Here is a 72089-nt window from a genome sequence, read left to right as displayed (position 1 = left end):
GGATATGGAAGACCTAGTGATGGAAAACCATCCAGTCACCACATTGTTGACTAAGAAGAATGGAGAAGACAAATCCTCACAAAGGAATAACCAACAATTAAGAAAAGAATATTAAAATTCTTTCCTTCTTTTTAATCTTGTAAAAATGTATAGGAACTAGGATTTTTGTTGTCTAGAAGAATAGATACATGTGGACTTAATTTGGACTTGAATAGGCCTCATTTAGAGAGTTTAAGCCTCAATTGGAAGTCAATGTGCAGGAAGTCAAAAACCATAATTTGAGAGGCAATAAGAAAGATTACATGTTCTCCTACAAGGCCACATGACCAAGCAACAAGTGGAGGAGCATTGAAGCTTATAAACACTTGAAAAATCAAATAATTGAGCAATGTGAGACTTGCTTTGCATGGAGTGACGAAAATACAGTGCAACTGCACTTTTCACAATTAGTCTCGCATTCCCTAGTGCATAAAATGTTTTGAGTCTTTCATCTTATAAATAGAAGTCTACCCCCTCTTTGTACTCACTTGGGAAATGAATAAGAATTGAACTTGCATAAAAGTTTGTCTTGTTTTTCAAAGTAACTTAAAAATGTGAGTATCATTCTCCTAGATTATCCACCAAGGAAATTTTTTTGAAAGTGGAAACCTCCCAAATTTCTCTTTTAAAGCTTGGAAAAAAGTTTTACGTTCTTTTGAGTCTTCCGTTGACGTTTGAAGGGTGCTTCCATCACCTAGTCATACTAAAAGGACCAATATATGACTTTTTATATGTCTCCTACCATCAATATTAATCTTTTAATCAATATGTTTGCACCGAATATGTAAAGAATATAGTAGTATTAAGAAATAAAACACACACATTGTAACACCCCAAAAATTCACTTCCTACCATATTATAAACACATTAAAGGTCATGCACAAAGCTTATAGTAATTCCAAATGTAAAATTAAATATACATATCATATAACTATAAATACAATTTTTTACAAAAGGAGGATCAAAATAAAATAAATCTATCATTTCTAGATGTTGTTCCTGCACATGTACTTATATATACTCATGTATATAGTACAATCATCGCAACTCATAATACAAACAAACACATGTCAGGGTATTCTATTGAAATAAATTTCTAACATATGAAAATATAAGTAAAATTAGATTAGTAATTCATAAATAACCAAATTTCTTTTTAATCAAACATAGACATACAAAATCCTTGTACCAACTCACAATAATCCAATTTCATTCTAATACCAATATACAATAACCATATAGACCACATATAGATATATACATGAAGAACTTCAACAATCATATAGAACACACATGGATCTATACATCAAGAAAATTCAACAACCATATGGACCACACATGCATCTATACATCAAGAACATTTAACAACCAGAATATCAACTAACGTTTTTTAGAAGATCTGTGTTAAATATGTCCTACCAGAGACTAACATCTAACCCAATCCAGTACTTAGATTTACAAGCAAATTCAATAACCATTGTATTAGGGTAAGTTAAATACAACACAGATCATGCATTTACATATGTCACAGTGTGCAATAACTCCTTCATCAACTTCTCACCACCTAATACCTTAGTCTATGTGACTTAGACCATCAGTGAAGTTAGAGGATCTTTGTTACAAGATAAGTTTTAATACGTAATACACAAATCAAACAACACTTCATACATTATTCCAAATGTATTAACTTAATTTCATACAAATTTCATTATTCTCATTAACCATTCTCGTACAATACATATCATCTAAAATAATTCATAAATCAATTGAATAGAAAAACTAATATTCACTTTACATTTATAAAAACATTCATACATAATCCAATTCATTAAAGAGACAAGAAGAAAAGAAAAGAAAGGAAATATTTTTTTTAACTTAAGCGAAAATGAGCTTGGTTGAGCGAAAATATTTTAGCTTGAGCTAGAATTTGACTAAAGAGGGTTGATTTTTAATGTTGTTTTTGCTTGAGTGTGAATTGTCTCGTTTGGATGAAACTATCAGAAAATCAATCTAAGAAACGGAATCAAATGTGTTTTCAAAGATCTTTTCATAAACATTTTAATAATATAACTTCTAAATAATCCAAAATTATCAATCAAAACTATAATTTGTTCAAACATTACCCTTTAATCATTTCAATACAATCTCAATAATTCAAACTTAGTTTAACTAATTTTATATTTTAACATGCATAATCCAGTGACTAGATTAAATTCGTATATAAATAAGTTATCCTACAATTCTATAAAAAAAAAACATATATAGTTTCCCTTACTTGTAATTTCTCATTCCAAGGAAATTTCAGTTTAAGTAGGGGAGTCACTACAAAATCTGAAGATCTAGAGTAAGGTATCCAAGTATCACCAAATTTAGTATAATTTTAACCAAGTTGAGAGAAACACTTTTCTCACTTGACCTCACTAAGATTGATGGTCAAATCATATGAAAAATTAAAGATGAAGGAATATTTAGAGTAAAAATAAACTTACTTTGTATTAAAATCTGATAAGGTAAAAATAATCCCTGACTCCTCAGCCTCTTCAATGTGTGATCAAATTTTAATAAATGGGAGCTACACACAATAAATTATAACAAAATGTGTTAAAGGATGTTATATCATTGATTATAATTTTCTTTATCAACTTTTTTTTATTGATGTCAGATAGAAAAATTATTTTGACGAAATTGACAAAAACCTAATCAAAATGTAGCTCTCATAAATATTGATTGATAAACAACATTGACTAATATGAACTTAAAATAAACCAATTTTATGTCAAAAGAATTTTTTGTATTTGAGATACCAGCAAAACATACTAATGTTATGAAAGCTTGAATAATGTCAATTAGAAAATATCACTAGTCTATATTGGTAAAAAAGATAACTCCAACAATACTAACAATATTAAGATCTTGGTTTAGTTGATAGTGTGAGTTGAAACCGAAGCTAAAAGAACACTTTAAAAATGATATACATGAATTTAAGAATATAAAAATTTTCAAAATCCTATATTTTAAATCAAAATTTCTAATTTCAAATTTAAAATAAACAAATTATTATTATAAATTTTTTAAAATGTGTAAACGATGATAAATATTAAATAAATTATTTTCTTAAAAATTTCGACTCCAATACACGATTCTCTTTTTTTCATTTTCTATCTCAACACCATCGTGTTATAAGGAGCATAGTTGTGTCATTTAAATAAGTACAAGTTTCTTTGAGAAATTTTTTGCATCTACGATATCAAAGAGAAAGAACTGTGTATTTATACATTTGTAAGAAAATTTAAAATATTTTTAACTATGTTTTATTCTTATAAAAGTTACATATCATTATTTGTATTATTTGCATTCCTATAATGAGAAGTGAATAACATACATACACTCATTGTAATTGTTTCTACTAGGGAGATGGGACTTAGAGAACTACTGAAGTCTTCTTCTCCTTCCTTCGGTCGGGCAGGTGACTGGGTGATGAGTTGGGATTCTTCTCGTCCTCCTGTTTCTCCTTCGGCACTCGGTCTTCGGGCGAACACCGGATGGTGGCGTACCTGCGAAGGCACTTCGACGCTCAAGTCAGTAAAGCGGGTGATGATGCTTTGGTAGGTGAATAGTAATAAATGACGTACCTTACTCATTGGGATGCGTGCTATTTATATTATTCTAATGGGCCTACCTTGTTGGGCCCGTTTATCAAGGTGGATACCTCTTAGGGTTGCATTACCTAATTCTTAATGATGGATTAGTTTCGCTTACCTTGGTTTGAGCGTTAAGGGTAACCAGGACTGGCCGTCGGCCATCAACCTTAGGTACGAGTCGGCCATCGGCTAGGTTTGTCCAATCTTGGTCGTCTCGGCCAAGTCTTCGGAGGTCTCAACCAACTGGGTCGTCGGCCAAGTCTCTCAGGTATTGGGCAGGGTCTCGATCATATTGATCCGGTCTCGGACAGGAAGACCAGGGGTCGGCCTCGCCCATATCGGTACAGTAAGCTTCATTGTAACTTCCATTTTTTATTCTAATTTATTTACAACTTAAAGAATATTCTCGATTTCTAAGAATATTCCCTCATCATAATATTTTTGTGAATTAAGTTCTCAAAAATATAATCATAACATGAAACAATAACTCCTTTAATATTCCTTGATAAAGGTAGACAAAAATATCTATTTTAGAATTTTATATGCCTATTTGCTAGTATGATCGTGCTTTCTATTTAAAGTATTAACTATGTTTACTTTTTTTTTCATCCTTTTGAGCATGATTATCGCAATTTAACTTGAAATTTGAGTTTTGTTAAAACAATACATGCTAAATATTATTAATTTCAGATATAAAAATAATTTGATCATCATAAAATGTCAATTTATCATAAGAGAATATGAAAAATAGAAAGAAGATGGAAAAAAATATAAAGAAACGAAGGAAAAAGATAACAAAGGGGAAGATATGTACCATAAAATATAGGAAAAGAAATACGTGAATGTTACATAAAATAGAAGAAGCGAGAAACATATGTGTGGCAGAAATAGTGTCTGAAGAAAGGGTAATTTTGACTTTTGGAATAAAAAAGAGAGTTTCTTGATTTAGTGAGTTACAAGTTTTCTCTTTTCTTTTCTTTTCTTTTTCACATATTTTATGCTATCCGTAACCATCAAAATACTTACTTCAATATTTGATTATATTTTATTAGGTCCAAAAAATTATAAATATAATTTTATTTTTTAGGGAGTAAATTCAATTTATTTTTTACTTACTCAATTCTACTTACTTAAATATTATCATATTTCTCTAAAACTTCTTACTGACTTTGAATGTAAGTGAGTATTTTACAGGTAGATTAGTACTCGATTCTCATCATTAAAACTCGACAATCCTTCACAAAAAGGTCAACTCCCCTATAACAATTCAGTCATCCACCTCAAACTATTGCAACTCAGCTTCACTAAGAATATTTGGCGCCTACTGTGGAGCCTCAATAAAACTCATCACAGACCACTCTTACTAGAAGCCAAACTATCATCATGACTTCATTAAATCTTAAGATGGACTCATCAAAACACTCAAGAATTTTTTTTCTTCTAGAAAAACAAGGACATTTTCCAACACACTATCGTAACCATACAACAACGATAAGCGGAGGAAAATTCCTTGGTTTTGTTATCTCTCAACAAGGTATAATACAACTTAAAAATATACTATAGTTGATTCAACTTATTGTAATGGAAGGATGTAGTCTTTTTCCTTAACTCAGTATTTGTCCCTAAGGAGGGTTTTTCCGAGCAAGATTTTAATGAGGCACATTCTTGAAATAAAATTTTCTTTTTCATATTTAAGAAATTACATTCAAAGTTGTTCGAAGTCGTTTGAAAATAAACAACCAACACATTGGATGAAAGAAAAGTTATTTGATATCGTTTGAAAATAAACGATCACTACGTTGGATCAAAGCAATACATTTGTTTGAAAAAAATGATCATCACAATTCGAGATCTTTTGAAAATAAATGGTTACTGTATCAAATCATAGGACGATATCTTTTGAAAATAAGCAACCATCAAAATTCGAGTTTGTTTGAAAATAAACAACCTTTACAATGAATTGTAGCACAAAGTCATTTGAAAATAAATGACCATCATTCAAAGTTGTTTGGAAATAAATAACTACCACTGATCGGATCAAAGTAATTCGATAATCGGATCAAAGTAAATTAATTAGTGGATATAATCAGATCAATGTAATTCGATTATCACCACTTAACAAATCAAAGTCATCTGATTATCTCAACTAATCGAATCAAATTAATTTGGTTAATACATTAAAAAACGAACACAATGAGATGTTCAGATCAAAGTAATTCAACACTTCGATCAAAGTAATTCAATTGAGTTCTTGAGCTTGGGAGGCTTATGTATTATACAGTATTGAAAATATTAAAAATATAATATCTACTTGATATAGTTGGAGAAACTACCTACAAATCCAAATAACTTGGATTCACTTGAAAACTAATTTTTATTATAACAAAAATGAACTCAATATTTGATAACACACTACTCATCCCAATATTGAGTAACCATATTTTAGGCCCAAAATCCTATAAATGCAATTTTATTCTTCATGGATTACACTCAATCTAATTTTTACTCACTTAAATACTATCATATTTCTCTAAAAATTCCTAATAACTTGAGTGTTGTAAAATTTTATTTATAAGTAGATCACCACTCAATTTTCATCATTAAAGCTTAACAATTCTTCATAAAAAAGTTATCTCCATGAACAACTCGATCATCCACCTCAAACGATTCTAACTCATTTTTCATTTTCGATAAGAACAAATTATTATTATTTAATTTTTAAACTAAATAATCTAAAAGAAACTCTACTTATACTACATTTCTTTCTTATTAGTCTCCAGCAAAAGAATTTGGAAAACTTTTCTTTAAGAAACAAACACTTAACAGCTGCTTTTAATAATATAATAATATTTTTAATTAAAATAAAATAAAAATAAATAAAATATTAATTTATTAGGATGTTAGGTATATGTATTCACTTTGCACACAAAACTTATATAAAAATAAAATTCATAATAAATAAATAATTTTAATATATAAACTTAAAATTTGTGCAGACCATGCACCAAGTACGTATACATTTGAGAATATAAATAGAATACAAAATGAAAAATTAAGAAAAATTGCATGCATGAATCCATTGCACGCTAAAGGTGTGCTTCAAATTGAGTTCAATGCATGTATCCAAAGTCTTTATACTATAATGATAATATTTTTTTGTCATTCTTCCTTTTAAGAAATTATGACTACCTTTTGAGTTATTTAATTCACCAATTAGTCAAACTATTTTTCCCTTATCACCACTAATCTCGTTTCTCTTTTAACCATTCATATCATGGTATATTCTTCCTTTTCCTCATAATCATCATCATAACAAAGTGGTAAAATAAAGGATTAACCAAAAGCTTTCATATAAAAAAAATTCAGTTTTTTTATTCTCAATATTTAATAAGCATGTCATAATTTGAATTATATATTACTATAATTATTACATGTCAATACCATTCATTAAAAAATAACATCGTTATTGTCAAGGAAAAAATTAATATATTTGTTGAAAGTTAAAAATAAAATACTGAAATTTTTTTGGGAAACCAGATCAATTTTAGAATTATCAAAAACTTATTTAAATTTAAAATAAAAGCATAGTAACCCACTAAAAATAAAGCATGATTTTCTTTTAACAAGTATAAGATTTAAAATTGAGAACTAATCTTTTTAAGAAATTAATGTTTCAAAAAATTGGTGTTATTATTATTATTATTATATAATTGTAGAACAAATTCTTAACCATAACTTATCTAGTGGGTAATTCGTCTAAAGCTTCAATGAAAAATGATATGTTCGATTTCAATGTGCTCAACTTTTTTGGTATTAACACTCGTACTGGTAAAGTTTTACGTCCTCTTCCTGTTAGATGAGAGTTTCCTTCACCAGCCTGGGTTAAAATTAACATTGATGGGGCTGCTAGGGGGTATCCTGGTCTTGCTACTTGCGGAGGTATTTTTCGTGGGAGTATGGGGGAATTTATTGGAGCTTTTTCTGCATTTCTTGAAGTTCAGACTGCTCTGGTTGCTGAGTTTTATGGGGTTATACATGCTATGGAAGAAGCTCAAAAGATGGGGCTTACTAATGTTTGGTTGGAATGTGATTCTGCTTTGGTTTGTGCTGCGTTTACTGCTATGACAACTATTCCTTGGATGCTTCGTAATCGATGAAATGCTTGTCTTAATTACTGTGGGAAAATTAGGTTTACGGTTACTCATATTTTTCGTGAAGGAAATGCGTATGCTGATAAGTTGGCTAATTTATGATTTTTTCATAGAGAGCCTTTTCTTTGGTATAATAGGCTTCCACCTTGTCTATTATTAGAATTCTTTATGAATAGGTATAGTCTACCTATGTATCGTTTTTGTTAACATATGAGTTTTGTCTAGTCCTCCCGTATTTTTGTATTTTCTTTCTTTTTTTTTTCTTTTGTTCAATAATATTTTTTTCATGTGATTATAAATGATTGTTGTAACTTGAGGTGTCAGCCTAACTGAGATCTTAAGTTGCATAATGATACTTAACATGGAAGCTTTTATTTAAAAAAAAAAAAAAACCATATTCTTAGATTAAAAAAAAATATTGTAAACTTATAGCTTCCGACAAAGGAAAGAAAGAAAAGAAAAATGATGTGTCCCGTTTCAGTGTCCGATTTGTCCAAATTCGAACCGAAGAAGAGATTACGAATTTTGTTTTTAATTAATGTGTATTTAATTGGGTTTTAAAATATTAAAAAATGTATTATGGTATTTAATAAAACAATTTAAAGATCGACTGCTTTTTATATAATATTCAATCAATAGTATCAAGATTTTTTTTATCGGGAAATAAAATTTGTTTAGATTTTAAAAGTGTAATAAAGAATAATGATTTTCAGAATCATAAAGATTTTAATGAATTATTTTATTAATTGAACTTTTATAGATTTTGTATTACTTTTAATAAATATTTTTTATGTACTATCCATATAAATGCTTGTTACAATTTAACTTAATAAGTAAGTATTTAATATTATAAGTGAGCGGCAATTAAGCCAGATCATATAATTAAACAATACCTTTATGGTCATCATAGTTATTTTAATATTTTATTAACTTTTTATACAACATAAATATATATTATGACTTTTAGAAAGTATTAATTTAACTTTTTTTACTCCCTTATAATCATAAATATTATGTAATCTTAATAACTTTTACATGTGAATTTCTATTTTCTCTTAATACTACGAAATTCGATTCATCAAAAATTCTTTCCACTCAAAATTCTCATAATCTATTTTTCGCAAGAACAGGTGTCCACCATATAGATAAAAATATTTTCCTGATCCATAAATCCCAAATAATTAGACAAAAACCCATAAAAATATTTTGTTTTATTTATCAATATGAGAGAAAGTTAAAACTATAAATATATCAACAATCATAAAAAAAAAATTGTCAATTTTTCATTATAAAATGTTTATTTATTTTTGTAAAATAATGTTTAAATTTTTCTTGTTCAAATTCACCATACCTTATATCAATCAATTACTATATTAGTATATTTGCATTTTTGTTGTGTTCTTCATTCTCAAGTGTCAAAGGACAGTGAAATGTCGATGAATGATTGCAGAAAACTGAAACATATTAAAAGGTGTATGATTTAATATGATTGAGTCAATTTGAGGGTTTAGATTATTAGGAGGAGGCATGAGAAAGAGAGAGAGGAATCAGATCCTAGTAGGAAAGATAGGGATTGGCTAGTGAGATTAGGATGAGACTGCAGATAAAGATTCCACCTCACGTGACACACACTTTTCTGAATTTTTCCTTTTCCTTTCTTTTCCATGTGTCCAAAATTCACCAATAATATAACTCAAATAAACTATATAAGTCAAAACTATTTTTTATCTTCAGAATCAATTCTCTAGATTGATTTCTAAATCTAAACTACAAGATCATATAAGAGCTATTTTTAGCCATATTATTATTGTTAACAAGTTGATGAAGTTGGAGGTATCCTTGCTTGAAGAAGAGAGGTTGAATAATCAAGTTGGGTATTCAATCATACGTGGACAACTCAAATTTTTTATAAAATCACATTATAACTTTTAATATTATTATTTTAATATTTTTTTATATCATTTAATTTTAAATTTATATATATTTATTTCTAATAATAAATCTATTACATCAAAAGTAGTATACAGTCAAGTTTGATGAAGTTGGAGGTAAAGTTCCTCGAAGATGGTATGTTGAATAAAGCCTTGTATATCGGATTTTGCAATATATTCATCTTTTATGTGCTAGACATTCAAAATAAAAAGTTTAAAATTTGGAATATTTCAATTTGTTTTTTCTTCTAATATGTTTAAGAAACTAATTCGAAAGTATTTACAATATGAGTTAGTAAAAAATAAATCAAAAGCATAATCATAAAATATTTTTGTTCTGGAAAGTATGTGATGCTAAAAACATAGTACTTGATATTTTCAATTTTTCAATTCCTTTTTGTTTAAAAAAGATTTAGAGATATTTGCAATACATCACAACTGATAAATTTGTTTAAGCAAGATAATTCTGAAAGGGATAATAAAGATATTTTTGTTTCGTAGAAACAAATTGTTAATATCTTTTTATTCCACAAAACTTGCAGATAAAATCTTGTTGTTTTTTTTTTATATAATATCCTTTTTGTTGAATTTGCTTTTAGCATATACATACATTTAGAAGATTTTGTTTTTCACAGATAATTGTTTAAAGAAACCTATTACACGTTCAATTTGTTTATCAAGTTGTCTATCATGAACAATCAATCAAACCGTCTTTCATGAATAAGAGTTGTAGATGTTCAAAGGCTCTACTAGATACTACAGTTGTACAAAAAATTATTAGATCATTCAAATCACTAATAAAACATTCAGTCTGAATTCTATTATGCAATTAACAAGTCTTATCATATTGTCTATTATGAACACATGTTGTAGATGTTCAAAGAGTTTATTGTGTACTCTAGTTGTACAAAACATTGTTAGAATAATCAAGATACAAAAAAAAAAATATTCATGTTGTTTTTGCAATCATCAAAACATAAAAACATAAACTCCACATATAATTTTTTGCTTGTTAGGTAGTCTAGTGTCTCAATAGATTGTTTAGAGGCTTAATAAACCGTCTAGGCGCGGATCATCCAAGGTCTTAACAATCTCCCCCTTTTTTATGGTGACAAAAACAACTTTCAATGTGTGTCTTAGAACACATTTAACCATTAAAGCATACACATTAGTAACAATCAAGTGATATAGTCTGTAGTAGATAAATTTTCCAACTCTCGGGTGTTTATACTTGTGTATATGCACTCAAAAGAACTTTATGCATGAAAACACTACTATAACCTTAGCAAGACTCTAATATCAACAACATTTGAATAACATGCAATCAAATATCAAGATGTCTATATATAAACGGTAATGGAGCCAAGGTAAAGGGGGAAAAATGAAAGATAGGATGCTTAATCACATAGAGAATAAAGAAGCAATGGGGTGAATCCAAAAATTAATGTAAGTAGAACACAACTATCTTTTTAAAAAGAATACTTTAACATTATTTTTATTTCTTTTTGTCTCTCTAAGCATTTCTCATTTTTTTTCTTTAATTTTTTCTTTCTTTCTTTTCTTTCATATCTTTTCCATCTTTATTTTTTTTTGTCAACAAATATTTATTTACATGTGTAGGCTAAAATCCAATACACCCTCACACTCGTTCAAAAACCAATAAAACACAAATTTTATTTACGAAAAATAAGAACAAAAATAAATATAAATTTAACTTCAAAAATAAAAAATGAGTACCCCCAAACTGGTAACACCCTATCTTGAGTTTTACCTATTTTCTTGTAATAGGTTTTATTTATTGGTGTGACTTGATCTACAAGTGTGCTTAATAACATATTTGTTATAACTTTTAAAAGACTAACAAATTTAGTGTTGTTTGTCTAAAGAAAATTTATATTATTATGTAATATTTATAATTATTACATAATATAAGTATGGCTTTTATAAAATTATAATATACAATATAAAATAATAAATTACTTTTTTTTAAAAATAAGGTCTTTAAACAAGCATATATTTATCTTCCAATAGTATTATAATAAGTTTTACCTTATATGTACATAAACATGTCTAATAACTAAGAAAAATAAATAAATATATAAGTTTAATACATTTTAAAGCATTTAGTTTAATATAACGTTAATAATAATAATACGATGTTATTATTTCTATTTAGTTAAATAAACTTACATATATGTCTATATCACTTTTTGCATGATTTTGAGTCTGAACTTTTAATTAAATATGATAATATGGCCTAATTCTATTAATACAATTTCTATGTACCTTTTATTTTTATTTTAGGGGTAAACTCATTCAACTTGTTAGTTTTGATGTGCTAAATTGGCTAGTCTTGCCCAATTCATTGCCAATGTTGAGAAATTCCAATGGACAAAATTGATTTGTCTGTATGGCCCTTATATCAAGTCACTAACTTTTAAATGGGACAAAATTTAAAATAATATATTTACACTTTAATTCATTTGATATACAAAAGGAGTAAATATTTAAATTGATTCCTAAGAAATAAGTGTAATAGTTAATAGGTTTCTGAATAAAATTTTCATCTGAATAAATCATTGAAAATTTTATCTGCTTACATATATATAAAATCTTTTTAAGTTCTTAAAGTCAATTTTGTTAGTAATCATGGTAATTAAGTCTTATTATTTTTAATAAAATTTTAATTTGTTTACTTTTCTTCGAATTTTTGTTAGAAAATTTAACATAAATTATTCTCGACGAATCTCTTAAAGAACTTAAATTCATCTCAAAGTACTCAAATTCATTGAATGACTTTTAAGTCAAATGATCCACATATAAATAACTCATTTATTTATTTATATTTTATCATTTTAGTAGTTGAGGTTGATTTACTATCAAGTTAGATAATTTATGTTTTTGTTTGGATTGGGGAGGTCTCCTTCACTGATCAAGTATGATCTTCAGTTCTTTGGATATTAGTAAGTATCTATGTATTGTTATTGGTCTCCGATTAGAATTCAGAAGTACGTGTAAAAGATATTCCAATGTTAGTTAGAGTTTGGTGTATGGTGGTTGAATGTGATAAATACTAATAAATATATATACTTTAACACGATGTTGGTCAACTATTTATAAGAGTGAGTTGAGCCTTCACACTTATAAGTCTTAAATTAACACGATTTTTATGATAAATTATCATATTAGTCTTACTTTCTCTTAATTTGTCTTTAGAGTACCGAGATGTATTTATTTAAGTATTTAATTACTTTGACCGAAGAGATATGAGTATCGTGTATGTATAAATAAGTGTAATACAATAAAGAGAAATAAGTAAATAAACATTAGTTGCTAATGGTTTTTGATAAGTAAATGTAAATGTAAAATGACAAAACAAATTATAAAAAAATCGCTTTTAAGTCAATTTTGTTAGTAATCATGGTAATTAAGTCTTATTATCTTCTAAATAAAATTCCAATATATCTTCACAAACTTTTATTCTTTAATATTATTATTAATCTTGAATCATTTAAAATTTAGTCATCCATTGTTTACTTTTCTTCAGATATTTATTAGAAAATTTAACATAGATCCTTCTCCCCAAACCTCTCAAAGGACTGAATCCATTGAATGACTTTTAAGTCAAATGATCCACATATAAACAAGTCACTTATTTATTTATTTATAGTTTATCATTTTAGTAGTTGAAGTTGATTTATTAAGTTAAAATAATTTATGTTCTTGTTTGGACCGGAAGGTCTCCCTTTGATCAAGTATGATCTTCACTTCTTTGGATGTCAGTAGGCGTTTATGTATTGTTATTGATCTCCAGTTAGAATTTGAAAGTATCAATAAGAGATATTCCAATGTTAGTCAAAGTTTGGTATATAGTGGTTGAATGTAATAAATACTAATAAATATATACCTTAATATGATGTTGGTCAATTATTTATAAAAATGAGTTGAATCTTCAACATTTGTAAATCTTAAATTAACATGATTTTCATGATAAATTCTCATATTAATCTGATTTTCTTTTATTTATCTTTAGAGTACCGAGATGTATTTATTTAAGTATTTAATTAGTTAGAACAACGAGATATGATTACAACATATAAATATATAAATAAGTGTAATATAATAAATAGATAAACACTAATTTTGGTAGTGCTCTTTGACATGTAAATGTAAAATGAGAAATTTTTTTATCATGTTCTAGGCCATGTACTATTTTAACTTTGAAAGGGGATGAAAAATAAAAACTTTATGAAATGCCAAATAAAGTTGAGTGGTTTAAAAAGAGAAAAAGTTGAGAGTATTTGTCGTATCAGTAAAATTGAAGCAAAAGCAAACGCAGCAGTGCAATAGGATGAGAGAAAAAGATACGCACAGAAGAAAAAAAAAACCTAAATTCCTTTGAATTGTCATAATCACTTCCATCATTTTCCAAACTTGAAAATTTCATAATAGGCTCCAAAGTTGGAACAAATCACACACCAAAGCAAATATAATTTAAGTGACTTGGTGTGTAAAAATCATTTTATATTTCTAATAAAAAAATAAGCACTTCAATATAAAATTAAGGTGTGATTTTGTTTTTGTTCTCATTATCTATTGACTTTGTTAATTAAATTGGAGAATTTGGTGGATATTTTCAGTGGGATCTTTTGTTTTTAATATAGTTTTCTTTATTCACACAACTTTCATCTTAATCTTCGAATTTAGTTTCTTTCATATAATCTTGTTCTGAACCTACTAAGATCATTATAAATATACAACTTTTTATTAAAATATTTATGTTTTATTTATTACTTTAAAAAAATTAATTTTATCTCACTAGTTTGAGTATTTTAATTAGGTTTTAAAATTAAATCAACATAATTTCTCTCGTCAAATTTATTTTAACAGCATTATTATAACACGTGAATTCATTTCTCTTGCTATATATATCGTTATGTCAAATTTAATAGAAAATATGTCATTTTTCATTTATATAATGTGCTATTATTGTAACGTGGTTATTGCTTATTTAATAAATAAAAAATTATCCTCAATTTTAAAAAGAAATATATAACTGAAAATGTGTTTTTTATATGGATTTAGAGTGTTTTTTTATGTTTTTCTTTTTTTATTATTTAAACAATATATTTTATGTTATAGTAGATAATTGATGGATGAATTTTGAAATATAAATATACTTTATATGTCAAAGTTTATAATAAATATCTAATATAAATTTTATTGCAAAACTATTTGGTTTTTCTCATTTAGTTGCATTTTTTCCCTCTCCTTCTTCTAACGTTCAAACTTCGATTATCATTGAGAGTGTGCTTGAGAGAAATTCTCCAAATTTTATTAGTGATAATAACAAACATTTGTTTTGCTATTAATACTAATTTATAAAATTATAATAAGTAATGTTATTGATGAGACGTAATTAATATATATAATTATAAAAATAATATCATCTTATTTATCTTGTATTTATTTTTCTCTTGGTGTATTTCCTACAAACCACTTATTTCGAATATCATAAAATCATCTCTCCCTAACCAATACATTTATAAAACAATATTAAAAGTAATGAAATATGATAAAAAATTGAATGTGGTAGTTTTGGTCTATGAAGCTCGAACACTTCTCTTAAATGGCGTGTCAGTGTCCAATACTCGTGTTAGACACCGACACTCGTATAACATTTGTAGGACACGTATCCGTGAAGTGTCCAATTCAAAAAGTATTTATTATATTTCTGACAATTCTAGTACGGTTCTAACACAATTTTAAAAAGGAAAAATATATTAATTTTCTCAAAATTCAAACTTTATTGCATAAATTTTTATTATGATTATAAAACTAAGAAACAAATCGTTGTGAACTAGTCATAAAAAACATTTTTCCGTCCCAAAAAAGAATCTAAAACATATTTGTACACATAAATTTTTATTGTCAATTTATATAATTCATAATTATATAATATATAGATCTGTATCCCCGTGTCCAATATTTTTGAGATTTTACGTATCTCCGTATCCGTATCGTATCAGTATCTGTGTTCGTGTTACATCGGTTTTGGTTGTGATGAATTTTGAGGAGAAGAAGAAAAATGAAAAATGTGAAATTTGAGATTTGATTGGCGTGGAATTACAGCAGCCTTGGAAATTTTGAACATCTTTTTGCCACACATTTGGCAGAGTCTGTGTAGGAAATGGATGAGAGCCACTAGTTTTGGTGAAAAAGCAAAACTGAGATTTGGATTTGGTGACATATGAGAAAAGAGAAAGAGAAAGAGAAAAAGGATAGTATCTTCTTTTGGCATCTCCATTATTGCTCTCTGCCACTCCCATCTTTTTCTTCAATAATAAATGCTTCTTTCCTATTTTAATATTCCTCATTACTTGTCCTCACTCCACCCACTTGTACCTAAAACTCTTTCAAAAAAACAAAACCAATATTATATTATATACTAGCTGTATTCCATTACTGCCATTTTCTTTCACTTTTACTTTTACCTAGTTTTTGGGGATAAATATTACTTTATTAAAATATCTCATTAGGGTTTCGATCAAGCCAAAACTAAGATAATTTTTTTAAATGCATGTCTAGTTTATTAAGTTAATGGCGAATTCACCATTTTTATTTATTTATTTTGGTTTCTGTTGAATAGACCAAGGAATTTTTTAAGAAGGGTGATGAAAGTGGGTTGGAGTGGGTAAGTAGCTATCCCTTTATTTGAAAAGAATATGTCCCATTTAAAAGAATTTTTTATTTATTGAGTATTCATTTTAAACATATTTGTAAACTATTATATATATACACTAATACATATTATTCCAAAATAAAGTTTTTCTTTAAATAAATTTAAATGAGTTGTATGTTAATATATTTAATTTTTTCTGTTCAAGAAAATCATGAAATAGAAACCAATTTTTAGAAACCAAAATAATTAGTTGCAATAATAACTAAATTAGAGACCATTTTAGAAACTAAAAACAAAATTGGTTTCTAAATTAGTTTCTATTATAGTTAAATAGTTTCTAAATTGGTATGTAATTAGCAACTAAGGTTTTAACTACCAATTATTTAGTTTCTAAAATGTTGGTTGCTAATTAGATACCAATTTAGAAACTATTTAACAATAATAAAAATTAAGTTAGAAACCATTTTTAGAAATGGTCTATAATTTAGTTACTATTACAACTAATTATTTTGGTCTCTAAAAATTAGTTTTACATGATTTGTTTGTAGTAGTTGTTTTAAGTTATTGGACTTTGTTTGTTTGATCCAATTTTCTTTTTCTGTTTCAGTTAAGTCTTAGTTTGTTTTTTATATACTCCATGTATTTTACTCTTTAGTATACAAGTGAATAAGAATTTAGTTTGTATTTTATTTTTTTTACTTTCTCTCTATTTTTTTTACTTTCTCTCTTTTATGTTTGAGTCATTGTATTTTCTTCATTTGCAATTAAGGTTCATCATAATCTTCATTTCTCCATTGCGATTACGTGCACTCCATTTATGCACCACATCGGACAAGAAATATTCATCTTCATTAACTGTAATATTGTACTAAAAATTTAACTTAAATAAAACTAGTTCTTAAAAAATAACTTAAATTTTCTAAGTCTAAAATAATCTTTAAAATCAATTTTTAAATAATTTTTATTGTTAATTTTTTATCATTAATAACTTTATTTTCATTATTTGATTTTCAAAGAAGTATCCAAATAAGAATTATTAACAACTACAATTAGTGAGTATATGCAGATAATTAAAATAGTTATGGATGTTATCTTTAGGTATTTTATTGAAAACACTTATTTAAAATAAATATATATATATATATATTGTGAATTTTACCCTCAAATATCTACAAGAATAATTCTTTTTTTTTTTATAAAGGGCTTTTCATTTTCCTTGAGTTAAGATAGAAAGAAATAAGGGATGCAACCCTAACAGAAAATTGACACTTTTTACAATAATTTTTAATTTAAAAAATATATTTTTGAAAAAAATGTTAATCTTAATCAATCCCTTAATATAATCACGAACAATACATCATTTGAAGGATCTAAATAAATAGTAACAGCAAAAACAAAAGAAATTACAAAAATAAATAAAAATATAATTTTATTATTTTAAATATAAAAAATGGATGTATAAGTCATATTTGATCATTCCCATCTTACGTAATAGAACTCATCACTTAACAAATATCTACTAACACCAAAACATAAATAAAATGTTACTGTTTTATTTTATAGTTGTGTCAATGAACAAGTGAGGGAGAGTGACATCAGAAAAATTAAGTATATATTAATGATTTGAATGGAGTGAAAGGAAGATAAACTGTTTAAATTGGTGTGAGATTGAGGCATTTCCTTTGTGTTATAAGTTAGCTAATTTAATTAAAAATATTATAAACTTTTAAAAAATTAAAATTATTTTAATATCGTTATTAGAAATAAAAATATGCAAAATTAAATAAAAAAATCATATAATAACATATTTAATAGATATTGTAGTGTCAGCATATGTGATACCGGTGAAATAAAACTTAATTAAGTTTAGTTTGTGCATGAAATAACATATTATGGGTGGTTTGATAACAGTTCGATAACGGATGAGCTTATAAGTTCAAGAAATTCTCGTTAGGATAGGTTCAAAAATGTCTCTGATACCATATCATAAAATAAAACAGAAATGAACAAAAAAGTAAAAAGGAAGACAAAGAATATGAGGATAAATATCTGTCATTAAAAAAACAGTACATAAAATCGTATTATAAAATAAAACAGAAATGAACAAAAAAGTAAAAAGAAAGACAAAGAATATGAAGATAAATATCTCTCATTATAAAAACAATACCTAAAAGTTATTCGGTGAAATAAAACTTAATTAAGTTTAGTTTGTGCATGAAATAACATATTATGGGTGGTTTGATAACAGTTTGGATGACCTTATAAGTTCAACAAATTCTCGTTAGGATAGGTTCAAAAATGTCTCTGATACCATATTATAAAATAAAACAGAAATGGACAAAAAAGTAAAAAGGAAGACAAAAAATATGAGGATAAATATCTGTCATTATAAAAACAATACATAAAATCGTATTATAAAATAAAACAAAAATAAAAAAAAAGTAAAAAGAAAGACAAAGAATATGAAGATAAATATCTTTCATTATAAAAACAATACATAAAAGTTATTCATCATTGTAAAAGGAAGCAACTAAAAATTAAAAAAGACATTAGGCTATATCATATGAATAAATATGATATTAGGCTACCATAAAATTTTGATAAAAGTTAAATATTTTTAGAAGACCTCCTTCACTTTTACATATTTATGAGGTACGTGGTCTTTAAAGTAACAAATGTTTTATCATTGTTGATGCATTACAATGATTTTTTTTTTTTCAATTTCTTAATAAATTTTACTACAAAAAATTATAAATTTATTGACGAAAAATTACCAATGGTTAGGTATTTATTGTTAATTTGATGTAACGACAAATATGTAAAACCAAAAATCCATCAGTGATTTGATATTAATTAAAATTTGTCGGTAACTATCCATAATATAATAATAATAATAATTAAAGTAATAATAATAATAATAATAAAAAAAATAACTATGATAGTAACATTGAATTTTTTTAAAAACAGTTGGGAACACATTAATTTTTTTTTTAAAAAGTTGGATTCAAAATTGAACTTTTTAATAAAAAAAATAAGTGATATGAAGCTCTTTAGTATATGAGGAATGAAATTGATTTTTATCCTTTAGTACTAAAAAGATAATTAAGAATAATAATAATAATAATAATGAAGATAATAATAATAATTTTTTTTATTTTATATTAATATATATTAAAATGAAAATATTAATTGAATAATTTAATTAATAATATTATTATTATTAATATTATTAATTGTATATTAATATTATTAATAATATTATTATTATTAATTAATAATAATTAACATTGTTAATATTATTAATTATTGTTAGTATTAGTATTATTAATTGTTGTTATTGTTAATATTATTAATTGTTAATATTATTATTAATAACATTATTAATTTTAGAATAAAAATAATAAAAATCATAACATGATAAAAAGTTTATCTATTTTAGTGATTGTAAGTTATATGTATACTTGTTCGACTTGAGTTTGATTTCCTCTTACAACAATTGTCTTCACAAATAACATTATTGATTGCTCATGTACGGATCAAGAACAGTAAAGACATTTTTTGACATCTTAAGATATAATCAATTTCATGTTAAACTATCTAAGTGCCAATTTTAAATGGTTGATGTGAAATTTTTAGGATATCTAATATCAAATTGCAATAGACCTCAAACAATATATATGATCAGATCCTTACGAGTTTAATTAACTATTATCATAAGTTCATTAAAGTATTTTTCAAGATAATGTCACCTTTGACACAACCGAGTCATAAGGATTAACCTTTTTCTTAGACAAACAAATGTGAACAAAGTTTCCTTATGTTGAAATAAAGTTGTTGGAGATATGATTCATGTATTTGATGAATCTAACTTTGTTAATATTCTAGATGTTCTATCACCCATCAAACAGTCTCGTGACACGAGAATCTAAATGTTTTGATGATAATAAACACTATAAAGTGTGTTATGATTTTTAATAAAACTCACGTATGTACAAATACTAAAGTTTAAGCCTAGACTATTTTAACAAGAAAGATGAGCAACGCTCACTAAAAATTAGAAATATGAACAAAACTCAATAAATTAGAAAGATGAGAAAGATTCACTAAATTAGAAAGATGAGTAAAACTCACTAGACTATCACACTGGAGTACACACAAAGATGTGTTAGATAGTACAACTGTGAATACAAATGGTCTTACAGTAGTGGAACGTGACCAAATCTCGTCAAACGGTCTCAAAAGCTATATCAAGGCAAACACTTCCAAAACACGAAGAAAAATCAACAATATAGTGTTCATGGATACATTAGACAATCATTGAAGCTTACACTTCATAGAATATCATATCGTCTTCTATTCGTCAGATGATTTATTATATCAAGGAGTATCTATAATTAATTTTTACATTCTTAGAACACTTTCTATCGTTGTGTACGAATCTTATTTGCGGATATTAATTCATATACAACACATTTTTCAAATAAGATTAATGATGGCATGATTTTAGAAAGCTTTCGTATTTAAAAACATAATCAGATCACATTGATAATATTTCAATATGAAATATTATGTGCTTTGATGTTTGGTGAATAACATATTGATTATAAACTATTTTAAATACAATTATGACTTAATTATTAATTTTAAGACTGTATTAGAAAGTGTTGAAATAAACAATGTTTTAACTAGAAAATTTTCAAAAAATAAAGTACGCGTAATTTTTATATTAAAATATTAAATTGCTTTTAAAAATATATTTCCCGAAATATATCCATGTTAAAATTTTGTTTACACTTCAACATTCAAATCTTACATTAATTTGTAAATTATTTAAAAATACTTTTACTTAAAAATCTTGAAATAAGAGGTTTAGATAATTCGAAGATATTAAAATATGTTATTTCAGTGATACCTACACTTTATAAAAAAAACACAAGTCACTACTATTTACGTTTAGGTTTATATGCTATGTTTTTTTTATAATGTAATTGTGTACATCAATTTCTTTTTTCTTGATCCTAAGTCACTACTTCATAAATAAGTTAAATGGTTTGCAAAATTGGGCTCGACTATTCTCACTTTTTTTTTTCTTCCCTTTTTCCATCTTTTATTTTATTTTTTTGAAATATTCCACCTTAACTTTTAATTTTTTTTTCTCTTGTCTTTAACTCTTTTCAATACACAATAAAAACATATTTACATTATATATCTTATAACCATACACAAAATGTATTTTCATTTTGTATCAAACTTCTTAATACAATGGAAACGCATTTTTATTTATGTTATTGTTCACGATGAAAAAACATGCTTATATATCAAGACTGTTTCTTCCTCCACCTCCATATGTTCTTCTCCCACTTTTATAAATTTTTATTTTTCTAAAAATGTTCCTATGTAATATTTCCGGAAGTCATTTTTTAAATTCATAATTAGTTTTCGAATTATATAATCCGAAAATCTTTTTTCAGATGTATGATTACTTTCTGAATTACATAATCTGGAAGTATTTTCTAACTTCCGAATTATGTAATCCAGAAGTCTTTTTTCAAATGTGTGTTCGGATTACATAATCCGGAAGCTACTATCAAATCCAGACTTCTGGATTATATAATCTGAAATACCATTCTGGATTATGTAATTCGAAATATGGAGGTGGCATAAGAAAGATAAAAAAATATTTTCATGTTTTATATGGAGGTACCAAAAGAACATATGGAGGTGCAGGAAGAAATAGTCATATATCCATATAACTGAGTTTTCTTTACACATTGGAAACACATGTGCTCAAAGATATATTTGGAAAAGAAAAATAACAAACACAATATGTGGTAAGAATAGAAAACAGTTGGTGGGAATAATAAAGCTTCCAACGGAATTTAAATAAGCCCGCTGATTAAGGTAGTCACATAGGCCCAATAAGACCCATGAACAAATATGTTCTTATCTGAACTTCGATACCAAAAGAACAAAAAAAGTTTCATTTAGGTTAATATTTGAAAAGTTAAGTTCATAATTTAAAGAAATGTTCTAAGTCTAATATTTAAAATAAATTTCTTTAGCTTTTGATGCAAAATAGATATATTTAAAATAAACACATTTGTTGTCTCATAAAATATAAAAGACCAATCTCATAATTAAATAATAAACAAGTTAACTTTTATCTGTAAGAATATTTGGCATATTTATAAATATATTTATTTTAGTTAATTGTATTTATTATTTTATTTATTTTCTTTCAGAATCCATTTTACAAAAGCCTTTAATTTGAAAAAGTTTAGCCCGCTAATTTATTTATCTTATAGAATGAAACTTATATTATCTAATTTAATTGACTTCTAAAACTAAAACTCATATAATTTTATAGTTGTTTCAATAGAAAATTAATATTTATTCTAGTATATTAAACTAATTTAGCCTCTTCGGAACCTTTAAACGAGATAAAAAAAATCACTAAAGTTTTAGCAAGCAAGACTTATAAGCAACTTGATATTTTATTTTGATATTTTATTTATATTTGTAGAAAATTAACATGTAACGTATGTTCTTATTACTATAATTAAAAAAGTATGTAAAATATAATTTAAATTAAAAAATACTATAATTTTTTTATATTAGAACTTAAAATAATATATTAATTTATCAAAGATTAAAAAAGATATGTAAATGTTCTTAACAAGAATGGATTAGGAGGGTTGCGAGGTGGAAAGAGAAGATTTATTTGTGTACGGAACTTTGTAATGTTAACTAATCATAATGACAGAGAGAAGGGAGGTTCACCCATAAAAGACTCTTTCGACGTTCAAGTCAATATGAATATATTATATTTGTGAATATAAGAGAGTATGAAGAGTTGAATGAGTACTTGAGTTATAGTCTGATTAATGTGTCTTATTGAAAGAACGGTTATTGGTCCGAGTGTATCTTGTTGTAATTGAGACTATATACAAATTCCCGAGCTCGAAATCCGAGAAGATTTGCAAGTGGATTAATTTGAAGAATGAAAGATCTCGGTTTGGACCCGTTTGGGTTTAGCATAAGTCAACCATTGATTTTGATTTCGAGTAATGTCTGTTAATCATTTTGATCTAAAAATTTGTACTATTTTCGATGATCGTTTGAACTCAGACAATAGTACTTGACCATTTGGTTTAAATTTGAGAAAACTTTCTAATGATCGTTCAATCTCGACTAAGTATTGTTGATCTGATGACAGTTTGGTCTCAGGGTGCTCTTTGACTCTGTTTGACCTAAGTTTGCAAAAAATCTTGATAATCATTTGATCTCAACTAAATAATGTTGATCTAATGATTGTTTAGTATTGGAGAGCGTCACTTAACTATTTAGTTAAAGTTGAAAAAAAAAAACATTTGACCATAATAGGAAATGAGAAAGAAGTTGAAGACATTAAAGAAGAGGAAAAACTTTTAATGTTTATTATTATAATTTTTTAATGTTTGTGAATCTTATTATTCACAGTAATAAACAATTCATAATTCAAAAATATAAAATCTCTTATACATTGTATCTCAATTCAACTACCGAATTGGATTGATAAAGAATAAACCAGTACAAATTGAAACAGATTAAACCTGGTATATTTTTCCACCCTTAACTAAAACTGGCATATTTCTCATAAGCTTGCACGTAAAAATATACAATTGATACTAATTTGGGAAGATTTGATTGGTTTATGGAGGGACTCAAAAGAAGTTACCATCACATTCCACTACCTTTTGCAATTTGTTCCAGTAACACCAGGAAAAAAATCCAAATGAAAGAAAAACTGTTGATTACTCATACATATCTAATAATACAGCTACATAAATAAATATCAGAAGAAAAAAAGTTGATTGAGTTCATATGGCTCTAGGTGGTTTTTCCAGCAAGGCAGATAGATATATCTCATCCTTTGACTTTGAAGATATAACCCACTTGTGTTTCTTGTACCTTAATTGAAGAAACATGTACATATAGTCATCCAAATCCTTTCTGTTGCAGAAGAATCTGTCTATCCACAACAAACCTCCTGGTCTTAGAATTCTATCCCAATCATACAGTATAAAGTCCAACAGCAAAAGATCAATCCAACTATCCATAAAACCATGGGTGTGCACCAAGTCCATGGTGTTATCAAACAATGGAAGCCTTTGGTTTAATGTGACATATAAAGGAACCAAGCCCCTAAGAGCTATCATCTCATTGAAAGGAGCCCCAAGATTGAGTGCAGCTGAGACAATTGTTACATTTTGCTCCCTCATTCTTGCTGCAAATGTGCCACTCCCAATGCCATAGTCTAGTCCAATCCTAAACTCTCCTGGCTTGATTGCCAAAACTTCACTGATAAGAAAATCCACAGCAGAACTATTAGACACCCATTTCAGCTTTTCCTTCTCCATTTCAAAGCATCCAGTGCATTTTGAGAAACCCCTTTTTGGGTTCTTGCTGGATAAGCACTCAAATTTTCTGCATTGGTAATTGCCCCATCTCACATTTCTTCCATCTGGTAGTCTCCAAAGTGACTCATTGATAGGGTATGGCCTTTGGTACTCCTTTGAGGCCCTTGTCAAACACCTTCTTCTGGGCAAAGGATCACACCCATTAAGCATAAGCTTCTGAGCCAAATTCCAATCATCATCACAGTAGGAGCCAATGTCATAGTCCATGTACTTCTCTAGCTCTTTCTTGTACAAAACACAGGCATGACCAATTGTGTTGTAAACCTTGTCTGTACCATATAGGTTGATCTTACCAACTCTATTCTCCTTTGGGGTTATGTACTTTCTAATCTCCTCAGTGATGAAAAAATTGATCAAAGGATCCTCCTTCACTGTGGAGTTCATCCCTTCAACCCTTGGAACCCGAATCTGCCTTAGGGCAACATTGGCACTATGAAGAGGCCTAACTATTTGATCCTCTAAAAACTCCTTGTCCAACAAGCTACCTTTGTTTTTCTGCATTTGTTGCACTTTTGACTCAAGCTTTCCCTGCAATGTTTCCAACATCTCTATCACTTCTCCAATTCTCTCAGAGAGTGATTTGACATCAAAGCCATCAGAAACGTCTCTCACATTGTAGAAGTGTTGGCATATGTCTTCATTGTGGAGGAAAAACCCTGCTGAGTAGAATCTAGTGAGACTCAAAATGCTTACCAAGATGACCAACCCTCCCAAAATCATCTGTATCCAACCCATTATTCTGGCAAGCCTGCATTTGGGAAGACATGATCTCCCCATGATGAAAAATAGTTGTTCTGAAACAGATTGATGAAAAACTAATATAGGCACATCATACAGTAAAAGAAAACTAGCAAATGCTCTATAGCTAAAAGAAACAAGAGTTGAACAATTTCTGTTGAAAAACTGCATTTGGATATTCATTGAAAATAGAATAATAGTAACTTCCTCACCAACATGTGCTTCATGAACTTGACTTGCAGAATACTCAAAGTGTTAAACAGACTCAACTTGTCTATAAACTATGAACTCATCACGTGATTCTTCTATGATCCAAAGAAATAGGTGCAATAAAAGTACTTCTAAACGTTCCGATCCAGTTTTGGTGGAGGGAAATCTTAGATTTCAAGAATGCTGCAAGAGAACCAAAAAATATTTCTAAAACTAAAGTTCTATTACAACCACAAAAATAATTTTTAGTGAAGTATTAAATTTACACTTGACCTTTTCTTATATATTATTAAAGAAAAGAAGTTTAGAGTAAAGGCTTTTTTCAAATATAAACGAATTAGTAAATATAAAAAATATAAAAATAAAATATAGATAATTAATAATTAAAAATGTGGAAATATCGCTTTTAAAAAAGAGATTTCTATTAATTTTGTGTGTAAATCATACAAGTATTTTTGTAATCACTTAATTAATACAACTTATATGTATGTTATAAAAGTTTAATACAACTCGTATATTATTATAAAAGAAAGGAAGATTGGGTTAACACTGTTTCGCTAACATTAATGTTACGTTTGCAAATATGCATGAAACTAAATAAATAATTAAATGAGAAATAAACATAAAAGTTAAAAAATAATCAAACATTGACGATTAATAATTTCACAAATGAAAACATCACATGTAAGAGTAATAACCTGATTTAGCTTATATTATAATTTCGAAAATTATTACATTTTAGTGAATTTTATAATAACTAAAGATATTTCATGAAAACATTGTATTATAATTTAAAATAACAGCATAGTAGGAAATAAATTAGAATTAAATTATATCTAGCGTAAATGTAGCATATATTAAGTTAGAAAAAATGTCATTTTGTAAATAAGGCACCAAACAACAACAAAGTAAGTTGCATATTTATAAGCATCTTAAGAAGGAGAATTTCCTTTAAGGTAATTATTAAAATAGAATTGGCTCATAATGTTCATACTCCTTTTATCGAATGAAAGACATAGATACATGTTATTAAGAACATTTTTTTTTATTGATTTTTAACTTGATTTTATTTATTTATTTCTTTACTTGTGTTGTCATGTTTCTTTGATTTGTATATGTTCTTTACTTAACTCTATAAAAAGTTCAAACAAAGAAGAAGATTTTGAGGAAGAAGAATTTATATTAATGTGAGTTCCCTTGAAGGATTTTTTTAGTTAGGTTACTAGCAAATTTTAATTCTCCATCTTTTTTTCTAACAAAGATTTGTCTTCTTTTGTTCTATCTTTCCTATTTCTTCACTCTTCAAATTTTCATTTTAATTTTTCTTGTCCTTGCTCTAATATCCTAAGCTTTTTTTTTCTAGGATAGCAAAACTATTTCCTTTCTCAATCTTTCTCTTTTCTTTTTTATTTTCAACTTGGTATGTACTTTATCTTTCATAACTAAAGAAGGTGATAGAGAATAAAGTACAAACTTATTTTCTTATAAGTGAAAATAATTTTAGTACAACCATCATGAATAGTTTTATTATCAAATTGTCATAGTCATCCTAACAAAACATAATAAACTTTCATCGAAACTAAATTGCATAAAACATTATCCTCATAGTGGTCAATGCATTTTGACAGTTTTGATTAACTAGATATGGAAAAGTTATAGTGAAATATTTTGGTCAACACCAGTGAAATAAAGTTATAGTTGTTTTTGTATCAATCGATTGGTTTTTCTGAAGTGTAATTCTTAAATCACCTTATTCAATTTTATCTTCAACAGACTTATGCATATAATTGTTAGTCTTATGAAAAAAACATGAACAAATTCTTCAACAATTAAAAGCCTTCCTTTATACATTCTATATGCATGTTCATTCAAAGCATAACCAATAAGAATTCCTTCATCAGATTTTGCATCAAATTTTCCAAGATTATCCTTATCATTATTTAAAACAAATCATTTACAACCAAACACTCACTACACCATTTTCTATCTATGGTAACATTTTTCTAGTAACATTTATTTAAAATGTTACAGTATATTAATTTTAATTATTATAGTAACACTTTTTTACATAAATGTTACTATAAATAAAATAAATATAAATTTTAATTATTTAGTAACAATTTTGATATAAATGTCACTATACACTAAACAAACAGTAACATTTTATAAATATATTATCTCTTAAATTTTTTAATTTAGTAAAGTTTTTAAATATTACACTTAATTAAATTTATACAAAATATACTTTCAATTTTTCACTTTCCTCTTCGTCACTCTCGCAGTCTCGTTCGTCACTCTCGCCGTTCCTCTTCACTCTCGCCGTTCCTCTTCGTCACTCTCCCAGTCTCGCTGTTCCTCTTTGTCACTCTCTCAGTCTCGCCGTTCCTCTTCCTCATGTTTCACTCTGTTCTCCGTGCTTCATCTATGTCCTTCTCGTTCTTTCGGAGGTAAAGATTTTCTCGATTGTTCAAACGCTTCAATTTGTTATTGGTTTCATTACAGTTTTTATTTCTCATATTTCAACCTTGGATTAGTGTTTCTTTAGTAGGTGATTATTGCGGTTTCATTTTCAATGATTAATTTGTGTTTGATTTCAGTATTAAAACGCTAATAATTAGTGATTCTCTCATTGATTTGGTACAAGACGTGTTGATTCTGATTTGGCAGTGTTATGATAATATTAATTATTTTTATTTGATAGATCTTTTCTTCTAGTGGTAATTGGAGATTTTGTTGATTTGTTTTTTATTTATTTCTCGATGCAGTTAACTCTGCTCCATTTCCAGCTCGTGCTCAAGTGATAATTGTGGATTTCTATTTAGGACTACAGCTGAAGGTATGTCTCGGAACATCACTGTTCCAGTTGCTATGTATAACTTCTTTTTCCATGTTTTCCCTGCCTTTTCAATGATTTTCACTATTAGGATGTCTTTGTGGGAAAACTAGAAATAATGTTGTTAATGAAAGGGAATATGTAACATGTTGGATTTAAGGATTGCATAGCAAATAAGAGAGTTATGCATGTGAAATAATGAGCCTAGCTAGCTGGTATACATCAGGACTCAATTAATTTCTCGTTGCAGTGCCTATAATCAGTGTTGTGTTTAGCAAATTAAAGTCTACCCTAGATAGCTAGTACCGAAACCAGTGGCATGTCCAGTACTTATACAAATAGTTTCTGAAACATTGGCAAAAACCACTCCATGGAATTCTAAGTAACATGCTTATTTAGATTCGGTGGATGGTGTAATCAAGAGAGGGGAACCTTTATTGCTGTGTGTACAATTTTGATAACATGGAACTGAATTTTAACTTTGTCAGAGAGCTCAACCAAACCACTATATTGGATACATATAATTCAGAATAGAAGCCATGAGACAAAAGATATAAAGAAGAGTGTAGGACCCTGCCACCCAAAATCTCCCTAGAGCTCATGGGTCCTAACCTTGTGCCTTTTGCCAAACTAGAATGACCAACTAATCAATTTTCAAAAGATTCCAATGTTTTTCCTCACATATCATCAACAACCCTTCCTTTTATTAATCTTATCCTTACAAGTCACTCACACTAATCAACCCACTAAACTAATGCATATTAGCTACCTAATACGTATAAATAACAACGCTCAAACCATATTCAAATTCTTTATTTTTCCTTTCTTTAACCACCTTTCTATATCTCTACGTATTACCAGAGGAAAACCTACAATTATTATTATTATCCAACAAAACAAATTGAAAGCCACAGTTACAAGACATGGCCTATTAACATATCTAATGTAAAACGCCTTTCATGAATCTCAAAACTTTACTTAATTCTCAAAAATAGATTGAATGTTTAATTGGATTGAGTAAAACAGAGGCTAATTTTTATCTTCCTTATCCTCTACCGAGGCTACCATTTTGCCTACCTTCAATGCTTCATTGTTATTTCACATCATGTTGATTGTATCTTGTATTCTAGTTTTGATCTTTTTTTATTCTTAGAATTTAAATTGTTGAATAGTTACTCTCCTTTAATTTCTCAAGTTCATAGATAATTTTGTTATTAATAGATAATTTTTCATTTTTTATCAGGTATTTCATTTTTAGCTTCAAGACAACATAAGCATGGACAAGAATTGGGTGGTAGCACCTAGAACATCTACTAGGTATTTAAATGGTTTGGAATTTTTTTCTAAATTTTGCATTTGAAAATGCTGCACAAGGAGATGAGATTTTATGTCCCTGCAAAAAGTGTAATAATTGTACTTGGGGTAACCGAAAGTATGTGCATGAGCATTTATTGTGTGACGGATTTGATAGAAATTATACTAGATAGGTTTTTCATGGAGAGGGTGGATCTTCAAAGAAGATATATGGTGCTGATAGAGAGAAATATTGTATGTCTAAGGTTTTGGATGGTTTGTTGGAGGAAACTTTTATGATGCCCACAGATCTTGAAGAAAATGAATTCAATGATATTATAGATGAAGATAATGAAGAGCTTGATACTGAAACAACTAGATTTACCAAATTGATACGTGATGCTCATCAAGAAGTATACCCAGGTTGTAAAAATTTCTCTAAGTTATCAGTCATTGTTCGATTGCTACATATTAAGAATCTCCATGGATGGAGTAATGTTTCATTTGATATGTTGCTGAAATTTTTAGAAGAGTTACTTCCTGAAAACTCTTGTTTGCCATCATCATACCAGGATTGCAAGTTCATCATTAAGGACTTGGGTTTTAATTATGAAAAGATTGATGCATGTCCTAATGACTGTGTTTTATTTCGGAAGGAGTATGAGAATGAAGTTAGGTGTCCTAAATGTGGTTCTTATAGATATAAAGAAAAGAAGCATAAAAATTCTAGAAGAAAAGTTTCCTGTAAGGTTGCTTCACGTCCAATTCCAGCCAAGGTTTTGAGGTACTTTCCTTTAAAACAAAGGATAAAAAGGTTATTTATGTCATCAAAAACTGCTATGTCAATGAAATGGCATGATGAAGGTCGTACTAAAGATGGAAAGCTAAGACATCCAGCTGATTCACTTGCTTGGAAAACCTTTGATTCTCTACATCCTAACTTTGCATCAGATCCTCGAAATGTGAGGCTTGGGTTAGCAAGTGATGGATTTACTCCATTTAAGATGATGGGCAAAGGACATAGTATTTGGCCTGTGGTTTTAATGACTTATAATTTAGCTCCATGGGATTGTATGAAACAACCTTACTTAATGTTGTCATTAGTAATTCCTGGTCCTTCTTCCCCTAAAAGTAGTATTGATATTTATTTAGAACCTCTTATTGATGAGTTGAAGGAGTTGTGGGAGAAAGGGTTTGAAACTTATGATGCTTCTAGCAAACAGTTTTTTCAGGCACATGTTGCATTACTTTGGACTATTAGTGACTTGCCTGCTTATACTATGTTATCAGGTTGGAGTACAAGTGGAAAATTGGCATGCCCGGTATGTAACTACCACACATGCTCTAGGTACTTAAACAATAGTAAAAAGATGTGTTATATGTGTCATCGAAGATGGTTAGACTCAAAACATAAGCGGCGAAAAGATAAGAAGTGTTTTGATGGTAACCAAGAATTGAGAGGAATACCTACTCCATTAACAGGGTCTAACATATTGGATATATTAGGTGATAGAAAAAATGTATTTGGAAATGCTCAGAAAAAGAAAAGAAAGAAACATGATCCATGGACCAAAAAGAGTATATTCTTTAACTTGCCATATTGGGAGACTAATTTGCTTCGTCACAATCTTGATGTCATGCATATTGAAAAGAATATATGTGAAAATGTAATAAGAACATTATTGAATATAGAGAGGAAACCAAAGGAGCATCTGAGAACCCGCCTTGACTTGGTAGAGATGGGTATAAGGAAAGACCTTCATCCTATAAATATAGGACCAAACAAGGTATTCCTTCCACATGCAAGATTTTCACTTTCGGTAAAAGAAAAAGACATCTTTTGTCGTGTTCTAAAAGGAGTGAAAGTTCCAGAAAGTTATGGTTCCAATGTTTCTAGATGTGTTAATCTTGAACAACAAAATTTTCTTGGACTAAAAAGTCATGATTTCCATATATTGATGCAAGATTTGCTAAAAGTAGCAATTCGAAAAGTGTTGCCAAAAGAAGTTGCAAGAGTTTTAATGAAGTTAAGTTCTTTCTTCAAAATTTTATGCTCTAAAGTCATCATAATTGAGGAGTTTGATTCATTGGATGCAGAAATTGCCTTAATTCTATGTGAATTGGAGAGGATTTTTCCTCCATCTTTTTTTGTCATAATGGTTCATCTATCCATACATTTAGCGTATGAGGCTAAAATTGCTGGGCCAGTACATTACCGTTGGATGTATCTAATTGAAAGGTAATTCTTTTACTAACTGACTATTTTTTTTTTGTAGTTATATTCTCCTCTTTTATTCCTAATCATAGTTTTATATTCTTATAGATTTCTCCATAGGTTAAAGGTTTACGTGCGTAATAGAAATTATCCGGAAGGTTCAATTGTAGAAGGGTATTTGGCGGATGAGTGTTTGACATTTTGCTCAAGATATTTGAATGATAATGTCCAAACAAAGTTCAACAAGCTGCCAAGGAATGTAGATGGTCCAATAGGGAATGGAGTGATGACTAGTTTGGAACCTCTTGAGTGGGAACAAGCTCACCGTTATGTGTTGTTTAATTGTGAGCTCATCAAGTCATTTGTCACGTAAGTATCCATATTTTTATCTTTTTGTATGAGATTTTAACTTTTGTGAGCTTATTCAAAAAAAATTATATTTTTGCAGAGAACATGAGGAATTTCTTTCTAGTAATGCTTGTGAAGATTCAACAAGAAATTGGAATACGACGAAATATCAATATCTTACATTTCACACATGGTTTGAAAATCATGTTAAAAATGTTGTTGTTAGTGAAGAGGTTAAATGGTTGGCTAAAGGGCTAATAGTGTTGCTAGAAGATTTTTAGCTTATGTGATAAATGGGTACAAGTTTATTATTGAGGGTTGTGAGAGGCAGACACAAAACTTTGGAGTAATGGTTACTTCGTCTACTGTTAGGTTTAAAAATAAAGAAGATGAAAATCCTGAAGTAGAAAATGTTACCTACTATGGAGTTTTGAAAGATATAATAGAGTTAGATTATTATGGACACTCTAAGTTTGTGTTGTTTAGATGTGATTGGTTTGAGAGTAAGCAAGACCATTTTGGGTTAACACTAGTAAATTTTGGAAAGTTGATTTACAAAAGTGACCCTTTTGTATTTGCAACTCAAGTAAAGCAAGTATATTACACAGAAGATCCAACTGATAATTGGCACGTTGTCACTAAAACCACCCCTAGAGATTTGTTTGATGTACATGGAGATTTAGAGAATGATGATATGGAAAACTACCTGGGAGATAAATTAGAAAGTCCTTTTTTTCATCAACCTATGATTGATGAAGATGAAGGTGAGCATGTTAGTTGGTTTAGGGATGATGTACCTGGAACAACAGTTGATACAAGTATAATGGATAATCATTGAACATGATATTAATGTTTTTTTAATGTAGTTTTTGTGTGTTTTTGTGTGTACAACTTTTTGTGGAATTACTTTTATAATTTTATGGCTAGTGGTGAGAAAGAAAAACCACCTTTGCTGGCGAAGAAATTTCCAAGTGGTTCTATGATTGAAATACTTGACGGGTTGGAAGAAACCGCATCAAGACTTAGTCAAACTCCAGTCCACCACATTGGTTAGTTATTTATATATATGCTTATTTAAATAAGTAATTTGTTATTGTATATGTCTAGTTGGCAATGTACTGATTTTTTAATTTTATACATTATTAACAGGGTCTAGTAAAAGAAAAAGAGGCCTACCAGATGTCTCAAGACTCATGGCTTGAAAGATGAAGAGCGTTTACCGGTTAAACTCAATGCTCTTGGCCAACCTGTTGGTACTTATCGAGCTGCATTGAGTAATTATCTGGGGACACTAGCTAGGAATGCACATCTTGCTCCTCTGACTTTCACTACTTGGAAAGGACTAAAAGATCACTGGGATGACATGTGGAAAATAGTCTTGGTACTTCACTAACTTTTTATCTTTAATTATATATAATACTTAAATTCTGATATTTATTAATTGATGTGATGCAGTCAAAATTTGACATTGAAGAACGTGCTAGAAAGTGGGTTCTAGGAAGCATATCCTCAAGTTGGAGGAACCACAAATGTCGATTGAAGACAAAATATTTTTTTTCCCAATATGACAGAGGATTACCACTTAAAGAATTGTCCCTTGAGTATTCCAGTTGACCAGTGGAAAGTTCTTGTTAAATTTTGGAAATCTGACATAGCCAAGGTACTTATATACTTTGATTGATTTTTATCTTTACTCTTCTCATGATTTTATTATAAAGGTTTGTAGTGAGAAGAACAAAGCAAGTAGAGCAAAATTTATTATTGTTCATACCACGGGAACTAAAACTTTTGCTGAGATACGATATGAAGAGGTTAGGCCAATTGCATAATTAGTGTATTAATGATTTTATTTCTCTTGTGCTAATATTTTTTTTCTTCTGTGATAGGCACTGAAAAATACTGATGGAAGAGAGCCATCTCGTGCAGAAATGTTTATCATGACACATAAGCCTAGGAGTGAGGAAACCAAAAAAATTATTGTATGTAATCTGAATCATTATGAGTATCACGTTTCAATTCTGCTTCTTCTGAAAACTCTTGTTTGCTGCTGGTGCAATAGTGACAGAGGTTGATCCAGTGTCTGAAAACCCCTTTTTCACGTTTCAATTCATTGGCCATATTGATTGGTACATAGGGAGGTTATTTTTAGGCAATGTCATGGTGTTTTCTACAGTTTTTGTGTGTTTTGGTCTTGTGAATTCAATTCTGCTTCTCTTTTTAACGCATATCAGAAAAATTTGTAACTTCATTTCCCTACTTTTATTCATAATTATACCTCTTTTATTCATAATTATTCAGTCAAAGCTTGAGGATGCAGTTGCTTCTAGTTCAGAAGAACGAGATAAAACTTCCGATGATGTATTTTCCCAAGTCTTTGGAAAAGAGCGACATGGATATGTACGAACCTATGGAAAAGGGGTTGTGCCTTCAGACTTGTGGGGATCAAAATCTCAAATTGAGATACAAAAATTAGTTGATGAAGTTCAAAAAAATGCCCAAGTTGAGCTTCAAAGGATAAAAGAAAAAATGCAAGAAAAAATGCAAGAGGAGATGGAAGCCAAGCTAAAACAGCAAGTAGAAGCAATGAAAATTGATCTTTTAAACAACATCAAATCTGCTTTCACTCAATTGCAAAGTTGTATTCCAGGAGTAATGACCCAAGATCTACAAGAAGAAATTGTTGTTGAGGTATATAATTTAAATTTTACATTAAACTTATTAATGAATTAGATAGTACACATTACATTTTGTTTACTTTAATGTAGAAACAAAGTCAGGCCACTCCTAGAAGCAAAAAGAGAAAAACAGAGAAAACTAACACGAAATTAGCTAAGGGGTGAACTCATATAACATTTTTTCTTTATTTTGTTTTTATATTATTTATTAATTAATTTTGTTAATCTTGTTTTGGAATACATTCTACTATTTTTATTATCCAGGAAATCAGAAGACCTTACAGTGGGAGTTGTCACACTTGAAAAAGATCTTAAGACACTCCAACATCCATCCACTGCCATTGAACTCTTCATGTAAATATAGTCATCTAAAATATGTTTCTAATTTTGTACTTTGATTTATTGGTTACTAACAATCATTATTACAGGGAGGAATTTGAAAATAATTATAAAGAAATAAATGTTGATTCAGAGAATGTTGAAAGAGTAAGTGAAATTAAAAAAATTGATATTTCAATTATTTGAAGTCACTGGTAATTAACATTTCTTTTGAAAAAATAGGTTCATAAAAAGGCTTTTAAAGCATGGAAGTGTATGAAAAATGAAGTAAGTCTAAGTCTTTTTGTTTTATTTTAAGTAATTTAATATTGATTAACTTAATTATGATATTTGAATCAGGAAAAAGAAATTTATTTCAATAGAGCAGCCAGACTAAGAGGAAAACTACATTTCAGTATAGTAGAAGAAAGGTTATTAGTGTAATTTATTATAAGATCATAGTTGTATATGTTTATTTTGTTTCATTATTGTTTTTTTAATGAACTCCATCTAACACAAGTATTGAAATCAGTGGTGTTCAAAAGAAACAGATTGGAAAAAGAGAACGGAAACCAAAGCTTCATTTTGATGGGACGAATTAAGGTTCATGATTAGGTAATCAGATTTTTTTTTATATTCTTTATTATAGTTGATGATGGTTCCATCTATTTGTTCTCATAGTTTCTTCTTTCAATTTGATTTCTTCTTTACAATTGCTTTATTGGAATTAAACACCTCGAACAAATAGTTTTAGCATTTGATTGAGTGTGACATCATTGTATTTCATATGATTTTGAAAATATGAATAAACATGTGGCCACCTATAGCCTCCTGGAGTCATATTGCCCTTCCATGTGGAGGAAGTTACTGCAACCACTGTTTGCTTGCCTCATAAATGTAACATTAAGTTATAAACAGGTTGAGAAAATCCCCATTCATTTAATAGTCACTTCAAGCATTTATTTTTCTTTTTCTAAACCCAATTGCTGATATTGTTGCAATAAGTTTTGCTCCACTGCTATCTTCTTTCATTCACCTACACACCCTAAAATGGATGACAAAACTTCCTTTTTTTCTTGTTAGAACCTTTTTGTGGTGCCATGCCTGCCTACTCACTCCTATTCACAAAATTTTCTTTAATTCAAGATTTGGTTATGATCATCATTCACACCATAGTTAAATAAGTAGAGAAAAAACAAAGATACATTCACTAAATTGTATACCAAATGTGTGCATTAAAGGATCGCAGAAATTATTAAAATGAAATTGGGATTCTGATTTGAAAATAACAGGAAAAAAATAATGTACAAGTTTTGGTCATAAGTTGAATGTAGTTAACATTTGGTACTATAATGTTTCTTATATTTTTGTAAGAAGGGTACATCTCTCACTTCTGTGTTGTGCAACTATTTGATTGATTCCTGCCATGTCTTTAATACTGTGTGCATTTCTCAATCTATGACCAGTAAAGGCCAATGAGGCATTCTTTGTTGCTCTTTTTTCTTAGTTTTTTAGTTAGTATGACATTAAGAAAGACAATGTACTTGTCAAGAACAGGAAGTGGGGATTCTCCTAATGCTTAAAACAAGCAACACAGTAAAAACAAATTACCCCTTTATTCTGTAAAAAAAAACTACCGTCCACCTATACTCCCCCTATTAGTTGTTCTGACTATCAACACTTCATTTGTCTTTCTTAGGATTTGAGATGAGATAAATTGTTGACTAGTCGCAAGCTATATTTGAAGTGTGTAATTTTAGAATTTTTGTCATTGTTTCTTTCTTGAATATCTAAATAACTTATAGTAAATGTCTGCACATGTATGTTATGAGTTTAGTTGGTTCAAAACTATTCTTGGTATTTATCCTGTATTGCATTGAATTCAGTTGATATTTTAATTTACCTCTGTTTTTCTTTCAGATTGGATATCTGCTGACTAATGTCACAAAGTCAGTGTCACCAAATTTGATCCCATTGGTGAATGACTGTCATTATCATTCCCATGAACTGATTATGTGATTGTGAAACTCTAATCATAGTACATACTAGAAATTTTATGTGTGCTAGATGGTAAACACAAGTGACAATGTATTCACAAGATATTTCTAAATTCATTTTCAACTATTGAAAATCTATTGAAATTATTGACGTTTGTGTTGATAGATTTTTATTACTAGCTTGTTTATAAAATAAAAACATGTAAACATAATTGACACCTTACAATCTAAATCTAAATTTAAGTAATTTGTATAATTTTCTAATAAAAAAATTTACTAAAGATTTTTAGTAACATTTTTATAATGTTACTTTTTTGTTAAAATATTACTAAAAAAATTTAGTAACATTTTTTAAATGTCACTTCTTTATTAAAAAAAGTTACTAAATATTTTTAGTAATATTTTTATAATGTTACTTTTTTTAAAAAAATATAACTAAAAAGATTTAGTAACATTTTTAAAATGTTACTTATTTATTAAAAAAAGTTACTAAAAACTTTTAGTAATATTTTTATAATGTTACTTATTTATTAAAAAAAGTTACTAAAAACTTTTAGTAATATTTTTATAATGTACTGTTGTATTAAAAAACATTACTAAAAAGATTTAGTAACATTTTTAAAATGTCACTTTTTAACAAAAAAAGTTACAAAAAACTTGTAGTAACATTTTTATAGTGTTACTTTTTATTAAATAAATATTACTAAAAAGATTTAGTAATATTTTTAAAATGTTACCTTTTTATTAAATAAATGTTACTAAAAATATTTAGTGACATGTTTATAAATGTATCTATTAAAATGTAAAAATGTTACCAAAAGTCTTTAGTTACATAGAATATCCGCTACATTTGATAAAATGTTAGTAAATCTTATTAGTAACATTTTCTTTGATTTAGTAACATTTTTTTGATGTTACTAATTATTATATACGTAGTAGTGACTCTAAAATGACTTATATTAGGTTGTCTTCCCTTATACAACTCATAAGGTGTTTTCTTTAAAATTGGCCTAATAAAAGTTTTATTTAAAACACATGAAGCAGTGTATACAATATCAACCCAAAAATACTTAGGAATATCATATTCATTTAACATAATCCTAGCAAGCTCTTTTACATACCTATTCTTCCTTTCATTTACACCATTCTGTTGTGGGGTTCTAGGAGCAGAAAAACTATGTGTAATCCCATATTTTTCACAAAACATATTAAATCTTTCATTTTGAAACTCTCCCCCATAATCACTTATAATGGATTTAATATTGCAACAGTTTCATTTTGTAAAACCTTAGCCAATTTCTTAAACACATCAAATGCATCATTCTAAGAAGCAAAGAATAATTTCTAGGTATATCTTGAGAAATCATCAACAATAACCAATGCATACAAATTTCCACCAAGACTAGTAGTTCTAGATGGTCTAAATAAGTCCATATGCAAAACATTTAAAAGACTTTTTTAGAAGAAATAACATCTTTGAGTTTAAAGAAAGATGTAGTGTGTTTTCCTTTTTTACATACATCACAAATTCTATTATTCTCAAATTTTATATTTGTCAAACCAGAAACTAAATCTTTAGATTTTATTATGTTCAAATGATCAGTATGAATATATGCAAGTCTCCTATTCCACAACCAAGATTCATCATCTTTTGAAATAAGACACTTATTCATAGAGATATTATGATGAATATTAAGGAGATAGATTTTATTGAACCTCTTAACCATGAAGACTACCTTACCAGTGTCTTCATTACATATTTGACAATTTCCAGATTCAAACTTCACTTTATATCCCTTGTCACAAAGTTGACTAATGGTAAGAAGATTGTGTTTCAACCTTTCAATATAGAACAACTTTGATGATTGGTGATGCTTTAGTTCCAATATCTCCTATTCCAAGAATCCTCTCACAGCTGTTATCACCATAGGTAACATACCCTTCTAATTTTAACTTCAACATAGAAAATTGTGATAGATCTCATGTCATGTGTTTAGAACATCCATTGTCAAGATACCACTGGTTTAATCCTTTTTCTCCTTTGTTTTTTGCAAAACAAATATAAACCAATAAAGATGGTACCCTTAGTTTTGGGTCCAAATGAGTTACTACCTTTCCTTAGACAACCATTTGGCTAAACCTTTTGGAACAAGATAATTTTGTTAGCCTGCAAGACTGATAAGTACCAAATTTTAATAATATTTCATATTAAAATACATGCACTTATGGGTATTAATTGTTAAAATAAGTATAAAATAACCCTTAATTTATGAAATTATACATTTTTACATATTTTGTGATTTTTATTTAAATAAGAACACGATTTATTCCAAAATTTTGTGTTAATTTCAGGATTTTAGGGAAGAATGGAGATGATTGGGCAAAAGGAGAATAATCTAAGCTAAAAAAAAAGTTGGACGGCCCCGACATGCACCAAGCTCAGACCAGCCCATCTCGTCATCAGTGCCAACAACATTAGGTTGTTCGACGTTTTACTTGCCCAAGCGAGCTCAAACTCGCTTGATCGAGAATTCACTTAACCTAAGTCAATTTGGTTAAATAGGGGGCTTGAGGCACAACTCTAGGTGTGTAGGATTGAGAGAAAAATATCATTGAGTGAATTGTAACCCAATTGGGAGAGTATGGGGTGTGAGAAACATTAGAGGAGACAGTCGTCAAGAAAGAACATCCTAGATCTTATTTTCATGCTCTCCTTGCTTGTAATAGTCATCACGTGTGGTTAATTTTACCCTATTGGATTGAGATTATTTTGTTCAAACTCTTATGTATTGAGGTGATTTCTAAACATAATATTTTGTTTTTGATTGATGATTGGTATAATGTTTTGTTTGTAATGCTTGGCTTACCATGATCTATAATCTTAAATTTGACTGGAAAGTACTTCTAAGATTATGACCTAAATAATAATACTTAACATATTTGAATGATAGGAATAGATTTGAAATGTTAATTGCTATCAACTTCTGATCTTAAGGATAAGTTCTTTTATAAATATGCGAGGAATCGATATTTAGGAAGCATGTTAATAATTTTATATGCGAGGAATCAATATAAATGATTTTTATACGGGCATTAATATCAATGAAAGAACATAATATTGTCATGCTAATCAAAATACAAAAGAGTGAGAAAGATGAACCCCCAATCTCTATTTTTCCAATTGAAACAACAAACTATTTAACTTGTTTTCTTATTAATCATTGTCATCATAACAAATCTCAACAAACTTTTATTATTTTATTTTATATTTAGTTAATCTTTTACTTGATTATTCAACGGTTCCTTGTGGGTTCGATATCCGTCCTTAGGGACAAATTATTATTTCTGACAATGCGATGCATTTGCCATAAAAAGTCATCAAAGACCTATAAGTATGATCACTCTCCATGCAGTAAAAACATGATATTGAATGCATATTTTTAGAACTGTTAAACGAGACATACTTTGTTTTAGTAGGAGCAAAGAAACTAGATAACTTCTTAACATCTTTTTCTTTTCAGGTTTATATCCTAATCCACTTTTATCAAACACAATTTCAAGATTAGCTCTTTCCACGGTAAACTTAGATAGTGTTTTCAAAAGATATTCTATCTTACTTTCCTAAATTTTTCAACTTTTACATTCTTTCATTTTACTAGATTCAACACATTTATAAGAAGCGTGCAAGCATATTAGTTCAAAGTTAACAAATTCTGTTTGAGCATCGTGCAATTCCTTTTCTAAATTTTTTCTTTTGATTCAATAAAGTTATTTTCACTTCTTAACTTGTTCCCTATAACAACAAGCGTATTGGTCTCCTCATGTGTTTCATGAAATGCACGTAGCAGTTGATCATAACTTTCAGAATCAGTAGAGTAAACACTTACTGAGTCACTGCTCGATCCTCCATTATTGGCCATGAAAATAAGATTGATCTTTCCATTCTCTGTAGAGGTATCATTGGATGAAGACATGTCATTGTCTTCCCTTGATATATATGCTTTATAACTTTTGCCCTTGTCTGCTATATGATTTCTCCTTATTTTGATTGCCTGGAGAGTCTACTTTGATATGTCCTGCCTTACCACAACTGGAACAAGTATAGTTAGCATAATTATATTCATTATGTTTAAAAGCATATCTCTTTATAGGCTGAAACCTTTCATAGTTTTTCTTCTTTTGAAATTTGTTGAATTTCTTTATAAGCAGGCTTAAGGTTTCATTCTGATTTTAATCCTCTTTATCCTCACTCAAATACTTCTTTTGTGCACTGGACTTGAGAGCTATGTTTTTGACTTTCTTTTCAAAGGTTTCCTGTTCTTTTAGTCTGTTTAACTCTAGCTCATGTTCGCTCAACTTTCCAAACAGAGCTATTGTAGATAGTCTTGACAAGTCCTTGGATTATGAGATTGTTGTAACTTTTGGTTGCCAGCTCTTATCCAAACATTTCAGAACTTTGATATTCAACTCTTCCTTGTCAAAGACTTTGTCCAAAACTGTCAAGTGATTCACTACCTGTGTGAACCTTTTATGTACCTCAACTATGGTTTCTTCCTACTTCATTATGAACAACTCATACTCCTAAATAAGAGCATATTTCCTTGCTCTTTTGACATCCTCAATTCCTTCATGTGTGACCTCCATAATGTTCCACATCTTTTTGGTCAAACTACACTGAGAAATCCTGAAAAATTCATCTATATTCAAAGCATATGTAATAATATTTTTTGCCACAAAATCATATCGAGACTTTTTCTTTCATCCTTAGACCACTCAGACCATGTTTTCTTAACAATTTAATCTTTAACCACATGCATAGGAATAAAAGGACCATTCAACACAACATCCATATATCCATATCAAAGCATAAAGATCTTCATTCTAACTTTCCAAAAAGCATAACTGACATCACCAAACATATGAGGTCTATTAGTAGACGCACCTTCAACGAGCGATAACTTAAACTTAACCCTTTTTCAATAACTTGATTAATTTCAAGTCCCAACTCTTAATACCAATTGTTGAAATAAGGGGAAGCTAAGTTCAAGAGAGAGGTGAATTGTACTTAGAAAGGTTTTCGCAAATAATTGTTTTCAACAATTAAGACTGAGTTTTATCAGATTGTTTTTCAAAACAACAAATTGATTTTATAGTTGAAATAGACTCGTACAGAAAATGATTTTTTTTTATTAAAAACACATTTGATTAAATTTTTTAATACATAGATCTTTAAACAAATTTTCGTAAATTAAAACATTTTGAAAATATTTAAATCTGTTTTAAAAGAAACAAATATCTGAATTAATTTCAACAGGTTATTTTTGTAATTAACAAATTATTTTTTATTAAGAATTGCAAAAAAGAGATTTTTACAAATTACATGATGATTGCATAATTCATATGTATCAATCAATGTTTTTAAGAAGACCTTTGTTTCAATTTATCTTAATTAGTAACAAATACAAATTGATACAAAATATATCAATATTCAATGTAACACTCAATATTACTTATCACAGTTGTTTTAGTTATTATAGAGAATCAAACAAGTTTGTAGAGAACATAAACAACAAATTGATTTTTACAAACAAACGATTAATTATACCAGTACAAAATATTATGCAGAAAAATTATGAAGCAATGATAAAGAAAGCATAAAAGGCACCAAGATTTTATACTGCTTCACTCACAACAGAGCTACATCAGGTCCTACCCCACACCAAAGTGGATTTCACTAAAACAACATAATTTCTTTACAAAAAAATACAAAACAGTTTTTGAATACTACAAGAACAAAAAGCACTCAATGCAACACCCTGTCACAACAGTGATACACACCAAGAAATCCTATCTTGGCCCCAACAATTACAAAAATACAAAACAGAATGTAAGGGAATGAATAAACCTTTACTGTGAACCCAAAAATACAACAAGACTTCTCGAATTCACAAGTGCAATGAAATATCTTTGACCTCAACCTAGATGATGAAGGTTTTGCTCCAAGAAAACTCAAAGATCTTTCAAAGACTATTTTTTTTTAAAAACTTTTCTCATTAAGACTTTCACAAATGTAAAAGTGCAAGTTGTATGAGTAACCTTTTTTGTTTTTAAATAATGCATACCTTTTCATAGAGATTTAACATAAAAACAATTTATTTTTAACAAAAGGGTGCAATTAAGTAAAATCAACCTATTAAAAAAATCGAAACAATGTGTGTTGATTTCACTTAAAAAATGTAATGTGCGCGAAAACTGATTTTTCTGATATAGAATGTACTCAATTTGAAAACATTTCTTATGAAATTATGGTTTTTAGTATATAAAACATATTTTAGAAAAATATAAAAACTTTTTAGTTTTTTCATTCAATTGATTTAAAAGATAATAGATTGAAAAAATGTAACTTTCCAGAAACAAAATTAAAACTAGTTGAAAATTTTTTAACCAATTGAAAAATATTTTTTCTTTGATTCATCATCATTCCTTAAGGCAAAAGATAAATTTTGACATAAAAAATGAAAACTAAACTACCTAGACACTTAAGGCAGCAAGTCTTCAACATGACTTCATCAAACATCAAAGTTGGATCCTTGAGATGTCCAACAGTCTTAAACTAGTATTTAGGGCGAGTAATAACTTTAGTATTTGTTTACACGTCTTTAACTCTAATATGATTGTCAACACAAAATTGTGTGTCCATACCTTTGTTTCATGCCTCTAAGATCGAGCATCGTGCATTGGTCATCCCTTGTCCTTGGTAGGTTATTTTACAACCAAGGTGGGATGAGACTTAGCTACCTACTCAATGCGTTGAGTTCTGTCTTGCAAGTTCTGCTAAGACTATGTGTGTTGATTCTAAGTGAGTATCGCAACTTGCTCATGGAGTTCTTCAACTCGACCTAATGTTGGTTTCTTATGAACTCCAAGTCCTTATCAAATTTGGCTTGAATTTTCTTCTACATGCTAACTATTGTATTTTGGAGGTTCTCATTTTTTTTGAAGAGTTTCTATGTATGTTTTAAGGGTATTGACGATTGAAGGACCCATCTCTAAATTTGGTGAGGAATAGACAATAATTTTGTTTCTAGTAAGTATCATAAGTGATGTAACCATGAATGGAGCATCACCATCTAAACTAGCCCAACCTAACAAGAAGATGACTAGGAGCAAGAAAAAATATTCAAGGCTAGGTGAAGCATCTCAGGCTAGGTCACAAGGTTCCACCATTCCTCAGAAGATCATCAAGAGTAGTAGAACACTGGAGCATGGACCACACTACTAACTATTCTTTCTTTTAATATTTTTAAAGAGGAGATGTTAAATACCATATATTGGCTTGTTCAGGGCCCATATGAGGGTGAAATCATAGATTCTAGAAAGCAACACATGTGCAACCCACATAATCACACTTTTTACATTAAGCACATGATTAAATGTGTAAAGTGTGACCCCTTCTAGATCCACAATTAGTGGCACATTTTTAGGAGTTAAGCTAGCTTATTTTGAATTTCAAATTTCCCTTCATGCCTTAATCACATGGCACCTATCACACTAAATAAGTGGTCACACCCTCTTGTAAATGACATTGAATTTTGAGTAAAGAAACTCTGCTTGAGTGAGAACCCGAGTATTCATGGTGCCCACCAAATGTTCTTACCAGAAAGAAACATTGCTCTTATGAGGTGAAAAAAGTAACATCTCTGGGAAGCTGAGTTGGATATTCCAAGATGTGCTCACCGAGCTTTTGATGAAGATCAAAGGAAGATCCAAGAATAGCAAATTTGCAGATACCCAAATCACTAAGAATTATATAAAATATTAATTATTATATAAAATATCAAGTATTAAATGATAAAATTAAGGAGTATTTCTTATAAAATCAATGTGTATTTATAGGATTTTAAGTTCCAATAAATATAATCATTCAGTTATAATTAATTGTTATTATGAGATATATTTGAGTTGTTAGTATATCAATAGTTTCTTTGGAGATATTATTAAAGTTTAAGCATAATTCCTTTTTAAGTGAAATTTCAGTAAAGAGTGAGGAAATGTGTTGGTTCATGTTATAACTGTAGTTATATATATATATATATATACTCCGTTGACTTTTAATATTCTCATAAATGTTTTAAATTTTAAATAATTAAAAGTAAAAAAAGTTAGATAGAATTAAATAATACATTCCTAAAGTTACATCAGAATATAACTTTTCTAAATTATAAAATAAAAAAGGGAATATATCTTTTCTAAAATTAAAAGAATACTGTTTTTTTTAATATATTTACACTTTATACTTGATTCCTTTGAAAGTTAAAACAAGCATCTCACGTCTAAATTGTAAAAAATACAAAAGTTAGGAATAAAAAATGTAAACAGGTATGCGAACAGACAAAACAATGTTTGGAAAAATATACGGTATGAAACCAAACAATGCACCTTCATATATTCTTCTCTTGCCTCCATAAATTTTCATATTTCTAAAAATACCCTTCAATAATATTTCAGATTACGTAATCCAGAAGTTTTTTTTTTTTTAATTCGTAATTAGCATCCGAATTATATAACTCGGAAGCCTTTTTTCATATGCATGATTAGTTTCCGGATTATGTAATCTGGAAGTCTTTTTTATCTTCTGGATTACATAATCCATAAGTCTTTTTTCAAATGCGTGTCCGGATTACATAATCCGGAAGCTACTCTATGGGATGGCACAAGAAAGTTAAAAAGATATTTTCACGTTGTGTATGAGTGACAGAAGAACTTATGGAGGTGCAGGAAGAAACAATCTTCAATGATTCCATGTGTTTAGAAAAAGTTTTTCCCTTCTCATTTCTTTTCTCAGATCAGTTTTCTTTTGAGCCACCCCTTTCATTCTTCATTTTGTTCATTTGCAAATCCCCCAATGTTTAACAAATCATTTGCTATTGAGATTCTTTAAATGGGTATCATTGTATGCTTTTACCTTTTGGATCAGGTTAAAGTTTCCTTTTTGATCTCGCTCTTGACAGTGTTCTTGAATCTTATATGCAGATTTTGGGTTTTAGCTTTCATGTGAGGTTATAACACAATTGGGTTTCAGCCTAAGCTTTTGAGGTTTAGGCTTGGATCCTGTATTTGTGTTGTCTAGTTGCTGTGACTTTGAACATTTTACTTTGTATTTTTGTTTTTGCTTTTGAGAAAGTTGGATGGTTTGTTTAGATCATGCAATTTGGTGTTGTTGTGAGTGTATTGCTTTTGGTGGGCACTTTTACTTTGAAGGTAGTAGGTTTAGGCTTTTGAAAGAAAAGAGAATCATTGGGTTGTGTGAACTGAGAGATTTAGGCTTTTTTTTTTTATAATTTAGTGTGAACTCTTTTTTAGCTGTGTGAACTGAAAGATTTAGGCTTTTTTTTTTTATAATTTAGTGTGAACTCTTTTTTAGCTGTGTGAATAAATAATCAGAACTTGGTTTTCTTATGGTTATGATAGCACAAACAATATAAATATATATATATATATATATATATATGGGGATTTCTTCAAAATAGGGTAATTTTAGTTTTTGATTACTCAAATGAGTAATTTGTATGGATTTTGTGAGTCATCTGAGATCTGAACACTCTTCTTAAATGACGTGTCTAACGGACACGTATTGGACACCGACACTCGTACAACACGTATTAGTGAAGTGTCAAATTCAAAATATAATTGTTGAATTTCTGACAACCGTTCTAACATAATCTTAAAAAGGATAAATACATTAATTTTCTAAAAACTCAGTTATTATAAATTTTTAGTATAATTATAAAAATAAGGAACAAATATTTTTGAACAAGTAATAAAAACATCTTTCTGCTAAAAAAATTGAAACATACCTGTACAGATAAATCTTTATTATCAATTTATATAATTTATAAATATATAATATATAGATATATGTTCTCCTATCCTATCTTCTAAAAATTATACGTATTTTCGTATTTATATCAGTGTTAGCGTATGTCTTACATAGTCGATGATTATAACAACTTTAGCTCTCATCAAAACTCTACTTTTTTGCATTGACATTTTTATTTAAGTGACATTTTCCTTACTTTTACGAGTTTAATAATTTTTATGTGGTTATAATATGGAAAGGAAATTCAAAGTAGATGACCTCTTTGTTTAAAATCTTATCTATGTGTATTCAATAATATTTTTTTTTACTTAATTTTAAATTTTCATAATTTATTTTCACTTTTATTTTTAATTTACCAAACATAAATAACATTAATCCCACAATTAACCTATGTCTAAATTACAAAATCTATTAAAATTTCATTATCTTAAAAAACTAATTATATGTTTTAAAAAATTTAATATCTAAAAATAACATTATATATATAAATATAGAACTGTAAAATAAACTGAAATTATCATTTAAATCACTTCATTAATTTTTTTTATTAGATTGTTAAAATAACCCCAACCCCAAATAAAAACTTTTACTTCAAATTCGCAGAACGCACCCAAACAGCAGAACCTATTTGAAAACAAAAGCAGAAGGCAATTGCGAGGTTGAGGCAAGGTGACGCGACACGATCCGACGCGATTCGAGTCAAGGCGAGCACCGCGAGACGACGGCGAGACACCACAAGACGACGGCGAGGCACCACGAGACGACGGCGAGACACCACAAGACGACACCGAACGCAAATAAAAAACAAAGGCAGCAGGTCCAGGTATGAATCGAGAAGAGAACCCTACATCTAGACAGTAAGCGAAACGACCCATGTGTGGGTCGTTTTGGGCTTTTCTTGAAAACTCGTTCACTCGGCCTCTAACTCGCGAGTTTGTACCGATTGTACAGAGTTTGTCCGAGTCTAGTCCAAGTATTACTAAAAAACTGAGTCTACAGTGAACTCGTGTCCCATTAATAGGCTCTTGAACTCGGTCGGATTTTGCGGCTTAACGTTAGAGTTTGATAACCATTGGTACTAGCCTGAATAAGTAATCAGAACTTGGTTTTCTAAGATGATTATAGTTTAAGCTCTTTGTTTCAAATATTGCGCTAAGTACTGTTTATTTTTTCGCTTTTATTTTGCTTCTTTCATTGAATTTTACAGGTATCTTTTGTATTTTTTTTCCCATTTTCATACTTTTATGTAATGGGAAATGAATGTAAGAAGGGATGTAAGTGGAATTGTAAAAAAGGGGGAATGCAAGAAGATTTAATTACTAAATCAATAACTTATCAATAAATCATTTGCCGGGGTTTTAAGGTTTATATAAAATTAATGCAAATTGGATTTGTATTTCTATTCTATGCTGTTTTCAACTTTATTCAGGGAATACGTTAAGGAAAAAAAGAAGAAGTCATTCAATTAAATTAGGATGTTTTTTAATCTCAACTTTATTTTATGAATAAGGCCACTAATAGAAGTTCAAAATGTAAGGAACCCTTATTTTCTTCCAAAATTTGGGATTAACTAATCAGGGAATGTCAAATATGAAAATAAATTTTTTCCACATACTCACGAATGTGTTTGATTTAGGCATCTCTCATTATTTCAGTATAAAATAATTTTAGAATTTTGGCCTTTTCTTGTCAGTCAATTACTTTGCATTTTGGATTTCCTTTCAAATTTGTTCAAGTTGATTTTGTGATCTTCAAATTCAATCTTCTCTCAGGTTGTGTTGAGGCTTAGCTTATCTTAAAGCTTATTTTGGACTTCTATAAGAGAACGATGGGTTATATCGGGTCTCACGGTGTTGCAGCTCTGCACAGATATAAATATAGTGGAGTAGATCATTCCTACGTGGCCAAATATGTACTGCAACCCTTTTGGACTCGCTTTGTTAATTTTTTTCCCCTATGGATGCCGTGAGTACTTTTATCATTTGAATTTTGACTTCATTGTCAGTTTAATTTGAGTGATATGCACAAAGTTAACCCTATCCTTAGGATATCTTCTCAATCTTTTTTTTTATGTTTGTAATTTAGTTTTGGTTCGTATATGTATGTCTGTTTTATTTGCTTTTCTTCTCTTAAAATTTCTTATACAGCCCTCACAAGAATTTGTTTGAAATTTCTGATTGAAATATATGTTTGTTGTAATTTTAGTTTTTGAGTTCTGAATACACTAACTCATACCTTTGTTTTATTTATCCTGATGTATGTATTGGCATTCTTCAAATCTTCGCAGTCCAAACATGGTACCACTTTACCTCCTTTCTTATTGTAGTGTCACCTATTGTTTCTACTGTTATCTTAAGCATTCTAATTGGCACTGATGAATCATAAATTTCTTGATTGCAGATAACTCTTATGGGATTTATGTTCTTACTAGTGTCTGCATTGCTTGGTTATGTAAGTGGAACTTGGGTCAATTATTCTTCCTACTTCCAAAATTAAAGTCACAGTAGTTATAGCTTCCCAATGCTTCACTTTATTTTTGTCATTTTGTCAAATGATAGAATGAAATTTGCAATTTTGAAAACAAGTTTATGAAAATGAAGCGTATTTAAGATTGTTAGTTAGTTTCATGCATTATTGATAATTTCTTTTGTGGAATTGTTCTTTACATGGTTAAGGTAGGCAATTTTGTGTAAACTGTATTGAAACAGTAAATTTCTAGATACATTATACATAAATTTTATTTATTTATTTTTCAGATATACTCCCCACATTTGGACTCACCTCCTCCAAGATGGGTTCATTTTGCTCATGGACTACTTCTGTTTTTATACCAGGTAGGATTAAATACTTGTAGTGCAGTACTTGCCAACTCCTCAACTTCTCAGTCTCTCTGACTTTAGTTTCAATCTCTATAATGGGTATCCCTGTTTTTCTGCCTTGATGGCAGGCAAACCAACTGAGATAAATTTGACTTATGTGGTAATCAGTTGCCTTGAATTGTGATCTCATTTGAAGCGCATAATATTTTCTAACCTGAATCTTGATTATAATGGTGTTGTTTCACGAGTCTAAATGATTTGAATTACTGAATCTTTTAAGTGCTCTCATGGTTGAATTCATGCCTTTTATATCAAGATATTATTGAATTTTTGACCCTTGACTTTGAAAGATGTTTACATCTAACATTCTGTTTCATATTGCAGTGAAATTTCCCAAAGAAGCAATCAATACTGGAACTCTTTTTTTTTTTTTTATAATGTTTTCCACATTGCCTTCCTGATTACTTATATCATCCTACTATGTTTAGTTGTTTCATGAGCACTTATAAATACTTGTAATATTCATTTCATTGGTTGTTGTACTAGCACTTATAAATACTTGTAATATTCATTTCATTGGTTGTTGAACAATTAATAAAATTTTCTCTCGTTATGTTTCTCTAAGGCATGACAGCTAAGCAAATTCATATGGTTTATCCATGGAAGATCTTCACTACATGGCCAAGTTTCCATTATTTGCTATAGTTATTTTATTTATTGTTTTCTTATATGTTTGTGTGTGTGTGTTGCGCTCTAGACATTTGATGCTGTTGATGGGAAGCAAGCTAGACGTACAAATTCCTCAAGCCCATTGGGGGAGCTCTTTGATCATGGTGATTTTCACTCGATTGTTTTTCATTATGCTTACCTGTTTGTTATTAATGAAGATATTTTCAACTTTTTTTGCAGGATGTGATGCACTTGCTTGTACAGTATGTCTCTTTTAATTTTGGCTATTACTCTTAAGTGATTGGAAGAGATTAAAGACTGTCATATATGATAACTTGTTTTCAGTTTGAAGCATTGGCTTTTGGGAGCACAGCCATGTGTGGAAGAGGTACTTTCTGGTGGTGGTTAATATCTGCAATTACATTTTATGGTGCAACCTGGGAGCAGTAAGTTATCATGTTCAATTAATATATGATAGATGATATGTTATATAATATTATTATATTTTGCGATGTCCTGTTTGTATTCTTGTATTATAATGAAAGATTTCTTATACTTAAGCTGTCATCATTCCTTGTGTAATGTAAAATCACAAATTTGGAAATTTGGCATGATTATATATTTTAATACCATATTGCATATATGCTATTGGACAGACTAGGAATATTGATTTCTTTTAAATGTTGTTTTGGATGCAGCTATTTCAATACCATATTGCATATATGTTGTTTTGTAATGTAAAATCACAAATTTGGAAATTTGGCATGATTATATATTTTAATACCATATTGCATGCATATATGCTATTGGACAGACTAGGAATATTGATTTCTTTTACATGTTGTTTTGGATGCAGCTATTTCAATACCATATTGCATATATGTTGTTTTGTAATGTAAAATCACAAATTTGTAAATTTGGCATGATTATATATTTTAATACCATATTGCATATATGCTATTGGACAGACTAGGAATATTGATTTCTTTTAAATGTTGTTTTTGGATGCAGCTATTTCACCAATACACTTATACTTCCCGTTATAAATGGGCCTACCGAGGGTCTTATGATAATATACATGGCTCACTTTTTCACTGCTATCGTGGGTATGACTTTTGTTGTGTTTACACACAGCTACTAACTTTGATAAGAATCCTTGCATGTTGTTATTATTATTATTATTTGTTATTCTTATTTTATCATACAGGTGCTGAGTGGTGGGCTCAGCCATTTAGAAAGTCTTTGCCATTTTTAAGTTGGCTTCCTTATCTTGAGGGTAAGATATCCTTCATTATATAGTGTTCTTTCTGTTTTGAACCAAAAGGTTTTGTCTGTTGCTATTTGTGGTAGTTGTTGTACCTGTTCCAAGTTTCATAATATGTAACGTCTAAAATGTATTTTTGGTATTTCCTTTGCTGAAGGCTTTTCATGCATTTGCAGAGAACTCTATATACATTTGATTGTCTTTTACATGAAACAATTTTAAATTTACTGCAATATGGTCTCATTTTCAGTCAAACTTATAATTTTGCATACTGGTTACCAGATGGCAAGATGTCCTTGTCAGCTCATATGCTTACTTGTGTTATAAGCTTGGGATTAGGGTAAATAGGCATAATGAACATATTTTCCAAAGTGCATAAATCATTTGCATTGGCCTAACTAGACTCTTTAAATATGCTATATTGAATTTATTATTGTTGATATACCGTTAATGGATCTAGTTTTTGGTTTTAAGAGGGTAAGTTCTTTGCTATCATATTATGTTCTTCAATGTGTAGTCTGGATGGCCAATTTTTTTCACTCTTTAGTTGAAGTCCTCAATTCTCATTAATTTTTTCGGGCATCTTTCATTTTCTCAAGTAGTGAGAATCTATGTTATAACTAAGATCATATTGTGAATATATTGGTAGATATGATGCACCGATACTTTTATTTATGTCATGTATCCGTATCCTACACGTATCCATATCCACTACTCTGGGATACTTTACTGATAATCATCAATGAAGTATGTAATCTATGAAGCATAATACTCTTAAGATGACAATAATTTATGATTTTTTATTTTGAAAATAAGAAATGTGATTTTAATTTGGATCCACACAATTGCAATTACATATTTATTATGTTTTAGGATTTCTTTTTTACATTTTTAAATACATATATGTCACATATAATATCCTGTTACTTTCAAAATAAACATATCACTCCATTGGATACGCATCATATCTGATATCGATACAATGTGCCTAGAGACATTTCGAAGAAGAAAAAGAAAATGGTTTAAAGATTTTATAGGATGGTTCTAGAATATGAAAAATAGTATTTATAATATTTAGTTTATAGTTTTAATTTCTTAAAAAGAGATGATGACACTTGTAGGGTCATAATTTAGTTGATGACATGTTATTTTCACTCTGTTTTCTACTTTCATGGAATTGCTAAAGAATTGGTGAAAACAACAAAATCTTGTTTCTCCATCTCCTCTACAAATTCTTAGAAACAAGAAACAAAATTGAAAATAAAGTGGACTTTTTGATTAATACTACAAACATATCAATTGAAAATGACATGATAAGAAGCTAGTCAATCACGATTATATCTATTCATTTTGCGTATGTCTAATAAATATGGAGTAATAAAGTTAAGGTTGTCTGGTTCAAATAGCAAAAAGTGGGTTCCATTTGCTTGTCCAGTATAGCTTATTGTAGTAAGGATTGTTGGTTTATATAAAGTTGATGTTTTGGATATGTAATTGGATTTTTATTTATCTTTTCTATTTTTCAGGATTGCCAACATTCAAAGCTATATTGTGTTTGATGATAGCTTTCGGTGTTATACCAACAGTTACATGCAAGTATGTATAGCTAAAATTATTAAGGTTCAACATTGTTAGCATGTGCAATACTTTCTTCTTGACCCAAAATTTGTTCATTTTTTCCAACTCTGATAACTCAGATATTTTCTTTTATGTTGAACTACATACACCATTTGGTTGTTATTTTGTCACTAGTTATGGTCAGCAGATGATGAACTGAAACTGAGATCGAAGTAGTTGGAATATAAAAAATAACTGGCCTACATTGTATCTTTTAGAATAATTTATAGTTTCTTAGATGATCTTCTGGAGTGGTTTCTTGATTTTTAATTTTTAAGTCTAGTGCTACTACTATAAATAGGGACCAGTGCTTTATATTTTTTATGGGATTATAATACATCAAACTAATTTAAACTCCTGTTAATTTGAGTCCATTCACCCTTCTATTTTGTTCAAATCCTTTAATTTCAATACAGTATTAGTGGTGTCATTGTACATGACCTGTCCTGTTAGATTTCTTTCTACTGCCTAGATACTTCAAGTTAGGAGACCCTGTTAGATATGGGAATCCTGGTCACCAAAACCTTCAGACAGGTTTGGATGGTTGAGTTTCTGGTTTTAAAATGCAATTTTCAAAACAAAAAATGTGTTCAGCAAAAAATGCAGCTACAATGGTTTTTGTCTTGATTATGAATTTTTTTTACATTCATTTTCAAAACCAAGGAAAAATATTCGTAAAATCGATGTAGTTTGAAAAAAAACGCTGTTGTTATCTTTGATAAGATAGATTAGGGTTCGAATCAGCCATAAGAATCATTAAGCACTCCATCTGAAAAGCAGAATGTGCAACTGCTCTATTTATAACAGTTGTTAATGACAGTTGTTATAGAAATCTATTTACAAGAGTTGTCCTAATGACAACTGTACACAATCTAACTAACTACTCTAGGGAAAGCAGTTAAGAACTGCTCTATTTACAATATAGTGCCCGGGTTTCAACAGGAAGAGGGTAGGAAATTATGGCTGTAAATTCGAGATTCCAGTGTAGAGAAGGAGAGTGCTTCTTTTGGGGTAAAGTTGTTTGCTTTATTCTTTTTTAATTCTTGATACTTGGAGAATAAAGAGGTATTAAAGTGATCTGCTTTAGAGAAAAGGAGGAGTACTTATTTTTCTAGCTGCAGTTTGGCAATCTTGGAGAGAGTCCTAACAAATTGGTCTGACCTGCTGGATCCTATGTCACAATGGAGAATGGAGTAGGAATCTTGGGAAAAGCAATGAATAAGCAAGGGACAAAACAGGGTGAGTTGAAGACAAATATCGAGTATATCAAGAATCTTTTGTTCCAGATGAATGAATAGAAGACTCTTTCAATTGTTGGAGATAAGTGGGTACACAAAAATGGGAGGGACTTGGAGAGTGAAGTACATACTGGTGAATCAAAAGAAGAAGAGAGGATGGACTAAAATTCTTGGATCAAGAAAGTGGAATTACCCACTTTAGAAGGAAAAGATCCATTAGGGTGGTTGGCATGTGCTGAAATGTTTTCCATGGTACAAGTTAAACCTTCCAAGAAATTGAAGTTTGCTTTTATCAGCATTTGTGAAATGCATTGCATTGGTCTTCAGAAATGGAGACAAAATATCCAAGAATCCATCTTGGAAATATTTTTTTGAAGCATTGATGAGGAGATTTGAAGAACAAGAGAGTGGGACGAACTATATAAGGTTAGCTTCCCTAGAGCAAACTAGACGAGCAGAGGAGTATGTTCAGGTGTTTGAATTACTGTTGCCCAAGCCAAAAGTTTGGTGAGATAAAATGACCCTAGAGACCTTAGTAGAGCCATGGACATTGCATGTGATAAAAAAGAAGCCATGAAATGATGCACAATGTGTGAGAACGGCAAGAACGTGCCGTCAATTTAGGGTTTTGTTTTCAAGGATGAGGAACCATTTTAGGAGTTCACAGGGATAAGCTTCCTCGATAGCAGAACCAATTTTTTTCAGGACAAAGAAGTAGAATAACACTTACCCTTCCATATGCTGAATGCGTTTGGAGGAGAGAAAATGGAAAATGTTACAGTTATGGGTTAGCATATGGGCATATAGACGTCCTGAAAAACTTTTTGTGTCTGAGGATGAAGAGGTTAGAGATGATGGGGAAATAGCCATGATGGAAGGGGTGAATGATGATGGGAAATAACCATGATTTTAGAGGAGGATAATATAAACAAGAATTTAGGGAAGAAAGTAGAGATGGCATGTCAATGGATGGATCTTTCAATATGTTCAGCAGGTGGCATGACAGAACACAACCACAAACTATGAAGCTAAAAGGAAAATTGCAGGGTAAAGAAATTATGATCTTGATAGACACTGGAGCTAGTCATAGTTTCATATCTAGCAAGGTAATGTAAGATTAGGAGAATCCCCATTATGGGCAAACTGAAGTACTTGATAGGATACTGGTTACCTATCTCAGGTGATTTTGTTCTGAGCAGCCAAAATCTTTGGCAGAGTTTATACCTTGAGCTGAATATTGGTATAATACTTGTTTCCAAGTAGCTGCATACTGCACCCCATTTGAAGTGGTTTATGGAAGACCACCACTTATTTAGCCTGGATGAAACATTAGTGGAAGTCGTTGGTTGCACAAGATCTTGTGAGCAGAGATGAGACTTTAAAGCAACTTAAATACCATTTACAGAAATAGGTTCAAGTTCTTTTTAACACACTATATTTCCCCATATTAATCTATTATCCTATTATTTAGAGTCTATTAATTTTTTACTTAAACCCTATAATCTCAAGACATGTTAGTGTTAGTATTATGACATATTTCTTTCTTGTTATGTTCATTTGGTCTTATTTTAGAGTATGTAGAATTCAATACCTTAAATCATCCAGAATCTGATAAAAGTTAGCCTACAAATATCTTCTTATATGATATAGGCTAAAATTTTACACCAATTTATGTACGGAATGATCTTTGTATTTCCGTAGGCTGTTTTACTTAGCATATTTGATGGTAAACATTATTTTTTTGTTCCATACAGTGTTACTAATGTTTATAAGGTTGTGAAGGCAAGGAATGGAAGCATGCCACTTGCATTGGCAATGGTAATATATTTTGTTCATATGATATTCTTTCTCTAAAATCTGGATGCTTTATTAATGTGTTCGTTCTTGGGCAGCTTTACCCATTTGTTGTACTTGTGGGAGGAGTGCTTATGTGGTATAAACTCAACTCAAGATGCATCAATTTTGTACCCAGTTTGTTTGAAAGATAAGCATATTATTCTATTATTCTTTACTTCTTATAAGCACTTGAGTGACTTTTGGTGCAGGGATTATTTGTCACCATCAGACATCATGGGGAGATATCCACATTTAGTTATTATTGGGACAGGACTTACTTTCGGATACCTTGTGGTATGAATGTTTAAATTTGAAAAATTGTTTGCTTTTCTTGTTTTTTTTTTCTTTTCAATTTTTATAGTGCCTTTCAGGCTTTTTTATGCCTTATTTTCTTTGCTGTGCATTTTAGCTGGTTACCATTTATTACTGTAATTATTCTTGGCTGATGGCTCTCTGTAGAATTTGTGTAGGACTAGATATCCATAAAAAATGTAATGTTAATTGATTTGGTTATGTGGGCTTATAAATATTTACAATTTGATTTGATCTACCAGAACCTAGTTTAACTTAGTGTCATGGAAGATAAAAAAATAACAGAAACTTCAGGATTGTTGAATAACAAATAAAATTATATAAATAAACTACAGAATAATCATGGTATCTTTAAGTATATTAAAAAATAAAAAATAAAATTGGTTACTCTAAATTTTTAAGGATCTGGATCCAAAAGACTAAGTAGATTTTGTACTTTTGTTTTCTTTGATGGAAGAAAAGTAGTCTGCAGAACAAAGTAAATTATTGAATTTTGTTACAATTCCGTAGAGAAAATAAATTAATACGAAAAAAAAAAATGCTTGTACGGTTATTGAATTTTGTTTTGTATCATGTTTTCTTTTTGTATTTATCCATTATCATTGGAATAAAGAAAACCTTTACTAATATGTGAGAAATAATTCATGCACCATCTAGTTTTGATAAGCCAAACAGTTTTCTTTTCCCATTATAAATAAATATGCTGTCTTTTTTTAAAAAAGAAAACTCATGCTAGGCATCACTATGATTTTTGATATCTCAACTAGACTGACATCTCAAAATCCACCAATCATCTGTCATCACTTGAAACATAACATAAAAGAGAAAAGAAAGGAATACAAAACATGGGGGGATCAAACCAAAACCCATGGAAGAAAAAGGAACACAACTTAAATACGGAATAAAGGAAATTGACATCTGTTATGGTGGAAAAAATCCAAACTAAAATAAGGAGCATGCCAAAACCAAAAAAAGTCTAACTTATTATCAACACGGTTAACCAATTTATCAACACAGTTATTGCCTTCCCTAAAAATATGAGCCATGAAAACACAGATGCATACACCTTCTCTACCTCCCTCTAAGAGTCCACGGAACCTTTAGCTGAAGAAAAAGCTTGATAGAGCAAAATAGAATCACTCTCCAACAAAAGCTTTATGAACCTAGCCCTCTGAACTTGTTCAATGGCAAGAAGAGCCCCCATGATGTCAACAGACAAGGCATTCTGATTCCTCAATAAAGCAGAAAAACCACCAATATTTTCCCCATGACTCGCTCTTAAGATACCCGCACAAGCAGCAAGTCTTGGAGACCCCAAGTAGTATCGTTAGTGTTCACTTTAATCCAGCCCACAACAGGGAAGTCCCAATACAGTTGCACAGGAACAAAGACCTTACCAGGTCTGGTGCTAATGCCAAAAGACTTCCAAGACAGAGAAGTCATCCATATGATTATACATTTTTTAGACATATTACCTAGAGTTTGAATGTAGTTCTTAACAATGTTGAAATCTAGTATGGTTTCTCATCCTCCATATCATCCAGAAAGAAAAGGTGATAGCATCAAGCTTAATGTGCTTAATAATAGGGCTACCAGGAGACTTAAGAAAAGTAATAAAACCAGAACATGAAAAATTATTAAGATCAGGGCAAAAATTCTGAAGTCAGGACCAAATAAAATAAGCTGAAGGACAACTAAAAAACAGATGGTCAATACTCTCTCTTGTTCTTTGCATAGCAAGCACATAAAACATAAAACAACACCTCTTTTCAGAACCTCATTATCTTTTGAATTCATTAAATTATGCTTTTATGTTTTTGAGTGAACCTTAGACTTAGAGCATGTTTGAGTTGGATTTTGGGAATTGGTAATAATTAGAGGGAGAAAAGAAATATTTTGTATTTCAATCATGATAATTACATTCTCAACTTTAGTATTTGTAACAATCACATTCTCTTTAAAAAGGAAATAAAATTCTGCTAAAATAAATGAATAGATTCTAAGGATAGTTTTCCTAATTACTATAGATATATTACTATATTTTTATCCTAATAATCCCCTATTTATAATACTCCCCCTCAAATTAGTAAATGAATATCGATCATTTCCAACTTGCCCTACAAGATCTTGGAATCTTGAGGAAGTCTCTTTTGGTGTACATGTTTGCTAACTGAAGTCTTGTTGGGATATGGGTTGTAACCATAAGATCTTTGTCAAGATTATCTTTAATGAAGTGTTGTCAATTTCAATATGTTTAATTCTATTGTATTGTACTGGATTATGAGTAATGCTCATGGCTAACTTGTTATCATAGTTCAATAGCATAGGGATGTCAACCTTTATTTTGAGGTCATCTAATATGATTTTCATCGAAAATCCTTTACATGCACCTTGAGCAAGGGTTCAAAATTCAGCTAATGTGCTTGAATGGGATATCCTATACTGTCTTTTGCTTCTCCAAGTCACCAGATTTTCCCCCTAGAACATACAATACCCAGAGGTAGATTTTCTATTAGTAATAGAGTTTGGCATAATATACATCAATGTATATCTTCAGGGCCAAAGTGTACTTTTTCCTGATAGTGGCTCCTTTCCTAGGCTTGACTTTAAGTATTGAAGATTTTTGTTAACTGCTTACATGTGTCTTTCTTTTGAATTATGCATAAAGTGACGTACCACACTAATTGCATAAATGAGGCCTAGTCTCGGTTGTGATAAATAAATAAGTTTTCCTACAATATTTGATATTGGGTTCGTTACTTCTAATCTATGATTTTGTTCAATAGGAACTTTTGAGGTTCTACATCCTAGCTTACCTATTTCATTGAGGATATTAAGTATATATTTTCTTTGGGGGATGTAAAACCCCTTATTGGAATAAGCATCTTCTATTCCAAGGAAATACTTGTTTTCCTAGGTCTTTCATTTTAAATTGGGTCACCAATTTTTATTTTAAAGCCAATTCTATGTTTCATCGTCTCTTGGAATAATCATGTCATCCACCTAGACTAGCAATTGTTCCATCACTTAAATATTTACCCCATTTGTGTTTGTTCCATCACTTAAAGACTTACTTTTCATAACACATGTCCATGTGACATGGATATAATTGTCAATAAAAGCAAGAATCCATTTGGTCGTTAAGATAGATTTTAAAGCAGGTCCTCAAACATCATAGTGAATTAAATCAAAAGAGAACTTTGTTTGTTATTAAACGCCCTGCTTTTTCAATGTCATAACAAGCAACAAAATCCTTTTTCAAAGAAAAAATGTTATTTAGGTCATCCTAAATTTCTTTAGTAGAGGAATAGAACATATAATTTTGACTTATCTCAAGGACTATGGAATTGTCACATCCAAGTTATGATCAATGAATCTTCATTATCCCAAATCTAAAAATTAGGGTCATTTGACCTCATTCATCCACCATCACTGTGCTTTAATCCTGACCATCTTTTTAAAATCCTCCAAATGTATTGACTCCATTGCAAATAATTTCAACCATCAAACTGGTAGGGACCCACCACATTTGGAAGATCAATAGAGAGAGAACCTTAAACACCTTGCTTTCAGTGTCATAACAAGGCAGCAAAATCCTTTTTCGAAGAAATGGTGTTATTTAGGTCATCCTAAACTTCTTTAGCAGAGGTGTAAAACATATAATTTAACATATCTCCAGGACTGTGGAACATGGTAGTAGAATCGAGATACAAGGAGTGTATCGAAGAGCTGATAAGTATCGTGAATCGTAAGATTCATAAACATTAAAAAATTTAATATATACTTAAATATATAAAATATGTATACATGCAAGATACAATAAATTATATAAATTATATATGTACGTATATATATATATATATATATATATATATATATATATATACCACACAATTTCACCAAAACAACCTCTATGGTGCATACATGTTATTAAACAAATTATGTCTATCTTTTTTTATTTACTCATTTTTTAAAATCCACACTGATTCACACAATACGGAATCGTTTCGTTTCGGGATTCAGCGATTCTTTGTGCGAATCGCATGATACAACTAAGATTCAGGGACAAAAAAGATTCTTCACACGATTCGTATCGTGGGAGGGTGAAACCGTATCGTTTCGTACGATACGTATCGTGAATCGTAAGATACTAACTACTATGCTGTGGAATGCCACATCAAGGTCACGACCTAGTGAATTTTTATCATCCCAAATCTAAAAATTAGGATCATTTGACCCTGATCCTCCACCATCGATCTGGTTTAATCTTGACCTTCCTTTTAGAATACACTGAATGTACTAACTCCAGTGCAAACCATCAAACCGGTAGGACCCACCACATTTGGAAAATCATTATGATCCATAGGAGTAAAATTCGTGTCAACCCTAGAGAAAAAAAACGCAAATTTTTGTATCCCACCGTAGTTTTCGAGGATGGAGGTGGTGTGATGGTGGCAATGGTGGAAATAAAGCCCCCAAGGCTGGGAGCTCTGATAACAACTTGAATAACAAGAGGGAGAGAAGAAGTATTTTATTAGTTACAATCATAATAATAACATTCTTAGCTCCTATATGTATGTAACAATCACATTTTCTCAAAAAAAGAAATCAAATCTGCTGAAATGAATGTGTAGTTTCTAAGGATATTTTTCTAATTACTATAGAGATATTAGGATGTTTTTATCCTACTAATCCCCTATTTACAAGACAAATCATGAATGTGAAACATATTTTCTTAAGAAGCACAAATTCATCTTCTTGCAGTGTGTTCTAGTACCTTTTACTTATATTGCTGCTAGCTTCCTTTTATGAACAACTCCATGTATTATTGATTTTTATGAGGGAAGCTTAATTTTGCAGGGGAGGATGATTTTGTCTCATTTATGTGATGAACCTAAGGGTCTAAAGACTGGGATGTGCATGGTATGTTTTACATGTCCTGAATTACTTTATTAAGATGCTTGATTTGGCTGTTGTCCTCATTATAAAACTATGAAAACACAATGATGACACGGGTCAAAAGTTGTTCAGGCTTTCAGTAAACTTCTCTTTCATTTATGTTTTACTGTAGCTATAAAACTCACATAGTACGAGTCTCAATCCCTTAAGATTGTTATATTCTTTAGGTTGAGAGCATTATTATGCCTATAGTGTCTGGATCATTGTGAAACTGTATTATTGAATGATTAACGTCAGCCCTACATATGCAGCCTCCTCTATGGAAGCGAAATACCATTTCAGCAACCCTGCTGTACTCTTTTTCAGCATTCAATATATATCTTTTCTCTGAGAAGATAAACCTTGGTATTTCAATCTTGACTTGAAAACAAGAGTTGTGATAAATTAACATGGAGGTATAACTGGGGACAAAATATGTATATTTTCAGTTTGATGTTTGTTTTTATGATTGAATGTCTGATATGCATGATGGGTAGGGATGGATGTTCGATGTTTTTTTCAAGTACACTATTTTTCTTCAATATTAGTAGTCTGTAAGTGTATATAATGTTTAAATTAGCAAGATTTGTTGGTGAAGGGAAGTAGTCGTTGCTTGCCTCCAAAACCATTTTCTAACATTTGGAATGATATTTTTCTTATGGCATTAGAGTAATTTAGTTTTTAAACATCAAATATGGATTCATAACAATGTCCTCTTATTCAACGAAAATCTTTATTTTTCAAGTTTTGAATTTGGTACCCAGTCATCAGTCTTTGATCTATTAACATAATTGAGCTGAAGCTCAATGGCTGTGGCATAGGCTTTTGAAAACTCAATCCGTTGAAAACTAGAAAACTTCATCAAATATATCAGTGATGTTTTCTTTGAAGCATTTAAGAATGAAATTCGAATAAAAATCCTTTCAAACAATAAAATTTAATTCACGCATTTTTCAAAGGAAAATTTCTAGATTATCTAGCATGTATTCAGTGGTATAACAACATTAATATTATTGTTTAGAGATTAATCTTAATGGTCATTGTCTGTCAATGGTGGAATGACAAAAGCATGCTAGAAAACACTTAGATGATTCCATTTCAGTGATTGATTGTTACCGTTATTGATATAAGCATTATTTATCTTGTTCAGTCCCTCGTGTATCTCCCATTGGCCATTGCTAATGTACTTGCATCAAGGCTGAATGATGGGTATGTACTGTGATTTTTCATTCTGAATTTCGTTAGTAGATGCTTTTCATATTCGTTTGTTTCTTATCTAAAACTCATTTATATATATATTTTTGCAGGGTTCCTTTATTAGATGAGAGACTAGTTCTTCTTGGTTACTGTGCATTTTCAGGTGCAACTGCTTCTCATTTTTCTTAGGAGTTAGGAAAGTGAATGAGTAGTTATATATTGACACCTAAATAGTTAGGAAAGTGTATATCTATCACACTTGCATTTCTCTCTGTTTCTCTTTCTAGGTGTAGATTAGCATGTGAGTATTCATTAATTACTTTTTAAAGCATAATATTCTTTAAAAAGAGAAATAAAACGAGTACAATAGAAAAAAGGATAAATATCCTCTCCTCAAGGAAACACAAAACCGCAATAACCTGGAGAGAGAAGAGCACCATAAATTGGCTAAGTAGACTTTATCATATAACAAATTCTTTGGTTGTCTTTGGACATTTTTTTATATATTTCCCACAATATAAATGATAAAAAAAATGATTTCACCATCTCCGAAAGCCTCAGACATTCCCAATGCAAAAATACATTTTGAAATTACCAGAAAGAGTTGACACCAGAAATATGTAGCATACACCAATGTTTGACTATCATGCTTTTTGTATCAGATGTTGGGTCTTATTTATGATTATGGCTTTTATTTGTTTTGCTTGTAACGTAAAGAAGCTCATCTCACTAAGAAATTACTATCAAGTATTAACAAATATTACAAACATGAGAAATTGACACATCAACATTGCTGTATTGCTCTTCAGTTAAATTTTGTTTTGGCTAGCACTTGAGGTTGAGTAAATATATAATGTGTATACTTTATCCTATGACTATTTGTTTTACTTAAGGATTCTGTTTCTATGAACACAGTGACACTTTACTTGCACTTTGCCACATCAGTCATTCATGAAATTACCAATGCCCTGGGAATATACTGTTTCAGGTAAAATTACCAATCCTTATGTTAGTATGCATGTTGTAAAATTTGGCATTTGTTGTTCCCTTTAAATCATTTCCAGTTTATGAAGTCTAATTTATTTTTAGTTCGTATAACAAAGTTTTGTATGCTATTTTCATCGATCCTTGCTTTTATCAATACACCAAGTTTTCTCAAGGATAATGGCCCTTGGCACTAACTCTTACCGTTTGTTCACTTGCAGGATAACTAGGAAGGAAGCTTAAATCTACCCAGGATTTCCTTTAGGTATGCCTTTACTAACTAGTCATTTTGGAGATGTTCTATATTTTATAAATTTTCAATTTCAATCTATAAAGTACCACTTTTCTTTCCTGTGTTTTGCTTAGTCATTATTTTTTTCTTTTCAGCTTGCAAGTCAAGCCAAATACTGGCTAGGCTTTGGTCAGTACTAATTTTGCTTTATTTGACAAATTTGAACTAACTCAGAGCTTGTAATTGTATATTGATTCATAGATAGACTAGGAGATCTATTTGTTGAGTGTTTCAATTCAACCGCTATAAATATTTATTTTAATTTTGAATATGACTTAAAAAAATCTGCATATTTTGTTTTATATATATATTTGAATGTGGGTTTGACATGGTTATTTGAGAACATAAAGAATAGAATTATAAGAAAATTGTTTACATTAAAAAAAAAAACTTACCAAACTGTACTGTCACTGGTATAGATAATTCATTGGCAATTTTTAAACTGTAATTACAAATTAAGGAGTTAAGTTGCTTTATCAAGAGATAAAAGTGTTTTTATTAGCTACATTGTTGATTGTCTACAACTTCGATAGTGATCGATGATAATGTAGGGTGCTTCTCTTTGGGCTTGATATTTAGTTACACAATTTTTTTTACTTTTCTGGTTTTAGTTCTTGATAGAAGAAAAAAAAAAGTAACAGATATTAGTCCTCTGAATTATTTCGATCCATTTTTGTAATGAGGTAAAAATTGGTTACAAATTATGTGATTTATTAAAGATGTTACAAATTTCTTAGAGATTTAAAAGAAAAACAGAGGAGATTCTATGGGTCAATCATTGTTTCACATCTTGCCATGATAGAAAACATAATTAGAAAATGTTATTCTCTAAATTTTGTAATATAGAGCAACTTAGGCCAATTATCAAAGGACACAGGATAAATTGGATTCAAGATTTAGGGTCTTTCTACAGAAATAAAAATTGAGGGTTAGGGGTTTAAAAATACAATGTGTAAATTATAAAATAAAATATCTAAAACAAAATTCTAGAAGATTAAATCAGAGTTTTCAAACATTCCAAAAATATTAGTTCTCTAAAATAAAAGATTAGATCAAAGATTTAAAATCTAACCGATTCAATTAATTAAGTAAACCAATTTACACGAATTAAATATTAATTCATTTAATCCATATTCAATTATTAAATTAAGATTCAATTAATTCTTAATTTAAATTCTAATTTTATAAACACAAATTTAAATCAGAATTAAGGGAAGAAAAAAACAAAGTCAAATCGATGGTGATTGATGTAAAGTTTAATTTGTGGTTTGATTTTGATTCCATGAATTGATCTCATAGATTTAATTTTCTATTAAAAAAATAACTATATTATAGAATAATATGAAAATAGATAGAAAATAAGGAACACTAAAATCCTAAAAAAATTGTGCAAGTGTTTTTTTTTCTCTGATTTGAGAAAAATTAGGTCTCAAATAGGCTCAGAACCTAAATTCTAAATTTGAAAAATGTGAGTCTAATATGGGCTATAATAAGGTCTAAAAGCCTAATTAAAAATGTGTAAGCTAAAGCAAAATCAATCTCATAGGATTCTTTTTCCAAATATTTAGCAAATATTTCTTAACTTCTAAAATTAAAAAAGAATAACAAGAGTCTAAATCTAGCAATCCGTGGGTTCATTTTAAAACTTTGGAAGTGTAGAATCAATTTAATTAAAATTAGACAAAAGTTATGTGTATAGAAAATGTTATGGCTAAAATAATCAGCAAATGTTAGAAGAGCTAAAAATACAAAATTAAAATAATTGTGTAAAGTGAACCCAATTTATCACCAATAAAGCAAAATGAACTAAAAACTGAAAATAAAATAAATAAGAAGTGAAATAATTGTATAATAGTTAAAAATATGAGTACACAATATGCGTTAACAATGATGACTCCAACTTTGTTAAGTGATGGTTGATCAAGGAGTAAGTTGGAAGACGATGAAGCGTGACAATTATAGTACTTACTCCATTATCTTATGTGAATGTAGTCTTTAGATCTTTTGAAACTCGAAGTCTAAAACTTAATATCGTTTGACCTTCTTTAGTCGACTAAGACTTAATGTACATTTCTACTATTACCACTAGGTAGGGGTGGGAAAAAAATCCACTTTTCTTAATTTGCTCAATTTCCAATCCATTTATTTAAATCAAGTTTTTAGTTTAATCCAGATTTTATTATATTTTCAGAGCAGATCTCCATTTTATTTATAAGGATCTTTAAAATTAAAAAATCCAAATTTTCCAATCTAAATTTATTTAAAATCCAATCCAAATATATGGATTTAGATATTCAAATTATTTTTATGAAAAATATGGATTTGAATTATAAATCTAATTCAAATATTTGGATTTTGATTCTACTACCAAAATCCAATCCATGACCACCCTTACTGTTAGCTCATAATGAGTTATGTCTTTAAGTCGATATTAGATAAAGAAATAATGGATGATGCATGTGGTCTTTTCACTCCTAAAGACAACCGTGTTTGGAGTAGTACTTCTGACTAGAGTTCGTTGACCCATCTCCAGAAAAGTTTCCAAGATTATATTAAAGTCTTTAAAAAAAAAGACCCTAATCCGATTTGTGAATACCCGATTTGTGAATATGTGCTTGTAAGCGAGACGTTGTCATTTAGTCCGTTATAAGACTTGTCGTTCACTAATCAAGTAACCTATGGGTCAAGATATCTTTGAAACAAAAATAACCTAATAACATTTCTTATCATTATAATCTATAACATTAATAAAGAGATGATCTCTTTTAACTATTTTTTTAACACAAATTCTTGGTAATTACTATTTTAAACTAAAATAATTATCAATAATAAAAAATCACTCACAAAATAAAAAATTACTCACAAAATAAAAAACTACCTACAATAGAATAATAAAATTTATTTATTGTTTAATTACTTTTTATAATTTTTTTTACAATTTAATAATATATTTTATTTTAGTAATTATTATAATAATAATTTCTTATTACTCAATAGAACAACCACCTTCCCATAAAAGAACTACCTACAATTTGATAAAATAAATTTGTTCTACTATGTAATTAATTACTTATAAAAATAATAAAATTATATACATTTTAGTATAAAAAAAATATTCTATAACTTCAATAACTAGAATTTTTCCTTATAACTATTTTCGTAACAGTTATTTAGTGTATATAATTTTTTATTAGTTTTATTTTCATTAATATATTTAATTTTTTAATTTTAAATTAGTTAATTTTAGTATAATAAAAATATTCTATAACTTCAATAACTAGAATTTTTCCTTATAACTATTTTTGTAACAGTTATTTAGTGTATATAATTTTTTATTAGTTTTATTTTCATTAATATATTTAATTTTTTAATTTTAAATTAGTTAACTAATTAAAATAAAATTATTTATTACAAAATTATAAAAATATTTAATTATTTATAATTATATTTTATAAATAAGAGTATATAAAAAGATACATTTATACACAATATTTTACAATTTTATTCTTTAAATAATTACTTTAAATTTAAATAACTAATCATGATAAAACAACCACTGGCACAAAAAAAATTATTACACTAAAATAAAAAAAAATATGTTCTTACTTTTTAATTAATTATTTATAAAAATTATAAAATTATATACATTTTAATACAATAAAAATAATCTATAACTTTTATAACTAGAATTTTTCTTATAATCAGTTTTGTGTTATTTAGTGTATATAATTTATTATTATTATTTTTTTATTTTATTTTTTAAAATTAATTTACTACTTAAAATAAAAATTATTTATTATAAACTTATTTATTTTATATTATTATTTACATAATTTTAAAAATATTTTTTCTAAGAATTAATTATTTATATATATATATATATTTTATTATTATAAGAAAAATGTGGAAACCTGTATTTCCAATAATATTTCTCCTAATAAAAATAATGATAAATAATAATAATATTTTGAATATTTGAAATTATTTTTCAAAGTTGATTTACCTGTTTTTGAGGGAGACGAATTTGGTTTATCTGCTAACAGAGAATAAAGCACAGGCCTCCGGCGACGAACTTTACTTAACAACCGTATCCGATCATGGCCTCCGGCGACGGCCATGATTCACTGCGCAAGAACCGCCGCTGCTCTCTTTCGAAAGATGCCGACCGATCGTCGAAGCGCCACCGCCACCGCCGTCGCCATGGAAGCAGAAAACATGGGGAAGAAAGTGAAAGCTATTGTGAAACCGCCGACTGTGAAACTGCTCCGGTGGCTCCTTCTCCGATTCCGCCCCGTAGTTCTGGCACGAATCGTGGCGTTCCCGATGATGACGATGTCGAGGAGGGAGAAATTCTCGAAGAAGACGAAGCGAAATTAGACGCGCAATTTGATGCTAACCCTGCCGGAACTGGCGTGACCGGAGATCGAAATGTTCGATCCAATAACACAAATCTGGTATATCCGATTCAAGTTTTGTGGAATTTATTTATTTTAAGGTCATTGGATTCGCCATCGTGTTGTTCTGTTAAAAAAAATCCTTATATATTAGGTATTTCAATTTATCTATCTTTTCTCGTTTACTGTATAAAAGGAGAATAGGGCTTTACTTCTCATCATTTATGTCTCCTTCACCTCTATATTTTCTCTTTCCTTCTCATCATTTAGTGAAGAATGGTGGCTTTACGGTTAATTTGTTAGAGACGTTCCGTGTCTTCTGTATTTAGTTTTACTGATGTACTGATGTGATCTTGCTATTTGTTTTTTGTCGATCAATTGTCATTTCATTATTAGTTAGTTATTTGCATTGTGCAGGGACATTTGGTCAGGGAGACTTTGTTGCATGCTGAAGATTTAAAAACTAGAACACAGTGCACTGTTGATGATAAATCTATTGGTCCTGATGGCGAAGAAGAGGCATGCCGAAGGAGTCACTTTGGCAGTGGAATACATGAAGATGATATGAACAATGAGCTTTTGGATGGGAAGGATGATAGAACTAGTATAGATTATATGGGCAATGGGCTTTTGGATCATAAATCTTCAGGTGGGGAATATAAATGTTTTAAGGGAAATGAGAAACATAAAGGTTACTGTGAGGATGAGGACTTAGAGCTTGACAGGAGGAAAGTTGGTTACTATAGAATCTCTTCCTCAGAAAGTGGAGAGAAATATCGAAGATCAAGACGGCGTTCTCGTGATAGATATAGAAGTCAATCAAGATCAAATGGATGTGCTAGGGACAGGTCTCGTTCTGGTAGTATAGCAGAAAAACATGCTCATTCAAAGAAAAGGCACTCTGATGAAAAGGGGGAGCTGTCGTATGCTGGTAGACTGAAGACTGACTACGACCTTGATGATGAAAGAATGATGGCAAGCAGATGGGAGAATAGAGATTTGGTGGAAGAAAGAAGGGAACACAGAGCAAGTTATCATGTTCGAGAGGCACGGGATAGGGATAGGGATAGGAGTAGAGACAAAGATGTTAAGAGAGACTTAAAGATGGAAAAAGAACAAGAGAGGAGTAGGAATATGGAGGTTGATTGGGTACTTAGAAGGGAAAAAGGACTTGAAAGGAGCCATGAGAGACACAGAATGAATGGGGAAGAAGATAGGAGGCAAAGAGAGGATGATCGGGATAGGAGAAGAGAAAAAGTTATAGATAGGAGCTGTGAGACAGTGTTTGATAGGGATAGGAGAAGGGAAAAGGAAAGATATCGAAGTAGAGAGAGAACAAGGGGTGGTGAGAGAGACAGGGACCGGGAGACTGCTGATCATGATGATAGGAGTTGGGAAAGAGATAAAGTTAAGGAGAGGGAGAAGCGAGATGATAGAAGGAGGCACACGGGTAGAGACACTTTGAATGGCATGGGTAAGTATCTGCCTCGTGAGGATGATTATGATAGTTGTGATAGGCATAGAATGCGTTCAAAACAAGAGGAAACCGAACACCACCAACAAAGAAAAAAGAATTCCTTGCCTGTAAAGGTTTATGATGAAAACAAATTACAGAGGTATTTAAACATCTTTAAACAGAATACTGTAAGCACTTTTTTTTTCTTTATTGGTATGCTTTAATTTGTATTATTTTTTTATATCTGAATTGAATCAATTGTTTTCAGAGGGGAGGATGAACAAGATGAGTTAGATGAGAAGATTACATTGCAATCACCTGATCAAGAAGAGGAAGATTTCAATAGGGTTAAAGAAGAGAGTAGAAGGAGAAGGGAGGCAATCTTAGAGAAATACAAGAAGCAGCTGCAACAAGTAGAACAAAATACAGAAAACAAAGTAATAGGTATTTTTTTTCTTTTCTTTTCGCCATAGTTTGATTTTATTAACTAGCCTTAGTTATTGTGAACTTTGAAAAAGTTGAAAACGTCTTTCTGTATTGTGGATTGCAGCTTAGTATTTAGTAGTTGCCTGTCCATGATGTACTTGCCAAGATATTGATTTTCAAATCATTGCTCCACCTGTGAATATGTTGCATCATATTGTTAGGATTCACAGAGAAGAGAAATTAGTTAGAATAGTCATGAGTTAGTTACTTGTGGTGTCAGTTAGATATAAATAGGAAAGAAGGAGAGAGGGTAGGGAAACAATGTGATTTTTGTAGATTGAGCATTAGCTCTTTGTGAAGGGGAAGCCCTTGAAGGAGAGAGTGCTCTCCTATTTCTTGCACTTTTCATTCTATTCAATAAAAACCTTTACTTTCTTCTCTTTATAATTCTTGGTTCCGAACAAAATTGGTCCGACCTTCCAGATCTACTGCAAAGGGCCATTACAGAAAGTTGTCGGGTGTGTTGGAGAGGTGGGTCAGTGAACAGGGGAAGGTTCTTGCAGAGCTGAAAGCTGATATGGCCATTATGAAAGAAAGTTTGTTGGACATGAAAGAAATCAACGAGAAATCAAGAAAAGTGAGAAATTGTCTAAAGTAGGAGAGAACTCTATTAATGATGAGAGAGAAGAAGGCTCGAGATGTAGAAGAAGGTTCAGCAATGAAGAATCACACCCTCTGCGGTGTAGAAAAAACCAAAAATGAAGTGAGATTTGGAAGAGGAACAAAATTGATGATGGTAGAAGAAGGGGATGAATCAATAGAGAGTGAAGACTATGGGCTGTGAAGATCTTTTTCTTGATAACCCAATTATAGAGTTAACCAATACGAAAGTTGAAGGTGGAGATGCAACTAACTAAGCATCATTTTTTCCCAAATTCAGATTTACATAATATGCATAAGAAATCATTGCTGGATCTAGATTTGATAATGAAGGTGGTTGGAACATCAATGACATTAGAATCTTGGAATTTCATCTTACTGGGTTCAGAGACTTTTATACAAAAACCTCTCTCATCCCCTCCACCACCTAAGCCTCCAGACCTGAATTTGCATCAGTAGCCAATGGGTTCTCTCCCAAAGATCATGGTGATTAAGATGGGCCATGGGATCGAGATTTCACTGTCCCAACCTTGAGGACAAGGTGATTTTTGGAGGAGTGTCTTGTTAGGATACACAG

At 29.5% G+C, this 72089-nt stretch overlaps 4 protein-coding genes and 1 pseudogene across 17 annotated transcripts in view; 4 read left to right on the top strand and 1 right to left on the bottom strand.

The window, feature by feature from the left end:
* Positions 1 to 24134: 24134 nt before the first annotated feature.
* LOC137805775 (S-adenosyl-L-methionine-dependent methyltransferase) lies at positions 24135 to 25756 on the bottom strand. The gene has a single exon (XM_068605699.2). The coding sequence runs from the start codon at positions 25678 to 25680 to the stop codon at positions 24304 to 24306; it is 1377 nt and encodes a 458-aa protein (XP_068461800.2). The 5' UTR covers positions 25681 to 25756; the 3' UTR covers positions 24135 to 24303.
* Positions 25757 to 29932: 4176 nt separating this feature from the next.
* LOC150028642 (uncharacterized) lies at positions 29933 to 32220 on the top strand. The gene has a single exon (XM_090300417.1). It carries the CDS (start codon positions 30235 to 30237, stop codon positions 32218 to 32220), a length of 1986 nt encoding a protein of 661 aa, XP_090156543.1. The 5' UTR covers positions 29933 to 30234.
* A 669-nt stretch (positions 32221 to 32889) lies between these two features.
* Positions 32890 to 35380, top strand: LOC137839005 (uncharacterized; annotated as a pseudogene).
* A 10995-nt stretch (positions 35381 to 46375) lies between these two features.
* LOC137806391 (choline/ethanolaminephosphotransferase 1) lies at positions 46376 to 64811 on the top strand. The gene is made up of 21 exons (XM_068606498.2): positions 46376 to 46475; positions 48014 to 48233; positions 49183 to 49375; positions 49698 to 49707; positions 49811 to 49861; positions 50167 to 50244; positions 50987 to 51062; positions 51139 to 51161; positions 51244 to 51344; positions 51910 to 52004; positions 52106 to 52174; positions 53689 to 53758; positions 56772 to 56835; positions 56910 to 56950; positions 57063 to 57147; positions 62026 to 62088; positions 63254 to 63312; positions 63411 to 63463; positions 64216 to 64288; positions 64506 to 64549; positions 64672 to 64811. The coding sequence occupies exons 3-20, from the start codon at positions 49239 to 49241 to the stop codon at positions 64525 to 64527; spliced, it is 1170 nt and encodes a 389-aa protein (XP_068462599.1). The 5' UTR covers positions 46376 to 46475; positions 48014 to 48233; positions 49183 to 49238; the 3' UTR covers positions 64528 to 64549; positions 64672 to 64811.
* Positions 64812 to 68553: 3742 nt separating this feature from the next.
* The window catches only part of LOC137806388 (uncharacterized), an 11270-nt gene continuing 7734 nt past the window's right edge, over positions 68554 to 72089 (top strand). For 13 of the 14 annotated variants that reach the window (XR_016519201.1, XR_016519206.1, XR_016519199.1 and 10 more), the window contains exons 1-3: positions 68575 to 69030; positions 69388 to 70586; positions 70695 to 70870. Coding sequence is in view for 1 of the 14 variants with exons in the window: in XM_068606497.2 (XP_068462598.2) it covers positions 68674 to 69030; positions 69388 to 70586; positions 70695 to 70870 (1732 nt within the window). In the remaining 13 variants the exon portion in view is untranslated. Of the gene's footprint in view, positions 69031 to 69387; positions 70587 to 70694; positions 70871 to 72089 lie in introns of all 14 variants that reach the window. The other variant, XM_068606497.2, reaches the window with a different exon arrangement.

This window comes from Phaseolus vulgaris, chromosome 3 (genome assembly GCF_051622355.1).
Source record: "Phaseolus vulgaris cultivar YP4 chromosome 3, ASM5162235v1, whole genome shotgun sequence".
NCBI classification, from domain to species: domain Eukaryota; kingdom Viridiplantae; phylum Streptophyta; class Magnoliopsida; order Fabales; family Fabaceae; genus Phaseolus; species Phaseolus vulgaris.
Note: the sequence above shows the minus strand (reverse complement) of the source record. Positions and strands in the feature narration are given on the sequence as shown.

Excerpts from the sequence above, each read along its gene's own strand:
- LOC137805775 (XM_068605699.2), bottom strand. The coding sequence starts at position 25,680 with ATGGGGAGATCATGTCTTCCCAAATGCAGGCTTGCCAGAATAATGGGT.
- LOC150028642 (XM_090300417.1), top strand. The coding sequence starts at position 30,235 with ATGTCTAAGGTTTTGGATGGTTTGTTGGAGGAAACTTTTATGATGCCC.
- LOC137806391 (XM_068606498.2), top strand. The coding sequence starts at position 49,239 with ATGGGTTATATCGGGTCTCACGGTGTTGCAGCTCTGCACAGATATAAA. Across the intron at positions 51,063-51,138 it reads GGGGGAGCTCTTTGATCATG|GATGTGATGCACTTGCTTGT; the intron begins GTGATTTTCACT and ends CTTTTTTTGCAG. Across the intron at positions 62,089-63,253 it reads TAAAGACTGGGATGTGCATG|TCCCTCGTGTATCTCCCATT; the intron begins GTATGTTTTACA and ends TATCTTGTTCAG.